This window comes from Polypterus senegalus, chromosome 3 (assembly GCF_016835505.1).
Source record: "Polypterus senegalus isolate Bchr_013 chromosome 3, ASM1683550v1, whole genome shotgun sequence".
Lineage (NCBI taxonomy): Eukaryota > Metazoa > Chordata > Cladistia > Polypteriformes > Polypteridae > Polypterus > Polypterus senegalus.
Genome location: NC_053156.1, coordinates 147,758,877 through 147,830,965, shown reverse-complemented (window position 1 = coordinate 147,830,965; position 72,089 = coordinate 147,758,877).

Genomic DNA, 72,089 nt, shown 5'->3' with positions numbered 1-72,089 from the left:
TGGGAGGCAGACTCTTAAATGAGAAAGTCTATGCCCCATCTTTCTCAGACTTACTGCCATGGGAAAGGCTGGCACATTACAATGTAATGAATCATGAAAGGTCAGCTGACTATTTTAAAATATGTACTTTTGCATTATTAGTTTTGCTAGACCATTAGTCCTCCACTTTACTGAGACAGTGGCTTAGTCACTCAGTGCATGCTGGTATATTCCAGAAATTAAAATTTACAATAGATAGTATTCTCCCTATCTTTTTCTTTTACTTAAATGATTTGAGATATCTGTCATTACACAATACTTAATTTTCCTGTATCCTCAATAAAACTGAGTCTGTCTTTTGATAAATGCTGCATCTTTAATTATTTGTGCATATTAACATAGGTGGGGTCTGTCTTTGAAAACATTAAGAGTAAAGTTAGCTTGGAGCATAAGGTAGTTAAAATGTCTTTTGCATCATAAATCAAGTTTAGACTTAGTTCCATATGAAGAAAGAAATAATGATTTTAATGAAAAAACAAAAATTTTATCTAAGGGGCAAAACCGCAGCCTTTTATTGAAGGGTGTGTTGAGGGTGGTGTAACTGGCTTCAGACCATCTTTTTCTCTCTGTTTAAACATAATAGGCATAAATAGGTATTTTCTTTAAATTGCATCTTCTTGTAATTGAGCATCCTGCCATGGCCAGGGCCAGCTTCTATCTATACTACCTTGTCTCAGCACACAGAATGGATAGAGAACAGATAGTTTCTCAACAGACAACAACAGATTTTCCAGTGCTACATTAGTGAAATCATAATGGCAGAGTGAATGAATCATAAATCCTGGTACAGTCATATAAAAATTAAATTATTTTCCGAGGCAATTTATTCTATTCTTAAGAATGAACTGTCGTGGCCTTTGCAAAGTTCATTATAACTCATGTTTTTGTATCTGCACGGTTTGTTATTCTGTTCTAAGCATATGCAATTTGTTAATTAAAATGAAATGCAAAATGTCCAAAATATATTAAATACATGTTTTTAATCAATAAGCACAGAAATAGATACAAAGTACCAGATTATGCTTCATTTATGCTGGAAGGAAAAGCAGTATTTATAATAAGTCGTCAAAAAATGATATGTTAGATATTATTTGTATGGACTTGTACCTGTCATCAGGAAACACTTTATGGCATGCATATATTGCTTCCATGGTAAGCCAGAGTCTCAGCAACTTTAACCTGAAAAGGCTGGTTTAGGAAAAGAGGAGAGTAATTCATTGTCCATTTCAATGAAGTGGCAGACCATACAACATACTGTACATATGTCTAACATTCACTGAGGTCTGAGGTCATTTTTATTAGAGTCTATGACAAGTGTGTTGGGTGCAATGCATGAAGCAATTCTGGACAAAATGCCAGTCCATCACAGGGCACACTCATCCAAATGTGGATTAATTTAGGGTCACCAATAAAATCACTTCTGGAATATGGGATGTAAGATGGCATACCTGGAGAAGCTCAGGTGAAGACTGGTTGAATGTATAAGCTGCTCAATAACCATGCCCAGGCTGGCATTTGAACCAAGGACCCAAGGAAACAGTGTTAAGCACCATACAACCAAATATCAATCTCTCTATTATAAAAAAAATCTTGTGACGATACAAGACTTTTTTTCCTGCGACAAGATGTGATCTTTTGAAGAGAGACAGACACTTTCACGTCTGTCACGACTGTCAAGTCACAGCATACTTACAACCTTTGGAAGCAAGTCCCGTGATACACATGCAGAGCAGGTTAGAGATAATGGAAGTAGGAAAATTCGAAAGTCTCAAAAAAATGAGAGTAAAGATCACATTAGCACAAAAGAACAGAAAATATTACTCGGTGAAATAACGGAACAACGAAAAGAGATCAAATAGTGTTTGAGGATGTCTGGGGGAGAAGAGAGACAAGGCAGAGAGACAAAAGGAGAGCTGCTGTACAGGTTTTTAAACATTCGAAGCACTGCATGACATGCATATCATGCGGCACAGCAGCAGCAGCAAGCCAGCAGCTGATCGAGCAAAGAAGAGGTAAAAAAAACAACTGCTTTTGTTTCCCATTGTATCACTGTTTAAGAAAGGTTTCAGAGGAATCTTCATTTTTTCAGCCCCCCTCTTCACAATAGCACGTTGTGCTGGCGGGAAATGGGTTGGCGAGCGAAGCAAGGAGGGGGTGAAACCCCTTAGTTTTTTTAAATAAGAATAATGTTATTAGTTATATTTTCTATCTTGTCATGTCTGGGCTGCTGAGTTGCACAAAAGATAGGCAAGAGTGGACTGAGCAAAGAGAACTTTTATTTTGGCACTTGCGGGAACAGAACTTGACCTTTTTCAACAATGGAGACTTAATTAAAACTCACAGAAATGCTAATAACTTCCTAGTTGTCTCCATTACAACAATTCCAATTCATGAGTTTAAAGGAACTCGTAAGTGTCTTCTTTGAGAGGACTTGACTGTAGAGAGAGGGGAGCAGCGGAGGCTGGAAATGTGTCAAAGGCAGTCTGCACAGGAGAACAGGTGAGTGAACTGGCTTTAAAGACTTGTAATAATGTACAATGAGTGCTTTATGCGGTATCACAGCAGCTGAGCTGACATTTAGCATTCTGAGGCTATTTCTTTTGCACTAAAATACTGTTTAAAAGAGAGTTTTCTATATGGCTGAAGCTGTGCCAGGTGATGAGGAAAAGTGCAATAAATACTTAGAGAGGGATACAATTCAAGTTCAAGTTGAATTACTTTATTGTCATTGTGTAACAGAATTAAATTTTGTAATAACCCCAAATGTGTATTTAAAATCCAAAACACAAATAGTTCAAACAGATAACAATACACTGAATAAATGAAAAATAAGAAATAATAGCAGAATAATCATAAACAATATGTTCAAAACATTAGCACTATGCCATTTACAGTGTTAAAGGTTCAAGTAACCAGAATGGATTATTATTGCATAGTTGTACAGCAGCATAGATTACTATTGCACATAATAGTGAACCGCATAGTACACATTACTAACATAGCTTATTGTACATATTCAATGACTGAGGAGATATCAGAGTTCAACAAGTTTACAGCAGTTGGGAAAAAGCTATTTTAGTCGATTTGTGCATGTACAAGTTGATCTGAAGCATCTGACTGATGGTATAGAGCTAAACAAGTTTTGCCCAGGAGAAGTGATGTCCTTTATAATGTTTTTAGTCCTTTTCACACAGCGAGATGGCTCAAGGAGAGCACTACTGCCTCATAGCCACAATGCCACAATGAAGGTGGTTTTCCATGAGCATAGCACATTTTTCTTCACATTACAAAAGCATGCATGTATGCTTGTCTGGTCTTGTATGAGAAAATATGGAGATCTGCATAGGTGTGAGTGAGGTCTCTAGCTCACTATGACCTTGTACAAGAAAGAACATGCTCTGAAAATAAATAGATTTATGCATGAACATCTTAGGTAAAATTTTAGAATTTGTTCAAAGGAAAAACTGTATTACAGTTTTTTTTCAATTGCTTAGACACTAAAATTAAAACTTTCTCACAATTAACAAATCCTCATACTCAAGGAGCAAAACACCGGCCTAGATTTGCACAACTGTAAGCACATTTTCAGCTTCACACTTTCTGCAAAACATAACACACAGTGATTTTCAAAACACTAAACACACTTAACATACATTACACACAAAAATCTATCATGAAGTCACTTCCTTGCAGTACCAAAGCACTGACTGTCAAATTACCGCACTGACCAACCAATTGGTTGAACACAGTCATCAGGTGTGCAAACACTTGTTTGCTTAATTGTAGACACACCAATCAGGTGTTTAAGCACTATAAAAAGTCAACAGGCAAGTTCACCTTTCTTCAACAAAAATGGACTGTCGGAAGAAGAGGAAGAGTACGGATGAGAGGGGGAATCCGGAGAGAACAAGGTGGAGGAAGAGGCCAAGGTAGGGGAAGAGGAAGAGGGAGAGGAAGACCTAGAGGAGGGGTAGGACATGCACAAAGAAGAAGACAACCAAATCTGTGTGAAGAAATTCGTGCTACAATTGTGGACCATGTAATAAACCACGGACTAACACTGAGGGAGGCTGGACTGAGAGTACAGCCTAACCTAAGCAGGAACACAGTGGCATCAATAGTTCAGACATTTCGTCAAGAGCACAGGTGAGAAACTTCTGTCAACAGAAAATCCATAGCTTACTGCATGTACTATATCAACCGTTTTGGTATGTATTCATGTTTCATTTTACAGTAAGCTACATGTATTTTGTTTGCCCAACATAGGATTGAACGTCGAGAACACCAAGGAGGGAGGCGCCCTATATTCACACAGGAGCAAGAAAGAGAGATCATAAACCTCGTTTTGGCCAATAATGCAATCAGACTTTGAGAAATTCAAGCCCATATTGTCAATGATCACCAAATTTTCAATAATGTCCTACAGGTCTCTCTGTCAACAATAGGCCGTATCCTTAAAAAACATCAAGTTGTGATGAAAAAATTGTATAAAGTGCCATTTGAAAGAAATTCAGACAGGGTGAAAGTCCTGCGGCATGAATATGTGGCGGTATGTTTTGTTCACTGACTGTAGTATTGTGTACTGCACACATAACCTTTTTACAGTACATGTAATTTTACTGTATAGCAGACCTACAGTATATTGATAACGCAATGTGATATTTTGCTGTATTTCAGAGAGTTTTGCGAATGGATGCGGAAGAAGTCACGCATGAGTTTATATACATGAGGTCAGTGTTGTAAGGACCCAAGTTGGCATGGCGGTGGAGGACCCCATTCTGTGTAATGGCAGCACAAAGGGTAATGTTACCCCCACGTTGCCCTGGTACCTTGACAATAGCCCTGTGGCCAAGGATGTTTCTTCCCCTTCTTCTCACTGTTGTCAGGTTAAATCCAGCTTCATCAATGTATATAAACTCATGCGGGACTTCTTCCGTATCCATTCGCAAAACTCAGTGTTTCGCTGTGTAAAGAGTTATCTTTTGTGCTCTTTTGTGTTTATCTTTGTGCATAGTCAAGCCCTTCGTTATGGCTCCAAAACAATCTGTCTATCGTAATGGCTGTAACATATGTGATCTCGGAGGCGCTCGATATCTTTAAAATAATATTTAGGTTTTACTGTATATAAATTATGTTTACATACACAATTTCAATGAATCTTACCTAATATCTAAGAGAATACAAAGGGTTTATGCTGTATAACTGTGCGGGAAATGTTTAGAAGAGTGTGGGAGAGTTTATAAGGGCTTAAAATATATAAAAATAACCATATGAACATATGGTTTTTACTTTGCGGATTTTCACCTTTCGCGGGGGGTTCTGGAACACAACCCCTGCAATAAAGGAGGGATCACTGTATTCAGAAAGCTTCTAGAATATGTGGTTTGTGTTACAAAACAGCCAATAAACTCTATTCTACTTTGGGGCAATTCTGCATTGTTCTGTTTCACAATGAATTCTACTTGTTTTATCTTTTTTGCAATTGTTTGAATTTAAAATTTATGAGCTTAAAAAATATATGAAATGGCTTTAGTCATAACACATATTAAAATATAATTCAAAGCCTTGCCATATTTTGACTTGAGCTATGTGCTCTGTCATTGACATTATTCAGATTTTTTCTTCTCCAGTAACATAATTCTATTCATTGTTTCTCCATGCAAATCTTCCAGATACCCTTAACTTCTTCCTTAAGGTATTTTAATTGTATCTACAGTGTTTTGTTTTGACTCATATACAAAATATTTGCGTTTTACCACATTTGCAAAGTTTATCAATGCAAGTTTCATGGAACAGGTGGCAAGAAGAGGCTAAAGGTATTTGGTCCATGTGCGTAGTCCTGTCAGTGTGCTTGAACAACATTATACCACATTATGTTTGCTTTCATCTCAGTATGAGGGTTCTGCATAAAAAAATATGACACTCATAAATTAATGATTTCAAAGAGTTGTCAAGCAAACCGTTGCCAGGTATCAGCTGTTTTTAAATTGTTTCTGCATGTACTAACAGGAAAACAGGTCAGAGTTCTGCACATATATCAAATGATTTGGTTTTGAAGAGCACATTATCATGTCAAATGCTAGGATTTTTTTTTTAAACTTAGAAGCACCTTATGAGGAAAACACACCACATTAACAAGTATGTATCCCATTAAGCAACCAAAGTCTTTTTTGTGTGTTACTTTAAACATAGGTTTTATGAAATTAGCTGATAGGTCAACAAACAACTACCTAAATAAATAACAAAATAAATTTCCTTTGCTCTTTAACAGTATTTGTGTCTTTATAGAAACTATTGAAACACTTGACTTGACATTGAGTTGTTTATATATTGTCACAGATGAAGCGTGGACACTGTCCGGCCGGGACGTCTGGACAGTCCCCGAGTTGGACAATACTTCTCCTCGGCCACGAGAGGGCAGCCGCCCGGGTCTATTTTGGGGCCACAAGGACGGAGCTGGGACGCTCGTGAGAGGACGTGGCCAGCGCCAGGGGGCGTCCGGACAGTTAAAGAATCCTGGATGGCAGCACTTCCACCACACCAGGAAGTGCTACCGGAAGTAATTCCAAGAAGACCTGGAGTGCTTCTCTGACGTCAGGGGGAGCACCTGGGGCTCATCCGGGTCATAATAAAAGGGGCCGCCTCCTTCCAGTAGACGAGCCAGAGTTGGGAGGAAGGAGACGAAGCTTGTGAGGAGAAGAGAGGAGGTCAAAAGAGAGAAAGAGCGAATGAAGAAGAAGAAGGCGACAGTGGAGAGAGTTGGTGATTGAAGGCTTTATGGTGCAGAAAAATATAAGTAAAGAAGTGTGTTTTGGACATTCTGGTGTCGGTGTGTCTGTGTCTGGGGGCATGCTTTCCACTATATATATATATATATATATATATATATATATATATATATATATATATATACACTAGCAAAATACCCGCGCTTCGCAGCGGCAAAGTACTGCCTTAAAATTTTTATTAAGAAGAAAATTAAACCTTTTTAAACTGAGGGAAAATATACCAATAATTATTTGTTAAGGATCTCTTTGCATACCACATTGTGAGTTCGGCCCTCCGGTTGTAATATGACCAAGCTGTGCGCTGAGCTTACTCTTGAGCATGCAACGTACAGTTGGCCATGTGAACAGTAATCTTGTTTCAAATTTCACAGCTTGAATTGCTGCTGTCATAATCGGTTTGAGTTTCATGGTTTTTTCAATTACGAAAGTATTTGTAGGACTTGTGTTGAAGAGACATTCGGCATCTGTCAAGCGTTGTAAGTATACAACCGGTTTTATCGATAACTTCACATCCAGTTTTTGAGAGTTTAAACATTCATAAACATCAAAGTGTCCACTACTGAAATCGTCACCTGTGAATCTAAGATGTTTAAGAGGCTTTGGCGGTTGTCGAAAGGTGTAAAATATTTTGCCATTTCAGTACACTTTAAAGCGACAACCAAACAATTCAGCAGCAGCCATCATCTCACATGCAGATCCATAGGTGAAGGGCTTAAGCATTTCGCTCTTATAGTGCTCCTGTGTAGTATAATTATCTCCTGTACCGTCATCAGTCCACACCTTAAACCTGTCCCAGTCATTCAATACATACGACACAATGTTCCTCCGGATATCAAGAGTGAGCCTGATATGGCCGTGCAATATGTAACAAAGAGAAGGTGCCATCTCCGGGCATGGAAACCACTCGGTAAGTGACAGTTCTTTGATCGATGGTGATCACCTCGATAGACATGTTTATGGGGGTATGGTTGGAATAATAAAGGAAATGTGTACCTGAACAATGTAAAGTAAGTCTAAAATACCTACACAATAACTATAATCGTAATAAATGAACAATAAAACAGCGGAGAAGCCGTGGATTAAATAAAAAGGCTGTAGTTATCAGCAGGGAGACGTGAATCCCGTGGCGAAGCAAGGTAGGGAATGTAGAGACTGGAGTGATGGACGGCTTTATATAGGCAGGCAGCCAACAACGTGGGAGGCGTTGGGATGGAGGACCCAACGGCGCCTCACACGGTGACCAAGCTGCAGGCTATGAACGTATATATGTAAATAAGTAGGATTCAGTTAGCGTTGGACACCCGCGTACCAAATTTCTTGAAGATGGGCCCATAAGTAACAAAGACCGTTGAAAAGTTCAATATGGCAGCCGACAGTGGCATCATACCACCGAAATAAGTACGTACATTGGTTTTGGTTAGCGCAGGGAAGCCGCCTACCAAATTTCGTGAAGATGGGGCCATAAATAAGAAAGTTCAACATGGCGTACGTTGTCGACCATTATGCATAGAATTTCGAAATGAAACCTGCTTAACCTTTGTAAGTAAGCTGTAAGGAATAAGCCTGCCAAATTTCAGCCATCTACCTATACGGGAAGTTGGAGAATTAGTGACGTTGGAAAGTTCAATATGGTGGCTGACAGTGGCGTCAAACCACCAAAATATGTACGTTGTGACGGACAGCCGGGTCATGCCCAGCCGGGACACCTCTGCTGCATACGTCTCGGGGGAGACATCATGGACATGGCAGTACATCCCCCGGGCCGCTTGGGGGCAGTCTCCCTGGCCGTGGATCCCTCCTCAATCTCCCCCGTGGCTCCATGGGACATGGAGTCCACCACAGCAGCCCAGTTGGGAAATGGGGTGGCCGCTAGGGGGTGCTGCAGAGAACCAGCCACCACACTGGACGGTTTATCAGCCCCACCCGGAGGTGCAATTAAGACCAGCTGGTCAGGCACCTGGAACACTTCCGGGTGGGGTATAAAAGGGCCTGCCTCCCAGCAATCAAGGCCAGAATCAGGAGGAAGAAGACGAGGTTGCCTGGGAGGAGTGGTGGAGCAGGAAAGTTTGGTTTGGTGTGAGTTTTGTGTTTGGGACTGTGTTGGGCCGGTGGGACATGGGGAAGACGTGTGCCCACGGCTGAAAAAATAATAATAATAATAAAAAAACTTGAGTGTGAACACGTGCCTCTGCGTGGTCTGTGCCGGGTCGGGCGCTATAAAGCGCCTTTTTCACAACGTACATCGGTTTTGGTTAGCGCAGGGAAGCCACCTACCAAATTTCGTGAAGATGGGGTCAGCCTTCTACCTACATGGGAAGTTGGAGAATTTGTGACGTTGAAAAGTTCAATATGTCGGCCGACAGTGGTATCATACCATCGAAATAAGTACGTACATCGGTTTCGGTTAGCGCAGGGAAGCCGCCTACCAAATTTCATGAAGATGGGGCCATAAATAAGAAAGTTCAACATGGCGTATGTTGTCGTCTGTTATGCGTAGAATTTCGAAATGAAACCTGCTTAACTCTTGTGAGTAAGCTGTAAGGAATAAGCCTGCCAAATTTCAGCCTTCTACCTACACGGGAAGTTGGTGAATTAGTGATGAGTGAGTGAGTGAGTGAGTGAGCTAGTGAGTGAATGAGTCACTGAGGGCTTATTAGTATATACAGTACAGGCCAAAAGTTTGGACACACCTCCTCATTCAATGTGTTTTCTTTATTTTCATGACCATTTACATTGGTAGATTCTCACTGAAGGTATCAAAACTGTGAATGAACACATGTGGAGTTACGTACTTAACAAAAAAGGTGAAATAACTGAAACCATGTTTTATATTCTAGTTTCTTCAAAATAGCTACCCTTTGCTCTGATTACTGCTTTGCACACTCTTGGCATTCTCTCGATGAGCTTCAACAGGTAGTCACCTGAAATGGTTTTCACTTCACAGGTGTGCCTTATCAGGGTTATTTAGTGGAATTTCTTGCTTTATCAATGGGGTTGGGACCAGCAGTTGTGTTGTGCAGAAGTCAGGTTAGTTGAACGATCATTTATTTTTCAACAGGACAATGACCCCAAACACACCTCCAGGCTGTGTAAGGGCTATTTGACCAAGAAGGAGAGTGATGGAGTGCTGTAAATGGTCATGAAAATAAAGAAAACACATTGAATGAGGAGGTGTGTCCAAACTTTTGGCCTGTACTATATATATATATATATATATATATATATATATATATATATATATATATATATATATATATATATATATATATATATATATATTCCTTTTCCAAGGCACACCAGATTTGAATAAAACTAAATCCCAAGTTCTCCTGTTTCAAAACATACTTGTGCCTTTTCAGTGTACTACACAAATAGACCTACAGAGCTCCCCTGTAATGGCCTGTATTGACGGTTAACGCAGACAAGACTGCACTTACATCTCAGATAAGGAGTGTACTCACAGCAGTGACATGGCAACATTGCCTTAATTTGGCATACTTACTTTGTCTTTTCTCATCTTAATAATTTCTGCTACCCTAGAGAGTGTCATCCATCCTTCCACAAAATTATGTGTCTCAGTAATATTGGCAGAAGAATCCAGTCATTCCAGTGGTAATGTTTGTTCCTTTTTGGATGCATCAGTTGTAATCTTAGAATGCCAGAGTGGTTTTTAAGAGTGATGCCATAGGGGAACCATTTTTCATTTCCAAAAGAAGGAACCTTTATTTGGATCTGTAACAAACTGTATACAGTAAAAAAAAAATCAATACATGGTAACAGATTTGTGAAATACAAATAGGTAACAATTTGAAAAGGACTGTTGCATACAGTAACATAGGCTAAGCCCAGGTTTTCTTAATCTGTTAGTGTCCTGCTAGGTAGCCTGCCATACATTAAAGATTTCATGTTTTTTTCTACATATTAAGATGTTTCAAAGCACAAAGAACTTCATATGCAAAGAACTCTTTTAGAATGAAATGATGCTTGAAGTGGTTCTACAATGAACCATACAACTCAGTAAAGAACCTTAAAATGTCATTAAAGAGTGAAGGCATAGCCCATGGGGAGAAGACCCAGGATGTTCTGGAGGAATTATATCTCTCAAATTACCTAGTAGCTTCTGGGGATTCTTCAAGAGGAGAAGAAGTTGAAGAGAACGTGGTGGGCTGTTCAGTCCAATTCTCCATTTTGCCATGCAACACTCATCAAGACAAGTAGGAATTGGGGTGATATATGAAGATTTAAATGTCAGGGATTATTTCTTGGTAGTGTGTATAGGTCAGATATGGCTCAGAAGTCTTGATCTGTAACTACAATATGTACTCTACAGTTATTTGTTTAAAAAAATGGACTTAAATCTTTTAATATTACTTCATGATTATGAGTGTTCTATTCTGTGTTCTGTTCTGCCTTGTGGCTTTGTTTTAAATTCATACCAAAGTTCCAAATAAATACTATAAATAATATCATAACACTTTTTTTCTCATTCAGTATAAATCAATCATTTTGCATAGTGGAATTTTTTCAGACTATCATAAAAGTGATATACTGACAGCTTTCTAAAAAGAAAATACATATATTTTCAAACCTGACAACAGTGGAAATTTTAGAGTGCTGAGGGACTTCAATTTATAATGCACAACAGAATAGACAAGTAAGTTTATCCCAAATGGGAAATGAATTTGGTAATAAATTAATATTATTATTCTACACTTCTACACTTTTCAACTTGCTACTGTTTATTTGGTATGAATCGCATTACACTTTTAGATTTTATAATTCTGCCTTGAAATAGCCAAATGTTTTAAATAGCGTACAGCCACAACTATCAGGCTGTATTGGTCCAGGTCAATCTGACATTTAATTGACATAGACATCTCTGTTCAGTACACTAAATCTAACTTTTTCTTTTATAGTTTTTATTTGTGTACATTCTGAACCTTTTATTATGTGCCATTAACACAAAAACCAAGCATTTTGACGTGGTTACGATGTCTGTTTTGTGAGTTATTCATTGTCGGAAATTTAAAAATACCAGATTGTTTACAAAAAGAGTAGTATAGTAAATGTCAGCTGCAGCTGTGTTTAGGTCATGGAATAAAGAAGAAAGTATTAAAAAAAGGCACATAATAAATCTTATGATGGATGACAGGTTAGGCTAACTTATTTCTCTAGCTCATTGGATATCTTATCTGCAATTCAGCCTTCTCAAATATTCACCCTCCTAATGGCAGAGATATGTCAAAACATAATGTTTATTTTTGATGCTATATCACCAACAGAATGTAAGCTTCATTTATAATGTATATTTATGCACTGTACGTTCATATACATATAATGCCACTTAACGATGCATGAACTCTTCATATTTCAGGTCTTAGATACGTAATCTAGCAACACCTTAAGATTAATAACACATACTGAAATGCATATTTCATATTTGTAGATTTCTATGCTAAAGTAAGTGAACATTCTAATAAGTGTGGGCATTTTAGTTAGCAGACTTATCAATGATCATACCTTAACACAGTATTGCTAAGTAGATTTTCAGAGATATTATATTAGACCTCAACTAGACATCAGCTTTGAGAAAATGAAATAATTTCTTCTGCACAAAACTCCTTCTGGTTCTCCATGTTTTTTGACTATCTTGTGACAAGAATGAAATATCTGATGGGGCAACGCAATATTCACATGAGAAAATGCGACTATGCAGTTATACAATGCAGTTACTGCACTGAACTTAATGTCACCTGTGCAACTAGTGAACCTCTAGTGAAGGAGTAAGGGAGATGTACTGTACCAAAGTATTAGACTTCCAATAGAAGTGATTAGATGTTTTAGCCAAACAATCTCCAAACAATACCGTAACCAATGTAGATCAATCAACACATTGTGTCAAACCAATAGTGCAACTGTCAAGCACAGTGATAAAGACTGTCACATCATCAGATACTCAAGACTATTACTACCAATGACAATATAAAGACACCTAAAATGCATAAAGACAAAATGCCTAATCTTATTTTGATATTTTTCTTTTTTCTTTCTTCATCTTATAAAGCACTTTGAGCTACATAATTTGTATGAAAACATGCTATATAAATAAATGTTGTTGTTGTAAAACTCAAATGAATATTCATGCAGTAAATACTGCAGTCCCAATACACAACAGGCATCCCCTTATTCAATCCATGAATATAACAATAAATTCATTTATTAAGTTCACTTTATGAAGAGGAAGTTGGCACATTAGTCCTTTATGTGTGCAGGTTTCTCTACCTTTAACTTACTCAATTTGTCGCTCTTCTTCTAATGACTAGTGATGTGATGCACACTTCGAATCACAATAAAATCAATCAAACAATTGGATGGTGGTTTCTGGACTCCCTTGATTGGCATCATTTCATCCTTCTGCAATTGTCATCAAACAAAACATAGCAATATAGATTTAAACATTAAACAGATTAAAAACCCTGTAACCACATGCTGCTCAACAAAATATGGAGGCTTTGAACTTCCTAAATTCACGACTATGGCGCTGTCCAGCCGCAGCACTAATCACCTTCCACATAAGTGTTTTCTGGATAGCAAGTGGCTGGCAAACTGTTAAAAGAACAATTTCCTTCTTAGTAGCTTACCCAAGCTACTTTTCTGGATAAGAGTTGTTATTTGCTAGCACACACATATGATTACTTGGTGGCTTTTTCCAGTTTAGTACAATCTATCACAAGTGGCAGCACTTCCTGATCAGTGAAGATCAAATAATGATCTTCAGCCACCTTCTGATCAGTGTAATGTGTTGAGTTTCAACAATTCCTCATTTTGATCTGCATTCTTTTTTTTTTTCTGAATTACTACTAGCTAGTATCTTTAACAGAGCAAGTAGTATTGGACTTTTCAGAGCACTTTACTGGCTTGTGCTACAACATTACACTGGAAGTGCAAACAAGTGATTCAAAAAGATAACACTTACTTTAAACAGAAAATTAATACAAAAGTGAAGGCTTCATTTGCACAAATGTGTACACACACCCAGAGGTAACCCTAGAATAATGTCGGGTCCACAGGGTAACAGCATTGGCCCCAGTAGCCAGATACTAGCTTGCAGCACCAGACAGTTTACCATACTGCAGAAAGCAGAATTTTGCTTGATAGGAAATTACATTGAGTATTTCATGGTGATATGTAAAAGAACTGACTAAGAAGACAAAGTTAAAGGTTGTTTTAAACATTTTAATAATAACTTAAATTATTAAGGAATGCCTACTACTTACATCTGATGAGCCAAATGGCCTTTTAAAGCAGAAATGCCACTATAATCCATTCAAGAAAATAATCAGTCTAAATGATTCTCAAGTTTGCAAAGGCAAAAAAGCAAACTCCTAGCATATCAGAAACTTGCCTTTCAAAAGATGGCAGCAGTGATGTCAGTGTGTTTATTTTGTAAAGGACTGTCATAATAAGGGCTACACAAAATGTTACTTGTGACATGACCAGAAAGACAGTAAAATATCTGAAAAACAAAATTAAAAAAACAATTTCTCTAAACATTGTCAGGGTGACTCATATTTGCAGAGACATTTTTTTCCAAAAAGCTCCAGAACCATTTCAACTCAAGCAAACTTTACACCAGTAGCAATGCTCTTTTTTCCTTGATAGACATCTTTATCTGGATCAATACACCATGATCTGAATTTTTCTCCATTTGCAGGTTGTTTGTCTTGCAGTAGGCTAATGACTTCTAAAACATTTTTCTGTGGGTGTATAATCATTTCAAGATTAATGTGCACATTATTTCTGAAACCTCTTGACATCTTTAAAGCTTGTAGTATAGTGCATTACACCAACCTCCACCATGGTTAATTTCAAATGGTATTGTACCTTTTTTCTTTCTCAAATCGGTAATCGGCTGTTTAATTAGGTACATAATTATTTTAGCATCAGCTCACTCTTACTCTTAAACACAGACACATGAAATAAGTTACCACCTAGTGTGGTATAGAGTGTTTTGGACCTTAGGGACCTTCCAAACTCGACTCAATATTATTTTTCAGGAAATTTGGTAAATAGGAATTTTAAAAACATCAAAGTTTTTTTTAATGTTTCAATCTTATTGACTGAATTAATAGCAGGTAAGATGAATTGAGTTTTTTTATTAAATACAATAGAAAAATGTATTTTACATTCTTGTTTATTATAGCATCACAGAGTGACAGCTTGTTGGATGAACATAGCAAATGAGAATTTCACTGTACTCCAAACACTTGTTACTATTACTACTATTACTGGTACTATAATTTCTCTTTATTATGTGTATGCTTTAACTCAACATCACATATGTATTTAAAAGGACATCCTTGTAAAACAAATCATGAAACAGTTTACATCAATGACCACATTAAACTTGAACAAATAAAATAAAAAAAAATATTTTTAAATATGATGTTGCTATGTAATAAATTTAAACTTTTAAAGTTCTCTGCAAAGGTCTGATGAACTTTTCTTCAAAAGTAGTCATAATAAACAGGCCTCCTGGCTTACATCTTTTACACTATGACCCTGGGGCAGTCCCTTATGAATAAATTGTTAATTTATCGATAGATAGATAGATAGAACTATATTTGTCTCAAGATGGAAAAGTAGCTTTTATAGAAGTTCAATAAACTTTCGCTCTTCAATCCTTTCTTCCATCTCCTCTTTCCCTTCTGTTCACTGTTACTCTGTTACCCCTACTCTTTGTGCCGGCCTGTTCTTATATGGCTCTGTGGGTGCAGCGCAGGAAGCCGATTAAGCAAATGAGAATGATTGCACCCTCAACTCCTCTCGGCTGCATGATCGCGCCCACGGAGACTGACGTGGCCAAATGGATTATTTAAAAAAAACACAACTCTTTCGTAGCCACGGAACCGCTACACCACAGTACAAGACAGGGACTCACACGTAACTAAATAAATAAATAAAAAATTCACTATGAAATTAAAAAAGAAAAAGAAATAAACTTTTGACCTAGCTAAACCATTTTATAGGTTTCTTTTATTTAGTTTTCCATAGCCTGTGGCTCTGGCATTGACAAAGCATACATTTTCTTCTTAAAAAATGGAACCTCTGGCAAAAGGTCTGTAGCACAATCATATTCCCTGTGGTTTAGAATTTATCTAATTCTACTGATGTCTGTTTAGTAAATTCATGACCAAAATCTTTGTACTGTGAAGGCAACATCACTGCTGTAAAACAATGATACCACGGTGGTTTACTTTCTCCAAGGGAATTGTGTGAATTTAACCAGTAAAACCCAAACATTTCTTGCAGTGATGAACATGCTAAAACAAAAAATAATATCTCCTCAAAATGTAAAGCTCCTGGCACAGTATGCTCTAAGGCAGTGGTTCTCAGTCATGGGACTACAGCCCATAGGGTGCCTCAGTAAACGTTCAGGGGAACCACAAGATGACTGAAAATAATTATAAAACATCGTAAAATACTTACATGGCTAAAAATCAAACTACATGAACTAAGGAAAATAAGCAAAAATCATACAATTATAACTGCAAGTTTAATAAAACATTTTAGGCAATGTGTTGCATACCTGGCACAATTCTCACTAAGACCAGATTTTTCACTGCTGCATGGAATCTTGGCAGTATTTCTGTCAAAGAAATAAAATGGACAATTTTTTATTCTTCCACTAAAAAAAAACTTTCAGCTGATCTAAAGCAAGCAAAAGCATTCACTGAAATTTAAAACGCTGATGGAAATGCTCCAGTGCTAAATCCAGAGGATAACTAGGACACACAGCTAAGATAAAGATGAAGAAGGTTGCTGTGAAGAGGTCAGCACTAACAACCACTCCCTGCTTTTGCATATAGATTTGGTTACCCTGCACACCGATGCTGACATGTCTCTTTGACCTGAGGGAGAGGCTATGTGAGTTCAGACAAGAGACCTGATTTTGCTGAGTTTCTAGGAAGTGACAAATAGCTTGATCTACACATACATATTTGGTGAAACAATTTAACAAAGCAATGCAAACACAAATAGCATGAACAAGTTGAAGCTTTTAAAATTACAGAAAAACAGTGCCTCTTCTGAAATGCGTGCATTCATAGCAGAGTGAAAGCTGGATTTCAACACCATCAAAATCACAAAATAGTGCATTTCTCAAAGATGTTGGAGAAGTTTGACATCTTATTTCCTTGCACCACCAGCGGAGCAAGCAGGTTTTTTACCTTTGGATTAAAAATGTCAAGTGCAGAATGTAGCTGCTAGAATCCTAACTAGGAAAAGAAAATCCGAACACATTTCTCCAGTTTTGATGTCACTACACTGGTTACCTGTGTCTTTCAGAATTGGCTTTAAAATTCTGCTTGTGGTTTATAAAGCCTTAAATAATCTCGCTCCATCTTATATATTGGAATGTCTAACACCCTATATTCCAAATCGTAACCTTAGATCCTCAAATGAGTGTCTCCTTACAATTCCAGAAGCTAAACTTAAAAGAAGTGGTGAGGCGGCCTTCTGCTGCTATGCACCTAAAATCTGGAATAGCCTGCCAATAGGAATTCGCCAGGCTAATACAGTAGAGCACTTTAAAACACTGCTGAAAACACATTACTTTAACATGGCCTTCTCATAACTTCACTTTAACTTAATACTGATACTCTGTATGTTCAATTCATCATAATAACTATTCATAGTGGCTCTAAAATCCGTACTGACCCCTACTCTCTCTTCTGTTTCTTTTTCCGGTCTCTTTGTGGTGGTGGCCTGCGCCACCACCACCTACTCAAAGCATCATGATGCTCCAACATTGATGGACTAAAAGCCAGAAGTCTACGTGACCATCATCATCAAGTCCTTCCTTGAGAACACTAAATACAAAGAGGACCGTTTCATTTATGTTAGGTAGATTGCCCAGAGGGGACTGGGCGGTCTTATGGTCTGGAATCCCTGCAGATTTTAGTTTTTTTTTTTTGTTTTTTCTGTCCACCCTGGCCATCGGACCTTACTTATTCTATGTTAATTAATGTTGACTTATTTTATTTTCTTACTGTGTCTTTTATTTTTCTATTCTTCATTTTGTAAAGCACTTTGAGCTACATTTTGTGGATGAAAATGTGCTATATAAATACATGTTGTTGTTAAGAACATTGTAGCAAAGCTTCCAGGCATTTCCCCATGTAACCTCTGAAAAGAGCTTATAGACATTTCATCTGATGGCACCTGAGAGCTTGTTTCACTGAAGTACCATTGGACACATTTTGGTGTGTGTGTGCTGCAGAATACCCAGTATGTCATGAAGCAGCACTGAAGATACTGATATCACTTAGCACGACCTACCTGTTTGGAGTTGGATTTTCAGCCATGACAGCCCTCAAAACTAAACACAGGGCCACATTGTGTGATACAGCAGGTCTGCGGCTCCAAACGAATGGCCAGTTTTTAATAATCTGTTTGGCCGTGTCAGTCTTTGTGGGAGCGCTCGCACAACCACAGGGAGTTGATGAGGTAATTCAGCAAGACCCACCTGCACGTGAAGGTGCGATCGTTCTCAATTGCTTGATTGGCTTATTGCGGTGTGTGATTGAGATGCTGCGCCCACAGAGCCGCATAAGTACGGGCCGGATGAGGAGATCGAGTGAGAAGAAACAATGATGGAGGTTAAGGAGAGAAGAAGGCAGGAGGACATACTGTTAAAGAGCTTGTGCATGCATGTGTGCGGGTGTTTGTGCGTGTTTGATTAAGAGAGTGCAGACTTGCTGGTGAGAAAAGGCAGGCAGCTTGGAGGAGAGCCCTCGAAGAGTGCTTGGCCAACACTCGGGCAGATGGATTGAGTCGTTCCTGCTGAGCATTTTAGAGGAGCAGGAGTGATCAGGATTATGGATGGCTCTCCATAGAAGGCAGTGGAGGTTGAGGAGACTTGGGATGGAAAGCTCCAGCGTGAACACCCTGGTTGTTGAGGATCCAAGTCTCAGTCCGGCGAGGGAGCCTATACGTAGCTAAGGGACGGAAGGCTGCCAGACCAGTTGAAGGTCAGCTGCACCTGCAGATAGGGTGACTCCCCTTTTGCAAGGCCCATATGGGATAAACAGGGGAGCCGCCAGTTTGAAGGGAGAAGGCACCAGTTTTTTTTTTAAAAGGACAATTTCTGGCCAGTATTTTAACCTTGTTTTACAGGATTTATTTATTGGGGGTTTTAACCTCCACTTGTCACCTATTTTTTAAGGATTAATTTTTGGACTGTTTTTCTACACTGCACTTTATTGGGGAGCATTTCATTTGATATTTTGTTAATAAAAGCATGGGACACTTTCACACCATCCCCTTGCTACAAGTGTGATTTGTCTTCATTTGCCAGCTTATTCAGTTATGTTATCGATGGTGACGGGTTCAAGAGGCTCCTAAATCTGGAAGAGGGAGCATGGAACAGGACCCACTCCATCACAATTGACTGTAGAAAATGACAGATGTGGTGCTTTGTCAAAAGTGTCTACATCTATTAAAACACACAGCCTCATTGTTTATAATTAGAGGATATAAACTGAGAAATGTTTTGTGCCTGTTCTTTTGAGAATTCTTTGGTGTACATGGACATTATGCAATTTATTTCAACACTTATGACACCATTGTTTAATCTCCTGGCACAAAGGCATGTGGAGATATTGCAGCCTCCTAAATTGAAATTTAAAACATACCTGTCTTCATCTTGGAATGATGCCTATTTATGGCCCAAATTTTGCCTGTGACAGGTCTTCTTCAGAAACAGGCAGGGGCTCATTATAAACAAACAAATCATAAAAAAATGAAATTGTCAAAATCCAATACATTAACTACAAAATCACCAAACAAAAACCTAAAACCTGAATACCAGAAGTAAATAAACATTTCCTACCCTATACACAAAAAAATGTGTTGCATTCCCACAATCTTGGACAATCTGTGATAGTGTGCCAATATCTTAAGTAGTGATGTAAGGGTCATCTGATGAATATCATGTGATCGGCAACCATACACCGTTAAATAATGTGGCATCACCCATCACAAAACTACATAAAATGGATGTGCTACCCAAAAGAAGAAAGGGCTCAAAACTGAAAGTTAGACATACACTCCCTTACAGATCCATGCCAAAAATTATAGGTACCTGCAATCCTTGCAGACTAGCTCCTAACTCCAAATTCAGGCTAACAGCCTACACAGACCAAATAGTGGGGCTTTAAAGTTGAAAAAAATTACTAAGGGATAGAGGCAAACACAATAGAAACCTTTGGCTCTTAAAAAAATAAAAGAACATTACTTTAATGTTTAGTGATTTATTAAGATTTTTTTTAATGTACAAAGAAAGCAAAGGCAGGAGTAAAGAGAAAATTAAACAAAAAGCAAACCTACAAGTGAACATATCCAATCCAGAATTCAAAAAAATAGTATCTTTAAAGAAACTCCAGATATCTATAAACCCAGGAATCAAATAACAAATTAAAAAATAGCATAGAGACAGCTTCATTGTCAGGTGGCCCCGCCCCCTGGCTGAACATAAAGAACAGAGGGAACATAATTTAAAGATCTACTAAGCATATTCATAACAAAAATATATTAAATAAATTAACAAAGTAATTTTTCATAACATGACCAATCATAAAAATACACCAAAAAGAAGAAAAACATCCAAAAACACATTCCTGGTTAAACCCTGACAAATAGCGGTGTATAAATGACAAATAAAAAATAAAGTCAAAATGTAACTGTACATAAAATTAACTTTGAGAATAGATTAAGCATATTTGAAAACACCCAATCAAAATACCTTTATTCCCCATATTTTGCTTTCTTCTTGACTGTTTCTATATCTGATATCTTTGACCTTCTCTCTTCATCCAGACCAACCACCTCCTATTTAAATACTACAACACTGAAAAACCATTCTTTGTTCTAATGAAGCAAACATTCTCAAGTCCTTATTAGGGTAAATATTTCTTATATTTGTTCAGTTGATATTCCCAGCAAAATTAATAAGCTTTCTGAATTCTCATAGTCTGTAATGATGTTGTATGGACTGCTCAGTGCAATGCTAAGGTCGGGTGCTAAAGTAATTTTGAAAGCAATCTGGGAAACACAGGAGTAAAACAGATAGTACTGGGCTTTTAAGTACCACAGTTCAGGTGAAAATACAGAGCAAGAATGTTCGATCAAAGAGCAGAAAGTTAATTTTTCATACCATAGTATACTATACAGTACATTACCTGTAATAATCTTTATTCACCAAGGTTACTTGTAAACACAATACACACTTTTTAAAGCCAGTAGAGTATATGTCTGCTTAAGTGTGTTTTAAATTAAATCTTCCTTTTGTTGTGTTTTACAGGACTGTGAAGGTTCTACGTTGTCTCGGGAAACACTAGTCCAGAGTTTATCTAAAGCTCCATCAATGATGGGTTTGTTAGTTGATGGTCAACTCCAGAGCCTAATTATTGTCTTACTTGCTGTTTTATCATTTTAATTTTTGTGTTGTACTTTATCTCAAAATAAAGCCATTCCATTTTTCACTTATTTCTGCTTGGCAGCTTTTCTTGTGAGTACTGCACTGAACAGAGTTTTCTTGTTACTTTGTTTCAATCAGAAACAGAGCAGACACCATTTAACATTTAGTATGAATAAGTTTTCCCTTTTGAGTTGCTCTTAAAATCCCATACAAAACACTTTATATGTTGTTGAAATTGTAGGTATTAAAATTGGGTGGTGACAATGTTTGGTTTTAGAATGTGGATAAATAAGTAATGGGTTGGAAATGTATTCAAAAGGCAGCTGAGTTTAAAGATTTTACGTTTCAAAAAATTTCTGAACATGTATGATAAGTAGCAAGGGAACAAATAGTAAAATCAAGAGAATGGCAAGTTAAAATATCACCAGTCAAGTCTGATATATCAGTGCTATTAGAGCAGATAAGATCCAGACCATGGATTGTGGATTAAAAATTAAACCTGCTTAATACCACCAGAAACTCAGAGACTAATGAAGGAATGGGGAATTCGATATGTTGCATTGAGAAAAAAAAAGCAAACCAGGACAAGGTGATCTGACAGCTCACCAAGGAAAGACTGTATTTTGTTTAAGTGGATAATAAATGACAGCAAAAGTTAAGAACTGCAGACCAGGAATATCAAAATCTGTTCAAAGGAAGATATAGCATGACTTGGCATCAGTTTTTCTTTTCTGTTCATTTGATTTGTTATGGCAATGCCACCACATGTTTTGGCCATATACAAAAGGCCTTTGGGAATCAGTGCTTTCAGCACACTGTATTCTTAGGATTTGTGCAAAGCTTCAATTATAAATATGTTGTCTACATTTTCCTCCCTTATGAATTAATTTAGATGAAGCCTGTTATTATTCAAAAATCAGTTACTGTTAAATACAAATATAATCTGTTATTAAAGTGCAGAGCTTTCCACTTTGTATCTTGTGATTAGAGTTTTAAAGTAGGCCACTATTAGCATAGTGAGGTACTATGGCAATGGAGTGTCTGTGCAGGATTTCTTTAGGTGGACCACAAGGAAAGGATATTGGAAGCATCTGTTTGAGAGTAAAAAACAGTTACAAGCAGGATACAGCAAAGCCAGAGCAGGATGCCCAAGCTACTTAAAGTACTGACATGTTATGAATGGTATTACATGCAACTTTGGATATAAACCGCCATGTCTCACTCTTTCAAGAATCACTCAAAATGAGAAAAACATCTTTTGCCTCACTTGGGGGTACAAAGGGGGGTGGAGGGTTGGCTAGGGTGTTGAAGGAAAGTGAGCAATTCTATTTCTATTTTATCCCTGTGATGGACGGCTGGTGTTTCAGTCTGGCTGGGATGTCCCTGAACAGAAAGAAGGAGGAAGAGCAGGCTTTTTAGGACACTGCCTTACCCGGGACGCTAGATGGCAGCTTTCCTGGACGGAAATGGTTCCCCGGATTCCTTCAGGGCATCATGGGACATGGAGTCCGTTTCTTCAGCCCTGTTGGGTGCCGCCAGGGGGAGCTCACAAGGAACCTGCAGACTCCGACTGTTATTATGACCTGGAAGTACTTCAGAGGCACAAGGACAGAAGCCTGCAGTACTTCCAGGCTACTTGAGGAGGATGATGTGTCGTTTGACCCAGAGAAGGAACACTTCCAGGTCATGAACTATTTAAAGGACTTTGGGAAACCCAGCAAAGAGAGATGGATTTGGGAGGGTGTGTAACAGCTGCTGGGAGTGGAGGATTGTGTTTATTGTGATTATTGATTGGAGAATTGTGGTGTGTGCGTGGTGCTTTGTGCACTTTATTTAAGAATATTAAAGAAATTATTCTTGGTGCTTTTAAACGTGTGTCCTGGACGTCTGTCAGGTGGATTTAATGGGGCAACAGCGCCTCTAGCGTCTACATTCCTTATACCCCAATAACCGTTAGTGGGGATGCACAAACCAGTGTGTTTCTTTGTGCAGGTTCCAAGCCCGGATAAATGGAGAGGTTTGCGTCAGGAAGGGCATCCAGTGTAAAATTGTGCCAAATCAATAGGCGGACAACAATACAAATTTACATACCGGATCAGTCAAGCCCCAGCTTAACAACGACTGTCACCAGGGTGCTGGCGGAAATTGGGCTACTGTTGGCCGAAGAAGAAGAATAAGAAGGAAAAGAAGTGAGGGAAGACGTGTCTGGAGGCAGGAGGAGAGAAGGAAGGTAAATAGAGTGGAGAGAGGGTAGGAACTTTGAATGTTGGCAGTATGACTGGTAAGGGGATAGAGTTATCAGATATGATGGAGAGAAGGAAGGTTGACATATTGTGCGTGCAAGAGACTAAATGGAAGGGGAGTAAGGCCTGGTGGATTAGAGGTGGATTCAAATTGTTGTATCATGGTGTGGATAGGAGGAGAAATGGAGTAGGGGTTATTCTGAAGGAACAGTATGTCAAGAGTGTTTTGGAGGTGAAAAGAGTGTGCCGCCATCGAGACAGACGTGGAGAGAGCAAACCAAATGAACAACTTCTTTAATAGGTTTGATCACCTTAACCCACTCTCACCTCGGAGTACTGCATCCTCCAACCATCCTTCTGCTGATACCAGCATAGGTGAGACATCCCCACCCACAATTACAGCAGCCCATGTGAGCAAAGAGCTGAAAAGACTTCGTGCCAGCAAAGCAGCAGGTCCAGATGGTGTATCGCCACGACTGCTGAAGGCCTGTGCGTTGGAACAGGGGAGTCCTCTACAGCGCATCTTCAACCTGAGCCTAAAACAGGGGAGAGTCCCAAGGCTTTGGAAAACATCTTGTATCACCCCTGTCCCAAAGGTATCACGTCCTAGTGAGCTGAATGACTTCCGGCCTGTTGCTCTGACGTCACATCTGATGAAGACCATGGAGCGGCTGCTGCTTCACCACCTAAGGCCACAGGTCCGCCACGCCCTCGACCCTCTGCAGTTCGCATACCAGGACAAGGTGGGAGCGGAGGATGCCATCATCTATATGCTACACCGATCCCTCTCCCACTTGGACAGAGGCAGTGGTGCTGTAAGAATTATGTTTTTGGACTTCTCTAGCGCCTTCAACACCATCCAACCTCTGCTCCTTAGAGACAAGCTGACTGAGATGGGAGTAGACTCACACCTGGTGGCATGGATCGTGGACTATCTTACAGACAGACCTCAATATTTGCGTCTTGGGAACAGCAGGTCTGACATTGTGTTCAGCAATACAGGGGCACCGCAGGGGACTGTACTCTCTCCGGTCCTGTTCAATCTATATACATCAGACTTCCAATATGACTCGGAGTCCTGTCACGTGCAAAAGTTCGCTGATGACACTGCTATTGTGGGCTGCATCAGGAGTGGGCAGGAGGAGGAGTACAGGAAGCTAATCAAAGACTTTGTTAAATGGTGTGACTCAAACCACTTGCATCTTAACACCAGCAAAACAAAGGAGCTGGTGGTGGATTTTAGGAGGCCCAGGCCCCTCTTGGACCCTGTGATCATCAGAGGTGACTGTGTGCAGAGAGTGCAGACCTATAAATATCTGGAAGTGCAGCTGGATGACAAATTGGTCTGGACTGCCAATAATGATGCTCTATGTAAGAAAGGTCAGAGCAGACTATACTTTCTGAGAAGGTTGGCATCCTTCAACATCTGCAATAAGATGCTGCAGATGTTCTACCAGATGGTTGTGGCGAGTGCCCTCTTCTACATGGTGGTGTGCTGGGGAGGTAGCATAAAGATGAAAGATGCCTCACGCCTGGACAAACTTGTTAAGAAGGCAGGCTCTATTGTAGGAGTAAAGTTGGACAGTTTAACATCTGTGGCAGAGCAGCGGGAACTAAGCAAACTCCTGTCAATCATGAAGAATCCACTGCATCCACTGAACAGTGTCATTTCCCGGCAGAGGAGTAGCTTCAGTTACAGACTTTTGTCACTGTCTTGCTCCACTGACAGACTGAGCGTTCCTCCCCCACACTATGCAACTCTTCAATTCCACCTGGGGGAGTAAATGCTAACATTACTCAAACTTATTGTCTGCTTTTTTATTTTTATTTTTTTCATTTTTATTACCATTTAATTTAATATTGTTTCTTTGTATCAGTATACAGCTGCTGGATTATTTGAATTTCCCCTTGGGATTAATAAAGTATCTATCTATCTATCTACAGTGGTGTGAAAAACTATTTGCCCCTTCCTGATTTCTTATTCTTTTGCATGTTTGTCACACAAAATGTTTCTGATCATCAAACACATTTAACCATTAGTCAAATATAACACAAGTAAATACAAAATTCAGTTTTTAAATGATGGTTTTTATTATTTAGGGAGAAAAAAATCCAAACCTACATGCCCTGTGTGAAAAAGTAATTGCCCCTGAACCTAATAACTGGTTGGGCCACCCTTAGCAGCAATAACTGCAATCAAGCGCTTTGATAACTTGCAATGAGTCTTTTACAGCTCTGGAGGAATTTTGGCCCACTCATCTTTGCAGAATTGTTGTAATTCAGCTTTATTTTAGGGTTTTCTAGCATGAACCGCCTTTTTAAGGTCATGCCATAGCATCTCAATTGGATTCAGGTCAGGACTTTGACTAGGCCACTCCAAAGTCTTCATTTTGTTTTTCTTCAGCCATTCAGAGGTGGATTTGCTGGTGTGTTTTGGGTCATTGTCCTGTTGCAGCACCCAAGATCGCTTCAGCTTGAGTTGATGAACAGATGGCCGGACATTCTCCTTCAGGAGTTTTTGGTAGACAGTAGAATTCATGGTTCCATCTATAACAGCAAGCCTTCCAGGTCCTGAAGCAGCAAAACAACCCCAGACCATCACACTACCACCACCATATTTTACTGTTGGTATGATGTTCTTTTCTGAAATGCTGTGTTCCTTTTACGCCAGATGTAACGGGACATTTGCCTTCCAAAAAGTTAAACTTTTGTCTCATCAGTCCACAAAGTATTTTCCCAAAAGTCATTGAGATGTTTCTTAGCAAAATTGAGACGAGCCCTAATGTTCTTTTTGCTTAACAGTGGTTTGCATCTTGGAAATCTTCCATGCAGGCCGTTTTTGCCCAGTCTCTTTCTTATGGTGGAGTCGTGAACACTGACCTTATTTGAGGCAAGTGAGGCTTGCAGTTCTTTAGACGTTGTCCTGGGGTCTTTTGTGACCTCTCGGATGAGTCGTCTCTGCGCTCTTGGGGTAATTTTGGTCGGTCGGCCAGCCACTCCTGGGAAGGTTCACCACTGTTCCATGTTTTTGCCATTTGTGGATAATGGCTCTCACTGTGGTTTGCTGGAGTCCCAAAGCTTTAGAAATGGCTTTATAACCTGTACCAGACTGATAGATCTCAATTACTTCTGTTCTCATTTGTTCCTGAATTTCTTTGGATCTTGGCATGATGTCTAGCTTTTGAGGTGCTTTTGGTCTACTTCTCTGTGTTAGGCAGCTCCTATTTAAGTGATTTCTTGATTGAAACAGGTGTGGCAGTAATCAGGCCTGGGGGTGGCTACGGAAATTGAACTCAGGTGTGATACACTACAGTTAGGTTATTTTTTAACAAGGGGCAATTACTTTTCCACACAGGGCCATGTAGATTTAGATTTTTTTTCTCCCTAAATAATAAAAACCATCATTTAAAAACTGAATTTTGTATTTACTTGTGTTATTATCAATGTAGGACATCACAGTGCTTTGATTAGGTGTTGATGGTGCAGATCACCACCACAGAAAACCGGGAAAAGAAACAGAAGAGACAGTAGGGGTTAATATGGATTTTAAAGTCACCATGAGTAGTTATTATAATGAGTTGAATATACAGAGTATCAGGATTAAATCAAGGTGAAGTTATCAGAAAGCCATGTTAAAGTAATGTGCTTTTAGCAGTTTTTTAAAGTGCTCCACTGTATCAGCCTGGCGAATTCCTATTGGCAGGCTATTCCAGATTTTAGGTGCATAACAGCAGAAGGCCGCCTCACCACTTCTTTTAAGTTTTGCTCTTGGTATTCTAAGCATACACTCATTTGAGGATCTAAGGTTACAATTTGATATATATGGTGTCAGACATTCCGATATATAAGATGGAGTGAGATTATTTAAGGCTTTGTAAACCATAACCCGAATTTTAAAGTCAATTCTGAATGACACAGGTAACCAATGTAGTGACATCAAAACGGGAGAAATGTGCTCAGATTTTCTTTTCCTAGTTAGGATTCTAGCAGCTGCATTCTGCACTAGTTGCAAACGATTGATGTCTTTTTTGGGTAGTCCTGAGTGGAGTGCGTTACAATAATCTAGTCAACTGAAAACAAAAGCGTGAACTAATTTCTCAGCATCTTTCAATGATACTGTATAAGAGGTCTAACTTTTGCTATGTTTCTTAAGTGAAAAAATGCTGTCCTAGTGGTCTGATTAATATTCGATTTAAAATTTAGGTTACAGTCAACAGTTACCCCTAAGTTCTTTACCTCTGTCTTGACTTTTAATCCTAATACATTAATTTTATTTCTAATAATCTCATTGTCTCCATTATTGCCAATCGCTAAGATTTCTGTTTTCTCTTTATTTAGCTTGAGAAAATTACTATTCATCCAATTAGAAACACAAGTAAGACATGGGTCATCAGGTGCTATTGATAAATACAGCTGTGTGTCATCAGCATAGCTGTGGTAACTCACATTGTGCCCTGAGATAATCTGACCTAACGGAAGCATATACTGTAGATTGAAAAGAGCAGTGGACCCAGGATAGAGCCTTGTGGAACACCATATAGAATATCATGTGTCTTTGAGTTTAGGATTCAAACCAATTTAAGACACTGCCAGAGAGGCCCACCCATTGACTAAGGTGATTTCTAAGAATGTTGTGATCAATGGTGTCAAATGTGGCACATAGATCTAAGAGGATGAGAACAGATAAATGGCCTCTGTCTGCTTTTACCTGCAAGTCATTTACTACTTTAACGAGTGAAGTTTCTGTGTTGTGATTTGTTCTAAAACCTGACTGAAATTTATCAAGGACAGCATGTTTATTGAGATGGTTATTTAACTGCATAATGACTGCCTTCTCTAAAATTTTACTTGAGGAAGGCAGGTTAGAAATGGGTCTAAAATTTTCAAAAGCAGAGGGGTCAAGATTATTTTTCTTGAGTAGTGGTTTAACTACAGCAGTCTTAAGACAGTCTGGGAAGACCCCGTATCTAATGATGAGTTTACAATGTCAAGAATATTATCAATTAGCACGCCTGATACTTCTTTGAAAACGAGACGGTTGAACTGACCAGAAAGCAGGAGGCAGAGCTGGAGGTAGCAGAGTTAAAGATGCTAAGATTTGCACTGGGTGTGACAAGGATCGATAGGATTAGAAATGAGTACATTAGAGGGTCAGCTCAAGTTGGACGATTGGGAGACAAAGTCAAAGAGGCGAGATGGCACTGGTTTGGACATGTGCAGAGCAGAGATGCTGAGTATACTGGGAGAAGGATGCTAACAATAGAGCTGGCAGGCAAGAGAAAAAGAGAGAGGCCTAAGAGAAGGTTTATGGATGTGGTGAGAGAGGACATGCAGGTGATGGGTGTAAAAGAACAAGATGCAGAGGACAGACAGATATGGAAGATGATGATCCGCTGTGGCGACCCCTAACGGGAGCAGCCGAAAGAAGAAGATCCCAATAACCATTAGTGACAAAATAACAATATACTTCATAGCTGTATTACTAGGCAATAACATGAAATCTGTGTCAAAGCTATTGTATATACAATGTACTACCTTAACCTAAGACTAGAAAATGTCAGCAAACATTCAAAATTAATATTTTCATGACCAAATAGTGAATTTTGTGAGCTGGAACATCAAGGGTCTCAATCATGCATCAAAGACTGGGTACTCTCACACTTAACAAGTCTAAATTGCAAAATAGTATTTTTGCAGGAGATTCACTTATTAAGCAAAGACCAGTTTTGGCTGCAAAGAGAGTGGTCTTGCCAAATTTTTCACACTAGCTATACAAAGACAACCAGGGGTGTGAGAATCTTAATATACAGAACTATCCCATTTGTAGTGTCAGAGGTAATATCTGATTCTGAAGAGCGATATGTCATGGTGACTGGCAATTTCTCTAATACTAAAATGATTTTGATTAATATATACACACCTAACAAAGATGATAGAGCTTCCTTTCAAAATGTATTTTCATCTCTCTAACACTCACAAAATTATAATGGCCCGAGACTTTAATTGTGTTTTAAATCCAGACCTGGATAGATCCTCAGATACAATGGCGATAACATCTAATAATGCAAAGATAATTACACAGTTTGTAAAGGGGCATAACTTATTTGACCCAGTGAGGTTCTTAAATACTAGCCGAACAGCATACTCCTCTTCTCACCCATACATCATTGTTACTCAAGAATTGATTGTTTCCTCATAGACGATAATTTTTGGCCCACTATTAAATCTTGTAAGACGCTATCTTTAGCTCTGACCATGTTCCTCTGATCATGGAGCTTAAATTATTGCGTCCTACACATTCATCTTGTAGCTGTCGTCTTAACCCCAATGGGAACTGTACAGAATTCATATCCAAGCAAATTGATTATTTTCTTGAGACAAATGCATCCGTAAAGGTCTCAGCAGGTGCACTCTAGGAAACTCTGAAGACAGTTTTAAGAGGACAGATTATTTAATTTCTTTCTCATATAAATAACCTGGAAACCAAGAAGAGAACGGAACTGGATAAACCTCTGACACAGAATTACTAGAGGCTACAAACTCACTTCAAAGTGGGAACGCAGCCAGCCCTGGGGCCTCATGTATAAATAGTGCGTACGCACAGAAATGTTGCTTAAGAACTTTTCCACGTTCAAATCTCAAAGTATAAAGCCTACACTTGGTGTAAAGCCACGCACTTTTCCACGGTACCTCATACCTTGTCGTATGCAAGTTCTCCGCTCGGTTTTGCAAACTGGCGGCACCCAGCGTCAAAGCAATGCTACTGTTCCTGTGTGGTTACTCCTTATTTTCCTGAAGCGGCTTTATAAATTAACTGAAACTAACCTCATATTGTTTATTAGTGTAATGCATCTGATTGTAATTAACTTGTAACAATATAATGGTCCAGGGAATAGCCATAGTATTCCAAATACCATAACTGCTTTAGCGTTGTTACTCTAACTGCACCTTCTTCTTTCAGCTGCTCCCGTTAGGAGTTGCCACAGCGGATCACCTTTTTCCATATTACTCTCACTGCACCACTCGGAATATTTATATCACTGTATCTCAGTGTGAATCACAGCAGCAGCTGATCGGAAAGAGAATTATCGGTATACAGCTTCAAGAACACGCTGTCTCAGCCACGGCAAAACGTTTTAAAGCCTTTCCTGTACGGACCTCGCGGTTCAGAAACAGTTTAATCCCAAGAACTTTAAACGCACTCAATCAAGTGCTCCTTGTAGAACTGTTTGTACTTATAAATATAATTACCTCACCGTAAACTTGCACTACAGTTATAATATTACACAACCTGTGCCACTTTATAAAGCGCGTATTTACATATGATGACGATATCATTTTTAAGATGAAATGCAGCAAAATATGTTTATTATATTATACAGATAAAACTTTAACTTCATTTAAATAATCTATATTCTTCACTGGGACTGGCATGAAGGATAGAATAATTAAACATGTACTACGAAGATATTTCAATGTTCCTTAAACGTTTTGAAGAATCGGCACTCTAAGCTTACAGATGGCTTAACGTCTATTACTGAGCTGATTGTGTGGCTATCCACCATGCATAAGATAACATATTGACATTGGACTTTCTCTATTGGACATAGAGCCACCCATGAGTACTGCTGCGATAAATAATTTCATCAAAGGTCGCACACAATCACTGCGCTGTGAAACCCACATGATTAAAGTGGAAATTTTGAGATTGAAGTTGACATTTCGTGCTTTTTCCCCCACTGTGTGCCTTTTTTTTCTCTGTACCCTAATAAGCTTTCATATGACACTCAGACAGTGGGCTACAACTTGCCTTTTCACGGCGACTTTGATATGTGACTTCTTTTTTATTTCCGGCACTGTGCGATTTTATGAACGTGAGCTTTCAAGTTTCTCCAACACGTTATGTCACTCGATCAACTTCCTTTTGTTGATTATACCACGGTTTAATTAAACAAATAGTATGTTTTTCCTTTGCCTCCACATGGTATTTGCTGAAATTCTTATATTTCCCCCCGTGCTTTTCCCATTGTCTTTTCACAGAAGGCTGCGCTTAAGGGCGATTTATATTGATTTGCATATTCAAAGATTTGTAATTCTGGGAGGAGTTGGGGAGTTACATAAAGCGCGTGCATGAGCGTTACTTTTCACGCTGATTGGGATTTATATAGCAGAAGAACGTGGAAGTTGGAGTACGTACAGATTCCTGCATCTGGATTTTTCTGTGCGTAAGCACATTTCGGCTTTTGTGCGTACGCCATGTTATAGTGCAAGTTCTACGCACTGTGTTATACATGAGGCCCCTGATGACTACCCAGTGGAATTTTACACAAAAATCTCAAATAAGTTAGCTCCACTACTATTAGCAATTATTTTCGCTAAGCATTACTTACCATCTTTCCTAAGAAGAACAAGGACCTACTACAATGTACACCATACAGACCAGTCTCTCTTCTGAATAACGATGTTAAGATACTCTCCAACGTTCTAACCAAAAGGATTGAGAAAGTGCTTGCTTCGGTAATATCGCAAGACCAAACAGGATTTATTAAATGCAGACAACTTAACTGCTAACCTTCAACATTTGTTTAATATAATGCATTCACTAATGATATCTAACACCCCAGAGGTCTAATTATCTTTAGATGCAGAAAAACCATTTGATATGGTTGAATGGGACTACCTGTCCACCACATTAACCCAAACATATGTGCATGAATCAAACTACTTCATACTTGTCCAGAGGCCTCACTTCATATTAACAACATTATTTCAGATAGTTTCAAACTAGAATGTGGTACTCAACAAGGATGCCCCTTATCACCTTTGCTCTTTAAAATCGCCTTTGAACCGCTGGCTGTATACTTTTGAAATACATCAGATATAAAGGGAACTACCAGAGAAAGATTTAAACAGAAAATAGCAATAAATCCAGATTATATGGTATTGTGTATATTGGACCCACAATATTCTGTGTCAGCAATCCTAAAAGCATTAGCAGATTTTTCAAAAGATATCTGAACTTTAAATCAATTTGAATAAAAGCATGCTTTTTCCAGTGAATTCTCTAGCATGTAATATCAGACTGGACACCTTCTCATTTGTCTTAGCAGATCAGTTTAAATATCTAGGGTTAAATATTACAAGTAAATATAAAGCTCTTTTTCAATAAAATTTTGCTGTCTGCATGGAAAAAAATTGAACAAGATGTGACTAGATGGTCTACCCTCCACCTTATGTTACCAGAGAGAATCAATGTTGTTAAGATGACCATCCTTCCCAAGCTGCTCTTCCTATTTCAAAGCATCCCCATATACATTAACAAATAAGTTTAACATGCTTAATCCAACACTGAAGACACAGTGTACAATTAATCTATGCAGAACAATAAATTATTTTTACAATATTCATATTATGGTTAACTGATGTAGTTTGATTCAAGGTTGTACAGATCATTCAGCACTTTGTTAATGTTGCCTGTTTATCTACTAGTTTAACTGAATTTATTTTAAAGTAAATTATTGTATCTGTTATTATTATTATTTGTTTGATTGAGTAGTATGTCATTGTAATGTTCTGTCTTTCCAAAATAAAATATTGTTAAAAACAAAGATAAAATGAGTGGTACTTAATCAATGTTCCGATTCAGGCAAACACTTGTGAAACACACACTGTTTATTATGAAACACACATACACATCCTTTTTTGGTTTTAATTTTCAGTTCAGTTTGATTCCCACAAAAAACAGTACACCCATCCTACTGTATTCCATTGTATGGTGTCTCAGCCGCTAGCCATGTTTCAGAGAAACAAAACAACTCCACAGTTTCTGATGTCTTCCCATGTAGGCAGATTTGCTTGAATGTCCTCTAGTTTATCATAAAGTGATTACACATTGGACAGAAAAATAATGGGCAAAGAAGGTTGGATGCCACAGTGTTCGCACTCACTTGATTGCAACCTTTGTCGCCATTTTATATCTCTTTTTGTCCAGTTAGCCTGGTTGTGCTGTCTGAGTATGGCTGTTGGCAGATATTCTGTAATCATTAAGCTCAATATTTGCTCGATTTTTTAAAAGATTTTGTCAATCAATTGTTTCTGCAAAAACAACAAAAATAACAAAATTATGTAGAAAAAAACAGTGGTCTTTAGGGAGATTAACAAGCAAAACATTGTTACCCTCTTCAGTCATCGACACACTGAAAAACATTACTTTTAAAATTGCTGTATGATAATTAGCATTTCTGTACTTTTAATATTCACTACTTCTAGAATACTAATAGAATAAATGCATAGATATTCTACATTTGTGTTCTGAATTTTATCACTTGTTTTGTCTCATAGAGGTGGAGAAGAAACACTGATTTTCTAGCCCCGTATGTTAAGTATGTGAAATTATACCATTAGGATGAAAAGTACAGGGTATACTTCACTTTTATTTATTTTTTTCTTAACTATGTATTGCTTTTAAAGCATAGTAGTATACTGGTGAGGGCAACTGCCTCACATCTAGAATCCTGATTTTGAATCCTGTATTTTGTCATGGTCGGTGGAAACTTTTCACCAAATATAGTACTCTGGATGCCAAGAGTCATTCATTTTCTCAATTTCATACATTTCACAATAAGAGGGGGGGAGAATTATCTAAATGAGAATATGTAACAAATTTGACAGGCTATCAGGAGATACAAAATATAATAAACTGCACATCTTAAAGTGGGCTGACTAACTTGAAACTGGCTCAATCTACCTAAGGGGTTTATAGAGACCAATGTATTTGGGATGAAATTACTGGATAGAATGCTCAACCAGATCTTCTACTTTGGAAATCACATCTTCTTTACAACTTAAAATGTAGGGAAATTGTAATATCTCCAGTCAGTAAATATTTTGATAGAAGTGCCAGTCTTCAGCAAATTCTCCCGAACCTTAGCTTAAACCTGCTTAAAGGTAGCTGAAAATTTGTGAGATTTGGTATGGATAGGAGAGAAAAGGAAATTAATGTTAAGGAGAGTTTGTAAGCAGGACTAAAACCCGTTTGGTGTAAGCAGTAACTCAAATCAATAAGGCTACATAATCAGTGAAAGAAAAATTAAGTAATGGTGTCATGCATGTGTGTCTGAGGATTATTTTCTGGGCTCATCAGAAGTAAGGGATACCATAAAGGGGCAAGATGGGGTGCTGTTGCTAAAATTTAGCTTACAGTCAACAGTTACCCCTAAGCTTTTTACCTCCGTCTTGACTTTTAATCCTAATGTATCCAGTTTATTTCTAATAGCCTCATTGTATCCATTATTGCCAATCACTAAGATTTCAGTTTTCTCTTTATTTAACTTGAGAAAGTTACTATTCATCCATTCTGAGATACAAGTCAGACATTGTGTTAGTGAATCAAGAGAATCGGGGTCATCAGGTGCTATTGATAAGTACAGCTGTGTGTCATCAGCATAGCTGTGGTAGCTCACGTTGTGCCCTGAGATAATCTGACCTAACGGAAGCATGTAGATTAAGAAGAGCAGCGGACCCAGGGTAGAGCCTTGTGGAACATCATATCAGATATCATGTGTCTTTGAGTTGTAATTACCACAACTAACAAAAATTTTCTCCCTGCCAGGTAGGATTCAAACCAATTTAAGACACTGCCAGAGAGGCCCACCCATTGACTAAGGCGATTTCTAAGAATATTATGATCAATGGTGTCAAATGCAGCACTCAGATCTAAGAGGATGAGAACAGATAAATGGCCTCTGTCTGCATTCACCCGCAAATCATTTACTACTTTAACGAGTGCAGTTTCTGTGCTGTGATTTGTTCTAAAACCCGACTGAAATTTATCAAGAATAGCATGTTTATTTAGGTGGTCATTTAACTGCATAATGACTGCCTTCTCCAGAATTTTACTTAAGAAAGGCAGGTTAGAGATGGGTCTAAAATTTTCAAGAGCGAGGGTCAAGATTATGTTTCTTAAGTAGGGGTTTAACTACAGCAGTCTTAAGACAGTCTGGGAAGACCCCAGTATCTAGTGACGAATTTACTATGTCAAGAACATTATCAATTAGCATGCCCAATACTTCATTGAAAAATCTGTTGGTATTGAGTCAAGGACGCAGGTGGAGGGTTTTAATTGAGAATTATTTTTGTAAATCAGGTAAATCTATCCTAGTGAAAGAGTTTAATTTGTTTATAACGGAATGCTGGGGTTTAGGAGGATCCTTAGTGTTGGGGAGATATACTATGTTATTTCTAATATCATTAATTTTTTGATTGAAAAATACAGCAATAGCCTCACAGGTTTCACTGGAAGTACTTAGGAGGCATTCCTTTGAGTTACCTGGGTTTAGCAGACATCAATTGTAGAAATAAGACTCTGGGATTACTAGCATTGTTATTTATAATCTTAGAGAAATAGCAGCCTCTCAAGACGGACAGTGTTATTGTATTCTGTTATTTTAACTTTTAATATTTCATAGTGGATAGTTAGTTTAGTCTTCCTCCATTTACGCTCAGCTCATGGCATGTTCTCTTTAAATCAGACACTCTTTGGGTCTTCCATGGTATAACAATGCTAGAAGATTTTTAACTGTCTTTTCAGGTGCAACTATGTCAACAGCAGCTCTCACTTTAGTATTAAATCTTTCCACCTTACTATTTACATTATCCTCGCTATTATAGTTGGCACTATAAACGGACTGATTGCTTAGAATGTTTGTAAGTTTTAAAGCTGCTGATGAGTCAAAGAAGCAGTTTTTAACAATATGCTTCTCATGAGTGTTTTCTATCATTATGTCTATATTAAAAAGTTGAAGAAAATGGTCTGATAGACCTGCTTTATATCAACTTTTAGTCCTTTAGTAAACACTAAGTCTAACTTATGACCTGCTTTATGTGTAGGCTGATTAACGAGCTGCCTAAAATCAAAAGAGTCCGGGAGGTTCATAAATTCTTTTACTTTTTGGTCACACTGATTATCTATATGAAAATTAAAGTCGCCAACTATTAGAGTGTGTCATAGTTAGTAATTAAAATTGACATTAAGTCAGAGAATTCCTCAAAAAAAGACACGTTAAATTTTGGAGGTCTATACACGGATAATACTAGAACGTGAGAATCTCCATGGATAACAACGGCGAGATACTCAAAGGACTTGAATTTACCAAAACTGACATTTTAACATTTTAACTAGCTCGAGTAAATGTTTGACAAGCCACCTCCTCTTTTTCCTTGGCGATCTGCACGAGTAAAACTGTAATCCGGAGGCGCAGATTCGATTAAAACAGCTGCACCATCTGAGCTAAGCCACATTTTTTTTATCACTAATAAGATTGTTGATAAAAAACGTCTTGTTAGTTAGAGCTCTAACATTTAATAGTGCCATATTTAATGTTTTGGAGGGGCAGAGATGAATACTATGTGCGTTATTGATATTTGGAACAGGAACTAAATTATTTTATTAGCACCACTCTGTGTGTATTTTTGTTTAATCTATAATCTGTTTTTATAGTTTTAATACATTGTTCATCTAAAGTAGTAATTTTAATTAAATTATTGGTGTTTAATGTTGTATTGCCTAGATTTTCTAAGTGCATTGAGATTGGTTATTACAGTATTAATGTTTTACACTTTTATGGAAGATTTTATTAAACAATTATCATGTCCTAGCACAACAGTAGCATTTCGGAAGGGTTTAAGAGCAGAGATAGATAGTCAAGATAAACGAATTACCTTAGATATGTTTTCGGAGAGGACCCGGGCGCAGGCCATCTCGCTTGAAGAAACGCGGCCTTTCCCAAAAGAGGTCCCAGCTATTGATGAACCCAATATCTTGATTCTTGCAGAAGCCAGTTGTTTAATCCCAGCAGACGACTGTAGTACTCGTTTGATCGTCTGACGAGAGGTAGTGGACCCAAAATGAAGATCTTTGCCGATGGGGTCCTTCGTGTCTTTAATTAATGCTGCGAAGTCAGCCTTGAGGATTTCCAATTGTCGGTGCCTTATATCGTTTACGTCGGCATGCAAAACAATAGCTCCAACTGCCCTGTTTTTGTGCTTCTCGTGGAATGCCGGCACACGTCTCATCACATCTTGAACACAAGCACTGGGAAAACAAGAAACAAACGAATTTCCATTAGGGCATGCAATATTGGGGTCGAACCAGTTCTGACTTAAGATGCTCGCCTGTGCCAATTGAGGTGTTCTGGCCTTGAACCCCTGCCTGCATAGCTGAAATACGCCGAGGTCATCAGCGGTGTTGCTCCTACAAGATGCGGGGGTAATGTTCACTTGAGCGGCACAACGCGGGGTTGATGTTACGCCAATTACAAATGGAGAGGACGGCGAAGGCAAGGACGGTTTATCCAGTAGCCGAGCCTTCAGATCTCTAAGGTATCTTCATCGGGACAGGAGTTTCTGAATCTGTTTGTCGAGTGCCTGGAGTTCTTCTACTACGACTGCAACGCGATTCACCTCACTGTCGGCCATTGTCTGCTTCTGCTTCATGCCCTAGGAAGAATGAGAGACAGAGAGAGATTGTTTAGAGTTCCCCAATTTTCAATGTACCAGAGAGAAAGATGCCTCAATCTAGACCTGAACTTCATAGAGGATGGTGCTGCCAGTCAAGACCCGATGTACTGACCTATTGATTCCTGGAGCCAAAAATGCTACCTTTATTTCTATTGTTTTTCAATGTTTTGAGAAACTGAGTGCCTGTTTTCTTTGACAGTAACTAAAATAGGATTAAAAGGGGTGACCCGGTTGGCATCCCAACATTACTTCTACAGTCCTTTTGTATCTTTCCACCCATCCACAATGATAATTATATGATGTGGGATAAAATATATACACTGTGTGCAAAACCTATAAGCTTGAATTGAATGCCTTGAATTAACAATTAGAAGTACACAAGTGTGTGTGTGTGAATTTATAAGGTTAATATTACTGAATATCTTAACAGTTAGCAAAAATGCTCAGATATAAGTATAGTGTAAGAATACATTTCTCTTGTCTTTCTGTTTTACAACGCTTTATGCCAGGGGTGCCCAATGCGTCAATCGCGATCGACCGGTAGATCGCCAAGGTAATGCAGGTAGATCGCGTTGTGTTCAAAAAAAATTTTTTTTAAACGTTAGTCTATCATATATTCTCCCTATGGCATTTGCCACTTGATTGGCATACAGGGCGGCCAGTCTGAGATCTCTTTTCTTCTAACACACTGGTCATCCTGCATGCACGATCAAACGCATGAGCTACTGCAAAACTTTATATCAACTAAAGAAGGGATTTAAAAAAATTGTTTGTGAGGATATGGGCTGGATGTGGAATTGGAAGAGGATTTTTTTCTCACAATTTTGTCACAATCGAAGTGTGTTTCTCTGATCTGTCAATCTATCATTGCTATTCCAAAGAAGGAAAATGTGGAAAGGTACTTTCAAACTGTTCATAAAAACTACGAAACTGACATCCTTCCAAAAAGCAATCTGAGAAAGAGAAAAGAAAGGGAACTAAAATCGCAGTTAATCGGACAGCCGTCATTTTCCACTCAGCCTAATTCAAAAGCTCCTTGACTGCATTATTCAGCTTATGGACCATAAATGTATTGAATTGTTATTGTGTCATAAAGGTTATTCAGTTATGCAAGGTACAACAACATACATTTTATGTATAAAGTATACTGAGTATATATTTTGACCTGGTCATTTTAAAAGTAGCTTGCAAGCCGAAAAAGTGTGGGCACCCCTGCTTTAGGCGATGACATAATAATGCTCCTTGTGCCTGACAGTAGAGACCATTCTCTCTCAGAGATCAGATTATTGTTTCTCTGTTCCCAATCACCCAACCCCTATACAGGAGTCAATTTCCAAAAACATACAATGACTGAGTTTATATACTACAAGCCTCTTGGTTTTTAAGTCCTCAAACTCAAATAGTAACACAATGCGATGCACCAGTTGTTGTAGCAGTGCGTTGATGATGTCAACCATGTAAATTCTCGTACTGCATAACAACAATTTCTGTGTTAAAAATAAATTGAAAAATCAGATTCAGCCCCTCCAAAAAATGATAATAGAAAATAACCATTCATAAAAAGGCTTAAAAAGTGTACAAAAATATACCTTCAAAGAGAATCATAACAGTGCCATTCCCAGCTCCACATGAGAAATTCTCCAATGGTTCTTCTTTTTTCCTTTTTTAGTGATTATCAAATAATCACACATGCAGGCATAGAACCTTATTTCTGACAATTCGAAATGCAATATTTTGGTTAATTGTATATTCCTTGAAAATTCAGCTACAAGGACACCACAGATATTTTTATAATTCTTGACTGCGTGATTCAGATTATCTGTTACTTTTTTGATGGTTACCAAGATTTTAAACTGTGTGCCTATTTTAGAGTAAAATATTGTCAGAATCAAGGCATACATTGAGGGCCGCAATATGAAATAACAGATTTAAGGAACCCAGGATTCTATATCAACCCTTTTTCAGTGTGAGTGTGTGTATGTGGCCCAGATTTATTTCCTTTCTTGTACCACATGCTGTCAGGACTAGCTTTGTCCCCTGCCTCCCTGAATTGGACTCGCCATGTGAGAATGTTATGAATGTTATTTATTAATTAAACATTTTTTGCTAATGGAGGTCTCCTTATAATTCCATGAGCCAATCTTAAAATAAGTGGTGATGGGCCCTTTGCGGTTATGCACCTAAAATCTGGAATACTTTATCAATAGATATTTGCCAGACTAATACTGTGGAACAGTTGTACTCCTAATAGACTACATGAACATAGAATTAGTATATTCTTCAGGGATTTGCAATGTTTAATAATCTCTGTTTTTCTCTGCTGTCTTTTCCAGTTCTTCTATGGTGGCAATCTGCACCATCACCACCTGATAAAGGTACCATGTAGCCACCTGTGATGCTGGAATGAAAATGGGTGTCTCAACTGTCCACAAGACCAATTTCATCAAATCCTCTCCTATGAAGCCTGGAATTTTGTTAGGTAGAATGTCCAGTGAGGACTGGGTGGTCTTTTTTAAAATTTAAAAATAGAATAAGAATCTGAAAATCAAACCACATCACATTAACGTTTGATAAATTCTGAAAAGAATAATACCAGACATATATATATAGGTCTTAAAATAAGCCCGATTTAAAATGTGACATAAAAACATGATATAAAAACGTTGCACAAAATTGTTGCACTTTTAGGCTTACTATTTGATGCATGTAGAGTAGATACAAGGACGCTTCTCTTCTATTTGATATTTACCTCTTTTTTAGATTGTATAGATTTGTTTTTTTTGTTACTTACTATTTAATATTTGCCTAACCTTATTTGATTGTCTTTTCCTGCAACTTTCTCTTTGACATTTTGTAAAGCAATTTGTGCTACACTGAATGAAAATGTGCTATTGGAATACATGTTGTTGATTCCTACATGATTTGCTAAAAATGAAGTATAATGAAAAAGTACTGTAGCAAGGAGTCTATTTAATGCACTTCACTTTACAAAAGCTAAACTGCAGGTTTCTTACTAAGTTCCGACATTTGTAAAATAAATATTAGAAATGCTTTTGGAGATTATTAAAATAAATATTTTTAGAAAGGTGCATGTTACATATCAGCTTGAGTTATATAAGGTATAAATAGTGCTGGTAACATAAAACAGAGATGATGTGGAAGAGTTAATAATTGTTTTCAGAAGATGACATCGCTGCTCCCTTGTAGAACTAAAGGGCAGGATTCTTACATCGCATTTTTTTAAGATATGGATGTCACCATATGGCAGTATCATAATGCAGGTTGTGATTCAGGCAATGTATAGCTAAAGCATATGGATCTCAGCTGTAAATGTGGTACTGCTTAACAGTTTATATTTATTGAAAACAGTAGTTTGGCTAATTTGAACCAGTAGAATGACAAAGGTTACTGGGCTTTATATAAGACTGTCTCCTATATATATGAAAACTAAAACTGCTTCACAAAAATAGTATATGAGCTCATTGTTTTAACTAATCAATTAAGTAAAATTATTTTTTTTTGTTGTACACTCCTATATACCTTGTAAATACCCAGTAGTTACCTGGATGTGATTGTCTTTTCTTATTTGTTTTTTATCTGTATCATTATTGCCAGAACATTTTAATAATGTTACAAGGACGAATGCACATTAGAACAGTAGTTACTGCTGCTGTCTAAAAAGCCCAGGAACCTACAGACCAGTTCTGTGTCCTGTCACTGTCTGAATGAAGTCTACATCTTGTCCTCATGTTCCTATGGCTTCTTTCCTGGTGTTCTGGTTTATTCCCAAATCCCAACCATGTGCAAGTTAGGTTAACTGGTCCAAAATGGATGTCTCGGCAGGTAATAAACTACAGTGGCTACCTTTTTTGCTTGTTTGTGCCTCAGAAACCCTGTAATGAGAAACATGGGTTCAAAAAAATGAAAGACCAATAAATGCAAGTTTGCCCATCTGACTATTTTAGCAATTTAATGTTTTGACATCACTCTTTGTATCCAGAAAACTGATTCAATAAGGATTATCCAGGAATGTATCACACTTACATGGCACTCTTAATAACACTGTAGAATATGAATTTTGCACATATTTTGTTTTATACTCCATGGATTATATGAACAGTATATTTGGAAATTCACTCCGCTAAGCAAATACTAGAAAAAGCTGAGGGGCTTATAAACTGCTTCGATAGAATATCTGACTCCTATTTGCTTCTTTTAAGACATATTTACTGTTTACTAAGATTTGTTTTGTTGCTACCATGGTTTTATAATGTAATTCTATTTTCCTGCATTAACACATTGTTTGACAAAGGTTGCCAATAAGATATTCCAGGAAATGATACAGGAATTTAAGAAAACATCCTTAAACTAAATAAAAATGTCATTTAACAGTATGGCCAATGACATTTTTATTTTATTTTCATGTTAGCTATGGGGCTTTAAAGAACAGAAATGTAGTTTGCAGTGCAACAACATTTGTTTACATTTTAGAAGTAACATTAGATCATGCAACTACTTTGTCAACTTTAAGAGCTTAGGTTATTTCTGGAAGGGAGAGAATAATTGCTATGACCAGCAGTGGGACAAATAATCAAAATGATTATATTTAGACAGTTTAATTTATCATCAGGAAGATAATTTTATTTCATATGCTGTGTAACAAATGCATAGCACAGGCAATTTTAAGAAAGAGATCTGTCATCAGACTCGGCTTACTCCCTTGATGGGTGTATTTCACTGAAATTCATAGCCTGTTTTTATAGTTCTAACTTTTCATGGCTTTAATGACTATACCAGCTAAGCTGCTGTTTGAACTGCGGCTCACCCCCCTTTTATCTGAAACTCTGAAAAGACAATATATACCTGCAGCATGAAAAATATATTAAACAAGAAACTCCTGTAAATTCATTTGTGTTTTTACGACCCACACAACTATGGTCAAAGCCCTTTGTGATCTTCATTTTATCAAATGATCTGAAAGCTGCTCCTGAACATTCTCAGCTCATGGTAAGTATAGTACATTTCTCCTATTTCCACTTAAACAGTTTTATTTGGTATTGCTACAAGAACAAGAATGTGCTTGTGTTATAAAATACTAAGCCAGAAATCATACTCTGAAATTTCCAAATTATTCTACAATTTATGTTCTTTGTCAAATAAATCTCAGTCTTGGTCACAAGTTATTAAATGCTGTGATAATCAGACTTCCAAAATGAAAGTAATGGATAACACAACAATGACAATAAAAAACATTCACATTTTTTGTTTAACTATTAAGGATCACCTTTGATGCTATAATCTTAATATTCTTCTAATTCCACAGCTATTCCCATTTTTATATGGGGTTGCTATTTTTTGACCAGATTTCTTCACTAATATGATTTTAATAAGTATTCTTCAATGTTAACTAACCAGCTGAAATAGCTCACACTGTGATGAAATACTGGAAACCATGCACAAAATATTACAGCTTATTTGGACCACCTTTTGCTTTTCACCACATAGGATGTCATATCCCTTGCACTTTATACCATCCTTAAAGACCTGAATAATTAAAACTTCTGTATGATAGAACTGTTTATAGACTACAGATCAACTTTTAACACTTCTGTTTCATCAAACCTCATCACCAAGCATCTAGACACTGGACTCTGTATCACTCTTTACAACTGAAATTTGGACTTCCTAACCAGCAGATCCCAGCATCCCTTTCTACAAACTGACAGTTAACCTATGACTGTAGGCCCTGACATAGCTCCAGATTCACAATAAAAATGATACAATAGTAATAATAATACATTATATTTATAAATAATAGACCTGATCACCCTTCACTAGGCAGCTTACAGAGAAAAAAAACATACTGACACAGTGATGCTAGGAAAACAATATATACCTTAATATCAACAAAATCAATTAGCTTGTCATAGACTTAAGAAAGCTGAAGGCTGACCATAATTCAATCAACTGGGGATGGTTTGGAAAGAGTCAGCAGCTTTAGATTTTTTGGTGTGATCATCCTCTAGGCCCTGAAGAGCATTCTCAGCCTTTGGCATGAGGGATTACCAATGCCTCAATGTGTGATGAAATCCCAGATATCTCCATCTATGCTTACCAGCTTCTATACAGAGTGAAGTTCATACTGGATGCATAACCTTTTGATATGGTACTTGGAATACAAAGCACTAAGGATGATCGACAAATTAGTTCAGAAAGTTATTTTTTTACATATTCTGTAGATACCTCTAATGCAGGATATGTAAAGGACAGAACTTTGTAAAAGCAAATTGTATTATTAACTCCTGGTCTGCTGATCTGTTTAAAATAAGCCAACTCTGTATTTCTGAAAGCCAGACTACTCAGTTTTGTCTGTGCATTTTGTATATTATCTTACCTTCTTGTTTTCTGAGAATGTACGGCTTTTTTTATGTCTGTTTGCTGCTTTTCAAGTATGTTTTCTCTTTTGCCTGTGCTGTTTTTTAGATTGCATTTAATGAGATATTTCATTTTAAGGTACACACACTGACCACATAGTAAGTTAGACGACTGATGCAAATCCAGGTTATTGTCATGGCCCGCTTAGGACATTAACAATAATAATAAGTTATTATTATTTATTTACCTTCATATGATGCTTTAATCACTACTCAAAGCGCTTCTCTGAGTGGGAAGCCTATTCATCCACTGCTAATGTGAAGCATCCACCCGGATGATGCAACGACAGTCATTTTTGTTCCAGTACACTCTCCACGCATGAGTAATTAGGTGGTGAAGTGCTGAGAGAGATACCTAATTACATACAGGATGATTAGGGGGATAGAATGACTAAGCCTTGGTGGGCAATTTAGCCTGGACCTCCGAATATTCCCTACTACTTACGAAGAGTAAGGACCTCGATTTATGTCTCTTCCAAATGAGGGCACCATTTTTACAGCACAATGTCCCCATCACTGTACTGGGGCATTGGGTTCAACATTCAGATCACAAGGTAAACGGCGCCTGCTGACCTCACCAACACCCTCTTCCAGCAGTAACCCAAGCTTTTCCTAGATTGTCTCCCATTCAAGTCCTAACCAGGCCTGAATATGCTTAGTTAAAGGTGTATGACTGGTTCTGAAGTGCTTGTGGTATGACTTACTATCTTGGTTTAGTCACTACTGTAATCTAGGTAACGAAGTTTGACTTTATTTTAGGGCTATGAAGAGACTTGAGGCTTTTTGAGTTACAACATTATTTTAGGTTGTTACTTTGGTTTCTTTCTGTTCCTTTTTCAGGTTCATTGTGTTTATGATATCTCTTACTGCAGACATAATCTGCCACAGGCAATATAGATGTTTTATTATCAGTAACAATTTTATATAAAAGATGAAATAGCCATCACTTCCAGTCAGAACTTTGTACAGAAAAATGTGCTGTTTTGCTTACAAAGTGCTTAAAAATTAAATATCTTCAATAAAAAAAAGAATGAAAGGACGTTTTCTTTGTGACTTAAGAATTAATTGGTTTTGGTATTTCTGTTTATTAGTGTAGGGACCTGTTTGCTCTTTCCTGAGTAGGTGCTCCCAGGAAATACTAAAGTATGTCTTGTTTCTTTTTGGCTAAAAGCAAGCTTGCATGTTGTGTAACTGTATCTGTTATATCACGTCTCTGAGTACTGATCTTGCTGTGTTTTTGTTTAGTGTTCACGTGCTTTTACACCTTCTGGTTTAAACTATTTCTTCATATTGATATTCACAGTCTCAAACACTTTCTGGCTTTTGATTTTCCTAGCATATTTATCTACATCTCAGTTGATCCGAGTTAGGCAAGCTATCCAGCAGGCCCAACAGAATCATGACAGAATTTATATATGTTTTAGCCTAAACAAAAAATAAAGTGTATTGTTTCTTTTTATTTAATTAATTTTCATTGACTGTTAAATTGCCACTGGTTTTTCTATATTAATGCAAATTTTATATAGTTTTTCTGTTTTTTTTTTTTTATGTTTTGGATAGTCAAAGCCTGTGCAAAAAACAAGAAGCATTATGATTACCAGGCGGATATATTGGAAATATGTTACATTTTTTTCATAGTCAGCCAAAAAAACTGTGCAAAATGGGCTAACAGCCCATTTTTTACAGATGGTTTTACCATAGTTTTTATGTGATTAATCATAAGACTGGTCACCTCTTTAAAGTCCCAGAAAAGGGGAAATGAAGGTTTGCCAAATAGTTTGTTAGAACAAATAAACTATGTAAGGGAATATTATGGACACGTCTTTAACTGCAAGCCATATTTATGTTAACAAATCCAGATTCTTATTTATGTAAGCCTTCTCAGGCACATGAGAATTTTGGTGTTAGTTCTACTAGTCACCTATTAAAATAAATAGTATTTGGTTTTAATTAGGTAGTAAAAAATTCCAATGTACTGGTAAGGACAAATATATAAATAAAAATGTGAAATGTTTCACATTTGATACCTCTCATGGATAATAGCATACATCTACACAAACATGCATAAATAAATGCTGAATGTCAGTTGGTGTAACAAGCTCAACTCAAGTTCAAATATCATAGTGGGTATACACATGACACCAGCTTGGTAGAGAAGAACCTATAAATGATTTTTAGCTCAGAAAATCTGAAATTTGTTTTCTAGCTACAGCACAAGTGATCTTTGTGAAAGAAAAATAAACTGCTTGCAAGCTACTTAGGGTTAATAGCTGACAAAGCCGTTTTGGTATAAGGCAGGTTATTCATAGAGGCGTCTGTCATAAGACGGTGCAGTAAGCTAACTTAGGACAATTTCTAGTTTCTTTTGGAACGCGTCTATTTGACACAGTAAAGATGACCTTTCCTTCTTTAGGGTCTATCTGACAAGTAAAAAAAAAAAAAAAAAGAAAGAAAACTGATTAGCATAATAAAATGAAATGCTTACGCAAACAATAGTATGGGTTTTTTTTATAAATAAGAAGGGGGAGGAAGGAGAAATTATAAAAAGCCAATTAAAAAATGCAACTTTGCTCTTCTGTCTTGCAACGTAGAATACATGTACTCATCTGTGACTGAATAAAAATTGAATTGATTGAACTATTCCTGTCTTCCTGGGGGTTTTCTTCCACATCCTAATGATGAACAAACTAGGAAATTAATAAAAGGTTTGAATAATAATATTTAAAAACAATGTAGCAGGTGTTATTTATTAAAAAAAAGTTTAGATAACCATTACTAGGATCGAATAATAGGTTACGAAGTAACAATAGAGTTAATTTTCTTTCCTACCTGTTTTGATCATTCAGTGTCAGCTTTCAGAGCTAGCCTTTAACCCATAGGTCCTCAGAGAATTATTAGACTGAAGAATACTTTTCCTGCATCAAAGATACAGTGAACCACCTACAGCCAACAGACGCTTTTTATTATAAATGGTGTAATGACAGTTGTTTTATGGCATATATGTATGTGAAAATTTACAATGACTAAATCTAACATTGATGAATTTGCTTTGGTCGAAAATTTCTGACAGTGAACCGTAACAACACCAGAGTTCGGAAGAAATTGTAAAATCACACAGAATGATAACACTGATGCAATATGAGCTGTGTGCAGCGCCAGATACAAATAATTAAGAGATTTCCTTTGTTAGGGATGGGTTCTGCAGGCAGGCATAATTTGGGATTTAAACTAAATTCCTGCATAGTTATGTTGTGAAATGGAGTCCCAACATAGCAAAATGGGAGCAAGGACTCCAAAATATAGCCTCAAAGCAGGCCAGGACCACCCAGAAGAGGCTCAGACTAGCCCAGCTTGCTCTTCATTGCTATGTGCATTGTTATGTCACAAAATGTTGCATAAGCCTCACAGAGAGGAAGATGGTTGTAAATCGCTTGTCTTGTGTACTGAAGGGCACGTCTGAGATATAAAATTATGAAATTACATAACAGATTAACGTAACCAAGTGCTTTACACATCATGTTACCCAGATATGATGGCTGTGTGCATGCAGGCTACTAGACTCACACCTGTGGACTACACTATGAAAGCCACTGCTTTAATCCTCCTGTTTTGTTTGAACTTTTTTATTCATTTCCAAACCATTTACTGATTTATCAACATTCAGCGGTTCAACACAGTCTCTATTTTAGTATTGATCTCCAAAAATAGTCTTAAATATTTCTTTTTTTAAATATTCTTGTCGATTTTAGTAAAAGTCTATAATCTGTAAACTACTGTAATTCCTGTGAGTGACATTTTCTTCTGGTTACTCCAGTATTCCTCTTACATGCCACATAGGTGCAGGTTTGGTGTATTGGGAACTGACAATTGTAGAATGGCCTTCTGTAAGTGAAGGTAGGAGAGCCCCAGCAAACAAACTGGCATTGGGCCACAGTTTAGGCACAATGTGGGCAGACATATTGGCCCTACGTAGACAGCCAATGGACCAATTGGGATTTGAACACTGAGGCTCCAAAACACTGGCCCAGTAGGAGCAAACCGACAGGAAGGCCAAATGTGGTCATGAACCTGAAAAATATCCAGTTATTAGGTTTCTATACCTGTTGAATATAAAAGAGATACTTTTCAAGTCATTCAAAGAATTACTTATACTTCTACAATCAAAATCTAAAACCCACTGAAAATACAAATTAACTTTGTTACTTACTATACAACAACATTAAAAAGTGGGAAGCTATAGGGTCGTGATGTTATTGATCAATGTCACCAAACCATCACTGAGGGACCCAACGAGGAGCTTACTGAACTGGAGCTGCTAGCAATTTATACAGTTTGCACAAATTTGTAGCAGCCCCCATATTGTGCCAGTGCAGTATTTAATTGAATTTTCCCAAATCCATACTGCTCATGGTCTGTACTTATAGCTGTTGGCATAGGTGGATTAACACTAGAATCCCTGAAGTTTACGAAAAACTCCTAATCCTAGGCCACCTTAAATTTCTTTGCACCTCTCCATCAGCATCTTTTGTTTTGCAAATGTGTCGATCAGTGCAAGTAGCAAGAAGCCTACTATCCCATTCTCCCCTAAAAAAATAGGAGCTGAAGTCAGTTGCAGAATTCTCAGAGCTCACTACTCAAAACACAGAGTACCCGGACTTAAACCCAGAACATTTTGGTTATAAGGCAGCAGTTCTTACCTCTGCACCATCCAAGAATACATATCAACTTTTTCTCGATTTACATTTCAGCTTGTGTTTTAACTCATTGACAGCAACATGTAATTGAATGATTTTTTTTTCTTTTTTCTTATATTCTTGAATAAAAGTGCATGTGTTTATTTGATATTCGGACTAAAAGTCTTCACACATTATACACTTCAAGTCATTGTTAGTATAACATGGAAAAACTTTCTGTTTTAGGTATGTGTTTAGCATTTCTTGCCTCGCATTTCCTGTCATCCTACACTTGAACAGATCGTTGTACACAAAGAACATACATGAAATATTTGTATTCCAAATAATGATATATTATTTACCCAATACAACTCCAGGCACCTCACACCCAGATAAGCACAATTGAGTTCTGAGAATTTTGTGACTGACTTCAGCTTCGTCTTTGAGGGGTTGTTTGGGGGGGATAAGATGGCAGGCTGTTGCTGCTTGTGCTGACGACACATTTATAAAACAAACGACATTGATGAGGAGAGGTGCGAAGGAATTTAAGGTGGCCCAGGATTATGAGTTTTTTCATAGGCTTCAGGGATTCTAGTGTTAAGTGGGTCAGAAAATGGGTGCAAGAATTGGTACATTTTTAGTCGGCAAGGAACAATCAAAAAATCATAAATGGAGCAACGTGTGTGAAATTGAGAATACATTTCAGTCTTCAGTAAGCTTGAAAGTAATGTTTGTATTCATCTTTATTTAACACAGTGAAATGTTTAGTCATATCTCCAATAGAGATCTACCTCATTAGACATGTTGAAAACAGATGTTATTATAGCCAGTCTCCCCTAATGTAGCAATAATTTGAATGCCCTAGCTGAGGAGTAGATTATATACAAAGTTAAGAGTATTGCACAATTACTGAACATCTGTAAAATTTCACCATCTCTGCTAAAATGATGGAAAGTGTTTTATGCAACCATGTCAACAATGATAATATCATGTATTTAATTTGTAAAACTGTCTTGTACTTTTATTTGGTCTCTCTTCATTAAATTAGAAATGCAGGCTACGTTTATTATCTAATAAGCCAACTGGAAGGTTTGATGTCACATTTCAGATTTTCCAGCAATTGCAAATATATAGCTATGTTTGCCCAAGATAAAAGGCTTCCAGACATGTAAGAAAAGTATTTAATACCTTAAGGAGCTACAGCAAGTAAGCTGGCAACTTGTATTAAAAGATTATCGAATACTTTTCAGAAAACAGTTCTCGCCAAATGCATTTTAATGCCAAGAAAAGATTAACTGTTTTAAAACCAGACTGGTAAAATGCAATAAAACAAACCTGAAATAGCCACAATATTTTATATACAATTCTTTAGAAATGAATCAAAAACTATTATGTACATAGCATGTCATTGCATTTGTTATATTTGAACATTAGGCAGAATATACAGTGTTCCAGGATAACATGGGATCTGAAAAGTAAACTGGGAGGCAATATTCTCATTAGTACAAGAAACCTGTTATCTGTTGTGACATTCACAAAAGTTAGGTATTACATACCAGTATGTCACAAGCATGTCCACATCACAAGTCTTATGAGAACTGATAACAAGGAACTCTGGTAAAGAATACCAAGCTTGCACTGCTGACTAGCTGTTTATACTGTGATTATGATTCCAATCTGCCTGAAGTTTAAAATCATCTGATCTCGAAATAAACACCAATATCGCCTCTTCTTAGACTAGTGAGTGACAGAGGCATACTAGGGCTAGCCAAACCACAAGCTCATTTACTGTACTCTGTTTCCTAAAATTGTTATTGCCTCTGTGGCAACAAATTGAGACTCCAATGTGGATGTTCAGCTCTTTTTTGATGACTTGGTGTTGGTCTTATTTAAAAAATAATAGCTTATAAGCAGCTAAAAATTTGACTTCAGGCAAAGACTTGGAGGTTGCTTGTTGCTGTTGTCAGCTTGAGCAGAGATGCCCAGACTTCCCTCTCCCTGGCCACTTCTCCTAGCTCTTCCGCGATTCCCCGAGGCGTTCCCAGGCCAGCCGGGAGACATCCCTGGGGCCTCCTCCCACTTGGACGTGCCTGGAACACCTCGCCAGGGAGGCGTCCAGGAGGCATCCTTATCAGATGTCCGAGCCACCTCATCTGACTCCTCTCGATGTGGAGGAGCAGCGGCTCTACTCTTAGCCCCTCCCGGATGACTGAGTTTCTCACCCTGGAAAAGCCCAGACACCCTGCGGAGGAAACTCATTTCAGTCGCTTGTATTCGCAATCTCGTTCCTTTGGCCAAGGAGGTCGGGTGCAGTGTGAGTTGTTAGATGTTTTATTTATTTTTATTTTCAGAAGGTTGACATTCATTCTGAGGTGTCTTCATATATAATGCAAAATGTGCCTTCTGCAATTATCATGTCTGTCTGTCTGCCTCATAGTGGACTAATTTTGTTTGAATTTAGAACACTTATTGTTTCAAACAATTTGTGTGGAAAAATACATGCGCTACCCTTTGCTCACCAACAACATCATTGAGCTTTGGCACTCATAACCTTGTCATGGTTTCCCCGGTTGTCCTTCCTTAGACTTATATTAGATACTAATGACTACTGTCAGAAACTCGACCCAGAGTCATGGAAAGGTTTAGGGCAGCCACCTGTATAATTGATTTCCTGGCTGCAAAATTAAGCAAGTAAATACAGCACTGCTGTGTACAAAACCGAGTCCAAAACAGAACTGAGGGAATAGGGAAAAGGTGCAGGCTTTTAAAGGGGAATACAGGAAGTGAGATCATAGGAGTCGGGCTCATGAAGGTCTTCGGCCATTGGTTCGAGCCCAGACGTGACATCACAGGAGCCGGAGCCAGCAAGGTCTCCTTCCATAGGCTCAGTCCCGGAAGTGACGTCAAGAGAGCCAGGTGGAATCTCCCGTGAATGGTCTACAGGAAAGACAGAAAAAGAGTCAGTGCACTCTGCCACATCCCGGTATGCCTTGGAACTGCCCTTACTCAAGCCCTTTAGCTGCCTCCCATGCACACGTGTGTGACACTACACATTGGGAACTCCTCACAAGACCTGTCCATCCATCCATTTTCCAACCCGCTGAATCCGAACACAGGGTCACAGGGGTCTGCTGGAGCCAATCCCAGCCAACACAGGGCACAAGGCAGGAACCAATCCCGGACAGGGTGCCAACCCACCGCAGCCTTTACAAGACCTGTCATTTTGGAAATGCTCTGACCCAGCTGTGTAGCCATCACAATTTGTCCCTCATCAAAGTCTTTCAGATCCTTATGCTGGCCCATTTTTAATTCTTCCAACACATTGCCTTCAAAAACTGACTGTTCACTTGCTGGATGATATATGCCACTCTTCACAGGTGCCATTACAATAAGACAATCAATGTTATTCATTTCACCTGTCAGTGGTTTTATATGTTGTTGCTTATCGGTGCAGTGTTTCTGCAAAGTTCATGTTTTGAACCAGCAATTTTTACCTTGCAACTTCAAAACATTTTTTCATTGAGTACTTCTTTCAGTTCTGTTTTGTTTAAGAAATTTAACCAACAGCTAGTTAAAGATCCTACACATCCAATCAACACAAAATAGGATATGAATTGATGGCATTTTTAGTACATGAATTGAAGTCTGCCTTATGTCAGTGCATCTGAATACACATAGGTAACTGTGTTAAGGTGAATAACCCTGTGATAATACATTTGGCTATAATATTAAGTTTAATGTCATTGTCTCTATAAAACACTGTTAAAGGATCCATTCACATGTGCATGCTAAGTTTGGCACACAGGGGCTAGGCTGAATTTAGAAACCATTACTTTAGCAGTTTGGAGAACGAACAAACTGCAGTGTAAGCATTATGCTATTATTGTATATTTTGGAGGTGGGGTTGAGTCTTTAATGTCCTTGATTGGAGTCCAGAGAGGACCAGCACATGGAGAAGACAGTATATAAGGATTGGACTGCTACCAAGACCATTTGAAGCTGACGGCCGGATGATATCGTCATTTGCCCTGAAAATCCTTTCAGTGTAGTGACAAAAACATAGCAGACTCTATAGATCAAGATCCGACCTTTGTAATGTCTGCTATAAGCTTCCTTTGATCTGTTATACTGTGTAAAATCATCATTAAAGAAAATTAAGTATAATTCTCTCATGTTATTATTTGTTTGTACTGCCGTAATCACTATGGGAGGGATATCGCCTTTTAATATCAAATCTCTATATTTTCGGTTACTTAAAATGCCGCAATTTAAAAGAACTTATTCCAACAAGGGAGCATGGGATTCACTTCAACAACAACAACAACAACAACAACATATATTTATATAGCACATTTTCATACAAACAGTAGCTCAAAGTGCTTTACATAATAAAGAATAGAAAAAAGACACAATAAGAAAACAAAATAAATCAACATTAATTAGCATCGAATAAGAGTAAGGTTCAATGGCCAGGGGGGACAGAAAAAACAAAAAAACTCCAGACGGCTGGAGAAAAAATAAAATCTGTAGGGAATTTTATTTAGACCACTTAAAGGGTCTAAAAGAGTAATTCAATGCCAGCTCATGGGGTTGACAGAGTGCACTGAACGTTTTTCTCACTTTACTGCAGACCGTTCATGGGAAATTCCGCCTGGCCCTGATGATGTCACATCCGGTTCTGGACCCTTGCATGGCATCACTTCCAGTGGAGAACCCATGAATGAAGAGACTTCCGGGTCCAAGCCAATGGAAGAGGACCCTTCTACTTTCGCCCTTGATGACTTCACTTTCTTTTCTGGCCTTTAAAGCTGCCACATTCAACTATCCAGATCAGTTCTGGACTCCAATCTGTGCACTTCAGTGCTATTAATTTCCCTATTTTGCATCCAGGGAACATTACATGGGTGGCTGCCCCAAACATTTTATGACTCCTGTCTCTGGTTTTTGTGACACTGTGTTTACATGTAAGTAAGTTCTCCTTTGGCAAAATGCTATGCCGTCATTAAGCTGTGCAAAAGAGGTCAACAGCATCATTGACTACCATCAATCTAAAAAAAAAACAATAAGCCTGTGTCAATTCTCTTGTGTTTTATAAATATCTTTAGTCAACATGATGCATTATTGATAGGTTTCTGTTACCTAAATGTATGCAGCACACTCTTCTGTTTGGCCGTGCAACTGAGCCATACAAAGGACCCAGTATTTGTGCTTCTTGTCCTACACCTACACTGTTGGAATAATAATAATGCAGGTATTTTTACCTCAGTACGATAAGTATTGAGTTAGGTAACTGATTACTTTAAAAAGTAATCGGACTACATAATTAATGTGTCTTTTATTACTTTGCTGCTCTCAAGATTGTTTTGCGGAGTTTAGTACTGTATGGTCAGGTCAACATAAATTTAGCTATTTCTGAAATACTGAGACACATTATTTCAGGCCAGGGGAAGAAATAATGTGAATGTCTGATGGATGCTGAAAAGTGTGTGTAGACTAAATACATGTGCAGTCTGACAGAGTGCAACAGACATGCAGAGACTTCTTATTAACAGTAACCTGATTAAGGGTTTACATGGCCACATAATCTGGTTATTCACAGAAAAATATATGTCTGATACTCAGGTTTCTCAGATGCCAATCACCTGATTTCTCTAATGGGAATAAGGGTTTACATGACATATTAGAAATCAGGTTTCTGCTAATAATTGGGTTTTTGAAACGCATGTAAACACACTATGTGAAAGCTATTGAGCCACACAAGCCTATTTGTGCTCCTTTTTTAACTACATGAGATTGTAAAGCATTTTTAAAAAGTGTGTGTTTGATGTAGTCTACTAAAGCTTCTTATTTCATTCTGTTATTGGTGTTTTTATATTATGAGTCACTGTTCCAAAAATATTTAATAAGCAAAAATGTGATAACTGATTCTTTGATAAAGCAACTAAAAATATTACATGCTTCAATAGTCAAATCAGTTAACCATTGCTGCATTCCATCTGAAGTACGAAGTTGGTTTGAGTTCCTAGTTGGAATTTTTAATTGGAACAACCCTTAAGTTGGATTTCCAACTTGAACACTTGAGGCTGTTCTGTCAAGCCTGACTTTGTAAGATTTCAGATCATGATGTCAATACAAAATGGCAATGTACACTGCAAACTTTAGTTAATAATTAATTAATTTAGTTAATAATTAATTTTATTGTAATCATTCCATACAAATCGATCAATTTTTACAAAAAATAGGATTGAAAACAAGTCGCCCCCACCCTTGAAAGAGAGAGAGAGAGAGCATGGCCAACGGTGTAAAACTTAAGGCTTGTAAACATACCTAAATTGATGAGTTTAATAGGGCAATAGAGATGAATGGAGAAGAAAAAGAAATTTGGAGATAATTGCTTCCTCGGTGCATTAAGAGCTTGTTCTAAAATATTATTGATTAGATACTGCCAGGTTTTGAAAAAATTCTGTACAGATCCTCTAACTGAATATTTGATTTTTTCCAGTTTCAAATAGTATAAAACATCGGTTTCTCACTGACTTAAAAGAGGAGAGTTAGAATTCTTCCAGTTTAGCACAATAAGTCTACGTGCCAAAAGCGTAGTGAATGCAATCACAGTTTGTTTGTCCTTCTCCACTTTAAACCCAACTGGAAGAACACCAAACACAGCTGTTAATGGGGTAGGAGGGATTGTGACACCAAGGCTGTCTGAAAGGCACTTAAAAATATTGGTCAAAATGATGTCAATTTGGTGCAGGCCCAAAACATGTGAGCCGGTGCGCTGGGACTTGATTGCAGCGTTCGCAGGTTGGATCTCACCCTGGAAACATTTTGGACAGTTTTAGGCGAGACAGATGTGCTTGATATATAATTTTGAGTTGAATAATTGTATGCTTTGCGCATATGGAGCTCGAGTGAAATCTCTGCATTGCTATTTTCCACTCCTTTGCTGATATATTGATTAAGAGATCTTTTTCCCATTGTCCTCTTAAATGTTTAAAAGGGAGGGACAGAAAAATAATTTTATATATTGCAGAGATGATGTCTAAGTCCTTGAAATTGAGCAATATTTTTTCTGGCATGGAGGAAGGTGCAAGATGAGGAAAATCGGGCAGGTTCTGTTTAACAAAGTTCCTAATTTGAAGATAGTGAAAGAAATGTGTGACTTCAATGTTAAATTTGGAATGTAATTGTTCATAGGATGCAAAGATGTTTTCTATATAAAGATCTCTAAGCAATTTAATCCCATATCTTTTCCAGATATTAAAAACTGCATATGTTTGCGAGGGTTGAAAGAGGTGGTTCTCTTGCAGAGGTGCCACAGATAAAAGATTCTCCATCTAAAAATTCTTTCTACATTGGTTCCATATTCTGAGTGAGTGAAGCACAATTGAGTTATTAGTATATTGCAGATGACTTGCAGTTATTATGCACAAAGTAGGGAATATAAAGAAGTACTGCAGGATTTTACTTCTATTGCGGACCAAGCCAGTGTATGTTCATCTGTTTGTGTTGAGGTTTTTAAAGCTTGTATGTTTGCTGCCCAGTAATAAAACTGAAAGTTGGGTAGAGCCATGCCACCTTCTGCTTTAGGTCTTTGTAGGGTCGCTCTTTACCAGATACATGGATGCTTTGAGTTCCAAATAAATGAGGTTATGGTTGAATCTGATTGCTTAAAAAATGATTTATTGATGTACTGTATATTGGAATGTTTTGAAATAAAAAAAGAAGCTTAGGAAGAATATTCATCTTAACAACATTAATTCTTCCAGTTAGAGTGAGATGAGGGGTTGACCATCTATGCAAGTCTTGCTTAGTTTTTTCCATATAAACAGTGGAATTTTGTTGATAAAGAGCTTTGTGTTTAATGATAAAAGTTAAGGTGTTTAATCTATTATTATATGTTTTAGAATTCACCGGAAAGAGTACACTTTTATTCAAATTAATTCTGAGACCAGAGATCTTTTGAAATTCTGTAAGTGCTGTTAAGAACTGCAGGCACAGAATTTTGTGGGTCTGATATATACAGTATCATATTGTCTGCATATAGAGAAATTTTCTGTTCCAGTCCTTCTCTGAAAATCCCCCTTATATCTGATAAGAATTTCGACAGTGAGCCGCTAGTGGTTCAATGGCGACTGCAAATAGCAGTGGTGACAAGGGGCATCCTTGTCTGGTAACACATTCTAGTTTAAAGTAGTCTGAACAAATGTTGTTAATACAAACTGAAGCTTCTGGATTGGTATACAGTAGTTTGATCCATGCACAAATGTTCAGGCCAAACCCAAATTTCTCTAATGTAGTGAAAAGGTATTTCCATTCAATCATGTCAAATGATTTTTCTGCATCCAATGATAATAATATTTGTGGGATGTTTGACTTTGTTGGTGAGTATACTACATTAAACAGGGGTCGAACATTGGAAGATAAGTGTTGACCCTTGATAAATCCAGTTTGATCTTGTGATATTACCGAAGGCAGCACTTTCTGCATCCTTCTAGCTATAAATTTTGAGAGTATCTTAACATCATTATTTAGAAGTGAAACTGGTCTGTATGATGCACATTGTAATAAGTCCTTGGCGAAAAGTCTGAGGTAGAATTTGATTGTCTCTAGGTTCTGCAAATGTTGCTAATAGGAGGGGAGCTAGCTGAGCGGAGAATTTCTTATAAAATTCTGCAGGGTAGCCATCAGGGCCTGCTGCTTTCCCGCCTTGAAGTGACTTTATAGCATCTAGTAATTCTGATAGCGCCAGAGGTTTATCCAGTTCCTCCACACTACAAGTAGGTATTTGTGGCATCTATAATGTATCCAGAAATGCATTAGATTCTGTGTTGTCTTCTTTAAACTCAGTAGAATATAGGGATTTATAGTAGTTTCTAAATGTGTGCATTATATTTTTATGGTCAATAATTTCATCTCCGTTCATGTTGGTGATTACTGGGATTGTATTGCGAACTTCTTGCTTGTGGATTTGTTGAACTAAAAGCTTATTAGCTTTCTCTCTGTGCTCATAGTAATGATGCCTGGATTTATAAATTAGTTGTTCAGTTTCTTCAGTTGTCAAGAGGTTGAGTTCTGAATGCAGAGCCTGCCTTTTCCTATGTAGAGCCTAGCTTGAAAGCCTGGCATGTTCTTCATCTATTCTAGTAATTTCGTTTTTTAGCTCTGATACTTTCTTCATTTCTAATTTATTTCTTGTGGGAAAGATATGAAATAATCTGTCCTCTTAAGAAGGCTTTAGAGTTTCCCAGAGTATTCCTGCAGAAACCTCTGAGGATGTATTTGTCTGTAGGAAGAAACTGACTTGTTTGGATATAAATTCAGTACAGTTCTCGTTTGCTAATAGAAATGGGTTAAGACACTATCTGTGAGGTGAGTGTGTGGGGCATAGTGACCTTAGCTCCAAGACCATAGGTGCATGGTCGGAAATAACAATAGCATTGTACTTGAAAGATTTAAACGTAGGCAAGAAATTATTATCTATAAAGAAATAATCAATTCTTGAGTAGCAATGATGTACTGGTGAGTAGAAAGAATATGTTCTTGAGTTTGGGTTTAGAAACCTCCAGGGGTCTGATAAGTTGTGGTCAGTTACAAACTGTGTAATTGTCTTTGCAGTGTTAGATGTCATCCCCTGTGACAGGAGTCCTATCTAAGAGTGGATTTAAAACACAATTAAAGTCCCCAGCCATTATAATTTTATGAGTGTTCACATTGGGAATGGATGCAAATACATTTTGTATGAATTCCTTATCATCGACATTAGGTGCATAAACATTTATCAAAATCATTTTACAGTTAAATAAGTTGCCCATGACCATCACATATCTCCCTTCAGGATCAGATACTACATCTGATGCTACAAATGAGTTGAATGTTGTATGTATGAGGATTCTCACACCTCTAGTTTTCTTTGTAAAGCTAGAATGGAACATTTGGCCAGTCCAGTCCTTTTGCAGTCAGAACTGATCCTTGCTTAGTAAGTGGGTCTCCTGTAAAAATACTATTTTAGCATTTAAACCTGTTAGGTGAGAGAATACTTTCTTTCTCTTTAATTCGTGATTCAGGCCTTTAACATTCCAGCTCACAAAGTTAACTGTCCCATCATGGAGACATTGATTCTGAATTTTTGATGTCATTTTATAGTCTTAACTGGAAGTGAGACAGCTTTAACCTTAATTTCCTATTTCCCCAAGAGTTATTGCCATGCAGCCTATTGTTATGTTGGTAGTTATAATTATAAGGATTAAAAGGATAGATTAGATATAGGTATAGCCTGCTCTCTTTCTCTCCCCTCCCTTATCCCCACCCCCCATTTTGCCTCCCCATGTGAGGCTGGACCCCACTTCACAAAGTCCCGGTCCTCTGACATACCTAGAGACAGAGCACGTCCAAAGCAAAACAAGCCCCCACAGAGCGGCGTTTGAGGATTAAAAAGTAGAGATATCTATTGCTAATATAGTCTAAATACTAGATTCTAAATCTATGCCTAAAATATAATCATTAACAAACTATAAGTATAAAATTTATAATCTTGTGCAATCTTAAAGTATTAAGATAATAAACCCAGGGAATGGTGTTAGAAAGTGGTCCAGAATAAGCATAGTAAGTCCTAATGCAATAATAACAATAACAATAAACCAAGGATATGATGTTAAACAGTCCCCTTTAGGGTAGTAAAAAAAAATAATAATAATTTCTTCCACACACACGTCTATAAATTTAATTAAGACATAATGAAGAGACGTAATGGAAAGAATGTATAATTATAATACCCGTATCATTACAAGTGGATCAGACAGCAGGTGATATTCTCCTTGCCATGCCATGACAGGATGCGACTCAGAATAGTCTCAGAATACTGTCGGGAGCAGCTTTCTTGATTCCTTTTCTGCTTCCTCCTTGCTGGAGAAGACGTAGTATTGGCCTTGAACATCCACTTTCAGTTTGGCAGCATACAAGAGGCTGTATTTGATATCGGCTTGCCGTAACCGCTGTTTAATGTTGTAGAAGGCTGCACGTTTAGCAGCTGTTGCAGGAGAGAAATCAGGAAAATACGAATGTGGTTATTTTCAAATATAATCTCTTGCTTGTGTCTGAGGAGTGCCATCACATCTAGCTTACATAATAATCTCTCGAAGCGGACAATAAAAGACCTAGGTTTAAAGGTATTTGATCCGCGTATGCAATAAGCTGTTGCTATTTCGGTATCTGATTTAAAGTCCTCTCCAATTATTTTAGAGAATAGTTCAACTGTGAATTTCACTGGGTTTGGACCTTCACGATTCTAGGAAGACCTTCAATTCTAATATTATTTCTTCTGCTTTCATCTTCCAGAGAAGCAAAACTGTCTCCCAGTTTTTTGCATTCGGAATTTGCAGCTGTTGCTTTTCCATCAGCGGTGGATGCTAGATTTTTGGCTATTTCAATTCGAGTTGTGAACGTCTGCCTAACATCCTCCAGCTGATCGGCAATTGTGCTCAGTTTAGATGCGTCTTCCTGAATGTGCTCCTCAATTTTTTCAAGCATACATTTAAAGGCCGCCTCAAAGCGAGTATAATGTATATGCGTTTCTCTGAGTCTTTATTATCCTGCTGCAGCTCTTGCTGCAACTTCTCACTTGCCTTCTCACTTATCTTCTCACTTTTCTTTATATCATTCTTTATCTCTTGCTTGAGATCAGCGATCATCACCTTCAGTTTGGAAAGATCATTTCTGCTTTCGTGTACCGTAGGCAAAATGGCAGGCTCTATTACACCCGATGTACCTGGCTCGTGTGGAGTAGGTGAAAGCGCAGACTGCAAGGCCTTTTCCAGTTTCAAATGATCTTCTCCAATTGGCGAGCTATCGTGACCTGCGTCACTTGTACATTCGCTCCCCATTTCACTTTCAACTGGAGACGATGCAGTGGACCGTGTTCCAGAGGAGTCTGGGCTTTCGCCAGTCTGTTCTCGGTCAGTCTCTGAAAGGCCGTACCTTGAGCTTGAACTTGGACTTGTTAGTCTGGGTTTGAATGTAGCTTTAATTTTGTTTTCCATTTCTTTCTGAGTCCCATTCTTGCCGACCATGTTTATATATGCTTGCATATACTGTAGTAGAACCCTTGGGTTGGATAAATACAGGATATCTCAGGATAATAAAGAAATCATATAAAAAATAACACTGCTGCTAACGGAGCTACACTTTAGATGTCCATTTCTCGCAACATACGAGACAAAAGCTGTAACATTATACTGTTTATTATCACTTCTGTATATTTGTCTCACACACACACAATACTGTCCGATACCGTGTGATGCATTGTTATCAACTGCTATTTATTCCAATGGAGCAAGCACAACAAACATTTTCCTGGAAGCGTCCATGTTGGTTTTCCAAATGCTTTATGAGAATGCAGTCCGCTCTGGTGTGATGTCATTCCCAACTCCGACATCTGACTTCCAAGGTACAGTTAGGTCCATAAATATTTGGACAGAGACAACTTTTTTCTAATTTTCGTTCTGTACATTACCACAATGAATTTTAAATGAAACAACTCGGATGCAGTTGAAGTGCAGACTTTCAGCTTTAATTCAGTGGGTTGAACAAAAAAATTGCATAAAAATGTGAGGCAACTAAAGCATTTTTTAACACAATCCCTTTATTTCAGGGGCTCAAAAGTAATTGGACAATTGACTCAAAGGCTATTTCATGGGCAGGTGTGGGCAAGTCCGTCGTTATGTCATTATCAATTAAGCAGATAAAAGGCCTGGAGTTGATTTGAGGTGTGGTGCTTGCATGTAGAAGATTTTTCTGTGAACAGACAACATGCAGTCAATGGAGATCTCCATGCAGGTGAAAGAAGCCATCCTTAAGCGCGAAAACAGAAAAAACCCATCCAAGAAATTGCTAAAAATATTACGAGTGGCAAAATCTACAGTTTGGTACATCCTGAGAAAGAAAGCAAGCACTGGTGAACTCAGCAACGCAAAAGACCTAGACGTCCACGGAAGACAACAGTGGTGGATGATCGCAGAATCATTTCTATGTTGAAGAGAAACCCCTTCATAACAGCCAACCAAGTGAACAACACTCTCCAGGGGGTAGGTGTATCGATATCCAAGTCTACCATAAAGAGAAGACTGCATGAAAATAAATACAGAGGGTGCACTGCAAGGTGCAAGACACTCATAAGCCTCAAGAATAGAAAGGCTAGATTGGACATTGCTAAAGAACATATAAAAAAGCCAGCACAGTTCTGGAAAAACATTCTTTGTACAGATGAAACCAAGATCAACCTCTACCAGAATGATGGTAAGAAAAATGTATGGAGAAGGCGTGGAACAGCTCATTATCCAAAGCATACCACATCATCTGTAAAACACGGTGGAGGCAGTGTGATGGCTTGGGCGTGCATGGCTGCCAGTGGTACTGAGACACTAGTGTATATTGATGATGTGACACAGGACAGAAGCAGCCGAATGAATTCTGAGGTGTTCAGAGACATACTGACTGCTCAAATCCAGCTAAATGCAGTCAAATTGATAGGGCGGCGTTTCATGATACAGATAGACAATGACCAAAAACATACAGCCAAAGCAACCCAGGAGTTTATTAAAGCAAAGAAGTGGAAAATTCTTAAATGGCCAAGTCAATCACCTGATCTTAACCCAATTGAGCATGCATTTCACTTGTTGAAGACTAAACTTCGGACAGAAAGGCCTACAAACAAACAGCAACTGAAAGCCGCTGCAGTAAAGGCCTGGCAGAGCATTAAAAAGAAGGAAACCCAGCATCTGGTGATGTCCATGAGTACGACTTCAGGCTGTCATTGCCAGCAAAGGGGTTTCAACCAAGTATTAGAAATGAACATTTTATTTCCAGTTATTTAATTTGTCCAATTACTTTTGAGCCCCTGAAATAAAGGGATTGTGTTAAAAAAAATGCTTTAGTTGCCTCACATTTTTATGCAATTTTTTTGTTCAACCCACTGAATTAAAGCTGAAAGTCTGCACTTCAACTGCATCTGAGTTGTTTCATTTAAAATCCATTGTGGTAATATACAGAACCAAAATTAGAAAAAAGTTGTCTCTGTCCAAATATTTATGGACCTAACTGTAAATGGAACACAGCATAAGTTATTAAACACACTTGAATGCTAGGCTATGCATATGTTTATGTGAACTGGTGAATTGTACTCATTTTACTAATTCTCATTTTATAAGACACAATAATGAAATCATTACAATATAAATTCATGAATAATAAAAGTCCATTACAATACAGTTATTGCACACCTCTTTATTTTACAGAGTGAGCCAAAAAGAAGTACCACATTTCAAATGCTTATTCTACAAAAATGCTACAAGATAAAATAAATTTCATTATGACACAAGAAAGGGTATACAAAACAGATTTTTTTCACTGTGTTTTAAAAATGATGTCTTCAAGGTGGTGGCCATCATTAGTGACACTCTTCGAGATGATTTCTGAACATGTCTCGTTCGGCCATTTCAAGGGGAATAGCAGCAATTTTGCAGCAAATAGCATCCTTGAGGGATGCAAGGTTTTGAGGCCAGTGCGTGTATACCTTCAACTTGAGATAGCCCCACAAGAAGAAATCACACGGCGCGAGATCAGGTGAATGTGAAGGCCACCCGACATCGCCGTGCAAGGAGATCAGCTTCTCCCGAAACATCTCCACCAAAACATGCATGGATCTCTGTGCTGTATGATCTGTTGCTCCACCCTTTTGAAACCGGGCACTCACCACATTCATTTGTTTCAGTTGGGGCCGCAAAATGTTTTCCAGCATTTCAAAGTAATGTTCTGAAGTAACGGTGACTGTTGCAACCCACTTCTCAAAAAATCAAGGGCCTAAAATACCAAATTTTGCAACAGCGCACCAAACTGTACCATGCTCACTGTGCAGGGGTCTCACGTGAACTTGGTTTCAGCCCAATAGCAAAAGTTTTGCTTATTTATGCAACCATTAAAATGGAAATGTCACTACACATGACAATGGCATCTTGATGAAAGGTTTGCAGGATGTTTGTGCACAACTCTCTACAGTTCTCCCAGTTTCTCTCAGTGAGTTCCTGCACTACCATCATTTTGTATGGATGGAAATTAAGGTCTTCATGCAACATACTCCTCAAAAACGTGTTGGAAATGCCTAAGGCAGAAGAATGTTTGTGTGCTGAATGTCTAGAAGACTGCAAAATTGATGCTCTTACAGCTTGGATGTTTTCAGGCATGCATACAGTCCAAGGACGGCTTGAAGATTTCCTCTTCAATGTTGTAGCTGTCTGTCTAAATTGCTGTCTGATTTGGGACATTACAGTTAGGAGGAATGCTGAAGTGCGATCAGAAGGTGAGCTGCGTAATGATGATATATTTGTTGTTTTTGAAGAATGCTTCGACAGTGAAAGCATGGTGCGCACCAGACCAAGACATGTTGCCGACTGAAAACTACAAGGGATCACCTATCAAAAGACCCAACCCATGCAGCTGCCTCTACCTCGCGCAATGACCTTGAGAAAAGTGGCACTTCATTATGTCTCACCGTGTATAAACAGTCTACTTCATCTAAGTTTATTTTAATGTGAAGACCATTTATCTTTAACTTTAATTAATTAAGGGTACCAACCTGTACTATAGCCTGGAAAACTAATAAAAAATAGACTCAGGGCACACTTGAGTTATTCCACTAGCCTGGAAACAATTGGGAAAACTTCCAGAAGAACGGGAAGAAGTTCCTTGGAATATTGTGGTCTGGAAAACCCAATTTGGCTTATTGCCTGTGTAAGTCCTCACCAGAAAAGACAATGAAAATTATACTTATTTTTAGCATTATCTACACATTTGTAGGGATCCTTTAGAAATAATAAATACAAAATGGATGTTGAAAACACTGCAATAGAATGCTCTTATCATTTAACTGCACTGAAAATGTTTGCCTAATGTGAAGACTTGAGAATAGGCAGTCTGACAATGACATAGCCAAATGGTAATTGAAAATGGAAGTCAATTTTTATCTAAAATTGCTGTTTTAGCCATAATGAATATTCCTGGATAACAAAATTCATTGCAAGGTTTTGTTCAATTATGCCGAATAAATGCACAGTTTTGATTTTTATGTGTGTTTGTTCTTAGTTTAACTTTATTAAAAGCATCCCTTACTCAAAGTAAGCTAAGTTTCATCATGAATATTGTACTTATATAGAGTGACAGTGTGTTTGATCATCTAAAAGATGAAATTGATAAAATAAAGTCCTTTTGGATACAGAAAGAATCATATTTGTGTAGTGAATTAGATGTCATTAGTGGGTCAATCCAGCATGCATCGTCATCATCAGAAGGCACATTATGGAATAAACAACAATAATAAATACACAAATTGAACAAACAATTAACACATGAAACAAATAAAATGCAACACTGACAGATAGACCAAGCTAGAAGGGATACAGTTCCTAAAGAGTTTAAACAGTGAGATATGCCAAATACTGAATGCAGTCTAACTCAACAACTAAACGATTAGCACTTTACCATCATACACTGCCATCCAGTTGTAACGTTTTAAGTAGAGTTTGGTTGATTGTGTTTGCACCACTTGGTTTTTTAAGCTTTGGAACTGCTTGAAAAGTAGGTAGTATAACAGCCTACAGTGTATTTTCAGGAAGCAAGGAGGACAATATTACTCATTTTGCTGTCATCTATTTATTTTGTCAATTATCTTAATATTGCAAAAATATTACAGTTTATACTTTGATTAATGTGACTGCAAAATATTAAATACTAAGTGGAACACTAAAAATACCACTAGGTGCTACATGCAAATGTTTATTTAGCAAAATGTTTTTTTTTTTTGCTTATGTGAAATATATAAAAGTTGAAAAAAGTTAATTTAGAGAAATGACTTTTATAAAAATAATATTGTTGACTTAAATGCTGTCATGTTGTAAAAATGTTCCCTGTTTCCAAATAAAATTCAGTTTTTTTTTTTTTAAACCACACCATGCCAAAAAAGCCTCTCTAGTATAATTACATTAAAAAACAAAATAAAAAAAACTTCTCTGAAACAGTGAGGTTAGTTGATTCAAACAGTGCTTGTCAAGTTTTGCTACATACAGTAAAACATTACTGAAGTGTCAGACACTACATACTCTTTATGTGAACACGGGACAAGCGTGCACTGTTAAAAGCCTGTTGTGCTGCCTTTAGAGCAGGTAACAATGCAAACCTTAAGACAGTGATAGCAGTGTTGAATGTAAACCCTCAGAAAACTCCTGAGGCAGCCAACATACTTGGCCAAGTCCTCAGTCCTCGGGGAATATCTATACAAGCTGAGGGATACCTTTGCAGACATCTTCAATATTTCATTGAGGCAGGCAGTCATGCCCAAGGGCTTCAAATCCACCACCATCACACCACATTTCCCTGTAGCACTCACACCTGTCATGAAGTGCTTTGATAGGTTAGTCATGGGACACTTGAAAGCCATACTTCCCACATTACATGATCCTCTCCAGTTTGCCTATTGCCTGAACCATTCCACTGAATATAGCATATCATTTTCTTTTCATCGATCCCTGTCTCATCTGGACAAAAGAGACCCTATTGGTAGAATGCTTTGACTCCTATTCAGCTTTCAACACCATCATCCCTCAGAGGCTCATAGAGAAACTGGGTCTACTAGGCCTTAACACTTTCCTTTGCAAATGGATCCTGGACTTCCTGACAGAAAGACCCTAAACAGTTTGTGTTGAAAACAATATCTCCAGTATCATCACACTGAGCACTGGATCCCCAAAGGGCTATGTACTCAAACTACTTCTGTTCACTCTGCTGACAAGTGTACGACTGTGCATAGCTCTAACAGCATGATTAAGTTTGCATATGATACAATGGTCATGGGTCTCATCAGCAATGATAATGAATCAGCTTACAGAATGGAGATGCGATGATTGGCAAATTAAGTGCAACAATCTTATCTCTTAATGTGGTCAAGATGAAAGTGATGATGGTTTACTTCAGGAATACCCATGCTGTCCACACCCCACCGCACATCGAGGGCTCTGTGGTGGAATTGGTCAACAGCACCAAATTTCTTGGAGTGCATCTGGCAGCTGATCTACTTGTCAATTAACACCACCTCCATAACCAAGAAGGTGCAGGCAAGCCTTCCTCCCCTTATTCTCACCACATTTTACAGGGGCACCATTAAGAGTGTTCTGATCAGCTGCATCACAGTCTGGCTTGGGAACTGCACCATTAAGTCCAGCTCATAGTGCACACCACAGAAAACATCACTGGGATCTCTACGCTCAAAGCTTGTAGCATTGTGAAGGACCACTCCCACATATTTTATTGGTATCTTTGTACAACTTCCATCCTGGAGAAGTTTCCATACCATCCAAACCAGTTCTTCCAGTTTCTACAATAGCTTCTACTCTTTGGCTGTTTGGACTGCTCCTAGAACTTTATTCACATGCAGTATACTTGTTATTACAGTTGTTTTTTTATTATTAGTTGTTATTATTTACTTATTTATTACTATCTATTTCAAATTATTACTATCCATTCACTTACATACATACTTTGGCACGTGGCTGGGGATGGTACCCAGCTGGGACGCCCAGGAGGACCAGAAGAAGGCTTGTGCCTCCTCCAGACCACAAGGGGGTGGTGGGGACCATGGGCACAGAGCTTTGTAGCTCAGCCCTGTAGGGGCCTGTGGTCACCGCCAGGATGCGCCCCGATGCCTACAAAGCCCTGGACCTCAGCATTTCCGCCACACCCAGAAGTGCTGGGGGGAAGAGGATCAGGGACACCCGGAGTGCTTTTGGATGCAGAGCCGGTACTTCCACCACACTGGGTAGTGCCAGTGGAAGATTGCCGGGGGACACCTGGAGCACATCCAGGTGTGTATAAAAGGGGCCACCTCCCTCCATTCGATGGCTGGAGTCCAGAGCGAAGGAACACAAGGTCTTGGAGGAGAGAAGGAGGCGGCCTGAAGAGTTAGGCATTTGAATAGACCTGGACTTTGGGGGGATTAGGGGGTTGTGTGTGCTTCACATTCTTGTAAATAAGAATCTGTCTGTGTCCGGGCCATATTCCATAATATATGCATAATGGGTATTTATTTATTTGTAGTGTAGTATAGTTCATTATCTCTCTTGCAGTTGTCCAGTGCTTTATGTATATTTTGCACTGCAGTTCTGGGAAATGTTATTTTGTGTATACTGTGCATGCGTGGTATGACAATAAAGCCACTTGACTAGACTTACCTTGATATTGTACATTCAATGGCACTTACAATGCATCACCTCTCCATAACGTTTTGCTTTACATGCCAGGTAGGAAATGGATAACTGAATTTTTGTATTTCAGACATAATAGATACATTGAGGGTGGCACATTGGCTAGTACTGCTATTTCATGGCTGCTTTAAATTAGGGTTTGCATGTTCTCTTCTCTTTCCTGGTTCCCTTCCACGTTCCCCAAAACATGAAGCTTATGCTGATTGGCCACTAAATAATAAGTGTGGGTGTGGATGTTACTGTCTTCTGCCCCCAAACTGCCAGGATGGGTTCCAGTATGCCATCAACAGTTACTGGGTTAGAAAATGACATTGTTCAGAGCCTGACGTGTTTAGTATTTCTAACATAGAGAATTAACAGTTGTACTAAATTACAGGCATCTCAGAAGAAAACTTTTGGATCAACACCAGCATCTATGCAAATAACATTCAGTTGTTAACCATATTAGTTGCCAATTTCTATACAGAAAATAGTTTGTGTCTTTAACTAAATGTCTTATTTAATTTAATGGACATTTACATGCATTCATTAGCAATAAAATTGACTGAGGTGAAAAACATTCTTGTTACTTTGGGGAAAATTGTAAAACATTAACTTTCTCAGTTGAATTCTTCTTTAAGATGACCAGGCTCTTATTCAATACAAAAATGATCTATTCATACTTATATCAACACTTTCCATTCCTTCACAATATTATGTTGTTTCAAAAGTGAAAACTGACTTTTAACATGAGTCAACAATTTAACTCAATGTACTGAAATATACACCATTGTCAGCAAGATTATGCACTGGTTAACGCTGCTTCATGGATCCAGCACTGATTTGTTGTCTATATAGAATTTACACATTCTCATCCCAATATACATTAATAAATCATTCTTTAAGCAATTAGATTCAACAATAACCTCATTTATTTGGAACTCAAAACATCCACGCATCAAAAGAGCGACCCTACAAAGACAAAAGGCAGAAGGTGGCATGGCTCTACCTAACTTCCAGTTTTATTACTGGGCAGCAAATATACAGGCGATAAGAACCTGGACACAAATAGAAGAGCATACACAGGCTTGGACCGCAATAGAAGTAAAATCTTGTACTTTGTATTCCTTGCTCTGTGCTCCAATAAACACACGTTATCGGCAATACACTAATAACCCAATCGTGCTCCACTCACTTAGAATCTGGAACCAATGTAGAAAGCATTTTAAGACGGAGAAGCTTCTATCTGTGGCACCTCTGCAAGAGAACCACCTCTTTCAACCTTCACAAACATATGCAGTTTTTAATATCTGGAAAAAATTTGGAATTAACTTGCTTAGAGATCTTTATATAGACGTCTTTGCATCCTATGAAAAATTACATTCCAAATTTAACATTCCAGCTACACATTTCTTTCACTATCTTCAAATCAGGAACTTTGTTAAACAGAACCTTCCAGATTTTCCTCATCTTGCACCCTCAACCATGCTGGAAAAATTATTGCTCAATTTCAAGGAGTTAGACTCCATCTCTACAATATATAAAATCCTTTTACAATCCCTCCCTTTCAAAGATCCAAGAGTACACTGGGAAAAAGATCTCTCAATTAATATATCAGAAAAGGAGTGGAAAGTAGCAATGCAGAGAATTCACTCAAGCTCCATATGCGCAAAGCATACAATTATACAACTCAAAATTATATATCAAGCACATCTGTCTCGCCTAAAACTGTCCAAAATGTTTCCAGGGTGAGATCCAACCTGCGAACGCTGCAATCAAGTCCCAGCGCACCGGCTCACATGTTTTGGGCCTGCACCAAATTGACATCATTTTGACCAATATTTTTAAGTGCCTTTCAGACAGCCTTGGTGTCACAATCCCTCCTACCCCATTAACAGCTGTGTTTGGTGTTCTTCCAGTTGGGTTTAAAGTGGAGAAGGACAAACAAACTGTGATTGCATTCACTACACTTTTGGCACGCAGACTTATTTTGCTAAACTGGAAGAATCCTAACTCTCCTCTTTTAAGTCAGTGGGAAACCGATGTTTTATACTATTTGAAACTGGAAAAAATCAAATATTCAGTTATTCAGAGCACATCTGTCTCGACTAAAACTCTCCAAAATGTTTCCAGGACATGATCCAACCTGCGAACGTTGCAACTAAGTCCCAGCGTCAACAGGTCACATGTTCTGGGCCTGCACCAAATTAACATTATTCTGGACAAAAATTTTTAATCACCTGTCAGACAGCCTTGGACTCACAATCCCTCCTAACCCATTAACAGCTGTGTTTGGGGTTCTTCCAGAGGGGTTTAAAGTGGAGAAAGACAAACAAATTGTGATTGCATTCACCACACTGTTGGCACGCAGACTTATTCTGATAAACTGGAAGAACCCAAACTCTCCTCTTTTAAGTCAGTGGGAAACTGATGTGTTATACTATTTAAAATTGGAAAAAATCAAATACTCAGTTAGAGGATCTGTACAGACCTTTTTCAAAACATGGCAGGATCTAATCAGTAATATTTTAAAATAAGTTCATAAAGCACAGAGAATTTTTTTATTTATTTATTTATTTATTTTAAATGAGGTATGTTTACAAGCCTTAAATTTAACGTTATTTGGCTTGCTCTCTCTCTCAGGGGTGGGGATTGATCTGTTCTTAACTCAATTTTTCTTTTTGTAAAATCTTGATTGCTTTGTATGGATTGTAATAAAATTAATAAAAATTAAAAAAAAAAAAAAAATTTACACATTCTCCTCGTGTCTGCATGGGTTTTCCTCCAAGTGCGCCTGTTTTGATTCCACATTCCCAAAGATGTGCAGGTTAGGTTAATTGGCAGTAACAAATTTTCTTCCTGCATCACTGTCAGATTATAATTTAGCCTTTAATTGCCCCAGAACTGAATTAAAAGGGTTTGAGAATGTTACATTATGTAAAAATACAGCACATCTTATTGATATTCACTGTGCAATGTACACTTGTACAAATAATGGAAAAAAATGAAAATAAAAATTTAATAAACCAGTAGAACTATGCAGTCAAATAGAAACACAGAAAACATTGTGTGCACTTTTTATTTACTGAAGAGCCCCTTGAATAGCAACCACCTTTTATAATAGTGAGTTGCTCCCCATTTTCTCTCAGCATACCCCAAATTAATTGGAATGGGTATGGCTTTGAAAATCTGGCACATGAATCCTAGGTTGACTCCAGTGTATCCCTCAGATGTGTTCCAATTAGCGTATCATGGTTTGCCACTCTAATTAGTTTATCCCATGACATAATGTAATTGTTGAATTAGTGTATGAAGTAGGCGTGTATAAAGTGTTACACCTATGAGAAGAGTTTGTATGAGTTTCCCAGGCATTCCAACAATGTAATACGCAAGCTACCTTAAGCAAAAACATTTGTATCTTCTCATCACCTTAGGAGATACGTAGCTGACACACACACTTCACTCCTTACAATTCTCATGGCTGCTGCCACAAAATAACGGACACAGACACAAAGGACATCAGCAGTGTCAAGTGCTGGTGAAACTGTTATAGTTTGTGCAGTAGTTCTCAAGACTGATCTTGGAAAGCCTCCCCAAGCTTTCAGACCAACTAGTATCTTAATCACCAACTCA